Source organism: Caretta caretta, chromosome 1 (genome assembly GCF_965140235.1).
Source record: "Caretta caretta isolate rCarCar2 chromosome 1, rCarCar1.hap1, whole genome shotgun sequence".
NCBI lineage: Eukaryota > Metazoa > Chordata > Testudines > Cheloniidae > Caretta > Caretta caretta.
In genome coordinates, this window is record NC_134206.1 from 216,533,282 (window position 1) to 216,584,953 (window position 51,672).

General features: G+C 43.9%; 1 protein-coding gene across 1 annotated transcript; it reads left to right on the forward strand.

Annotated features, from left to right (window-relative positions):
• The first annotated feature begins 2,883 nt into the window (after positions 1-2,883).
• LOC125623219 (ovostatin-like) lies at positions 2,884-50,820 on the forward strand. The gene is made up of 36 exons (XM_075125040.1): positions 2,884-2,963; positions 5,275-5,458; positions 6,740-6,896; positions 9,229-9,281; positions 9,781-9,801; positions 13,568-13,736; positions 15,056-15,140; positions 18,072-18,186; positions 19,958-20,072; positions 20,348-20,457; positions 21,274-21,432; positions 22,784-23,008; positions 23,632-23,689; positions 24,706-24,851; positions 25,304-25,453; positions 26,910-27,080; positions 29,116-29,233; positions 30,500-30,590; positions 32,356-32,584; positions 33,357-33,483; positions 34,793-34,896; positions 36,090-36,141; positions 36,768-36,851; positions 37,935-38,111; positions 38,395-38,476; positions 40,644-40,800; positions 41,298-41,372; positions 43,845-44,010; positions 44,519-44,739; positions 45,352-45,567; positions 45,700-45,824; positions 46,103-46,193; positions 47,877-47,945; positions 49,066-49,168; positions 50,193-50,268; positions 50,721-50,820. The coding sequence occupies exons 1-36, from the start codon at positions 2,884-2,886 to the stop codon at positions 50,770-50,772; spliced, it is 4,413 nt and encodes a 1,470-aa protein (XP_074981141.1). The 3' UTR covers positions 50,773-50,820.
• Positions 50,821-51,672: the final 852 nt, after the last annotated feature.

Here is a 51,672-nt window from a genome sequence, read left to right on the forward strand (position 1 = left end):
TTTGCATTTCTATTCTGTCTGAAGATATCAGTCACGAAGGGCATTTGACACTTGTTCCTCAGCTCTACCCTTAGGTTCACCCATTAGAGTAACTATTAAATACAAGGGCCATTTTATGTCAGTAAACATATTTGCAACATCTTCAATCTCAGGGCCTTTTCTGGACCTCTGCATTTTAATATCAGGACAATACGTTTCATCCTTAGTGCTCCCTTTTTTGAGCCCAGTTTCCATATTTTCTTAATGACCCTAACATTGGGTTGATGAATTCTGATACATTTGGGAAGAGTCTTCCACAGTCAGTAGTTTAATATTGCCACCAAAGAACTCAAGCTTTTAAAAATTTTGGGGGACAGCTACATCCTGAATGTCTTGTCTTTTCTTTTTAAGGGATGGAACTGCCTCTGCATCTGTGTTATGCCCCCTCTCCCCACACCAAATCATCCTGGGTCTGGAAGAAAGCATACTTTTTCGTACTTCCTTTTTACCCCCATAGTTTTGTAGCCTTTTCAGTACTTCTCTGTGGTTTCTTACCCATTCCTCTGTATCTCTCCCTAGTATCGATAGACCGTCCACCTAACTGATGGCACCATTTAACCCTGGGCATGCCAGACCCATGTTTTCCATACCCATGCAGGTGCACTGGCAATGCAATGGGAAAACCTTTCTTACCGGAACATAAATCAGAGAGCAGAGTGGCCCTGAGTGTTGCCACCTTAGGCCACAGTGTAAGGTTCACAGACCTTCCTTCAGTGCTGGCAGCTGAAGAATGGTCAGTACCATCTCCCCTGGAGGGCACATCATCAGCACTCAACAGATACTGTAATAGTAAGACAATCTCCAAGAATGATCCCACTTAGGAAACTGGTGCAATGTGATGGGGGGGAGGGGAGTGAAGAGGAAAGTTTGGTCCTTTTTCAGACAAATGATGGTTTTTTTACTAATATATGTGGTGTCCAGGTATTGTGGTGATGGAAACATTTAGAAAATGCTCTAAACAAATTGGATAAAAAGAAGTTTAATGAAGGGACTTAAGCAGAGCACAGAAGTAAAAAAATGTGCATAATTGTTTCCCACTATTCCACAGTCTACGCTGGCTTCCAGTTTATTTCTGGGTGAAGCTGAATGAGTTGGTTTCTTTTCATCTACAAAACCCTCATTGGTTTGTATCTTGGCTACCTTAGAAACGCTCTCTCCCCATGTGATACTCTGGCAGTTGCAGTCAGCTGGGGAGCTTGAGCGAGGAACCCCCGTTCCCCCCAGTTATAAACTAGAGGGGGCTGGCTGCAGGGCATATTCAATGAGGGATCCTTTGCACTAGAATTTACTCTCCCCTTGGTCTGAGAGAGTCAAGATGTGCTGAACATTAGAGCCGGTTGGAAAATGGGGAAAATGTTCTGTGGGGAATTCTGATATTTTGAAGTTGGTTTTTGTTCTGAATTAAAATGAAAAGGCCAAATTTAGTAATTTCTTGAAGGGAAATTCTGAACAATTTCACTTTGGAAACATTGATAATGTCAAATAATTTTGTTTCAATGATGTCAAAATATTATAATATAAATTATATATAATACATTTAAAATTAACATTTAATTATACTATAAAAATTGAAACAAAATTAATTGAAGTGGTAACGTTAAAACAAAACATTTTATCTCATCAAAATGAGACACGAATATTATCAAACGAAATAAGAAAGTCAACAATTTGTTTTCACTTTTTCCCACTGAAAATTCTCAACATTGAATCATTTTGCAGGAATGAGTCAATCAAAACTGCATTTTCCAACAGAAAACTGTTGTGTTGAAATTTTTCCAACCAGTTTTATTGAATGTACTCTCAGGCTTCTCCCAGGAGGTTTTCCCAGAGGGTGTGGTTGGAAGAGGGTGTGACGCTGCCAAACCAGGTACCAGCTCATGCCAATGCCCTGGCCTCACTGAATGCTTGCAAATGCATAGCAGGGCAATTCACTTGTGTATTAGTCTAGATCAAAATTATGATTAAATGTATGAGAGTGTATTTTGTGTTTAATCTTCAAGAAAGCTAAAGGGATGTTACTTGTATTGTTTTCACTTTTCTGTATCCTATTATAATGTAATACCAAACATTTACTCCTGTAAATTAATAACCCATTGGATGAGAAAGAAGCCTTGTGGAATGCAAATGAAGAACTTGAACAACAAAGTGCTAATTTCAAAGCAGATGGTCATTGTGTGGGACGACTGGAGGTCAAACACTCTAAATTCATCTCTCACTCTCCATCAGAGGAAAAGCCCACATGGGTAGTGGCCCTGTCAGTTTGTTTTCAGTGAGAAGAAGCTATAAGTATGGATTCAGGGAAAGATCCTTCATCTCTGGACTGTTTGGACTCTTACAGGGAAGTGTACCAGATGCAAAGCAGAGATCCCCGGAAACACAGGCCATGGGCACTGGTGCATGTTGATCCCGCCTATTCTCTGACTGTGGCACATAATAGTTTAGACCCGATGGCTGTAATACTTTAGTGTCGTTTCATTTGTTGGGTTCAGTGTGTGGGTGCTGAGTTGTACTGGTGGCCTGTGATGTACAGAAGATCAGACTAGATGATCTGGTGCTCCTTTCTGACCTTAAACTCTATGAAACACCACGATTACAAACTCAGTTTGTAGGGCCTTAATAAGTAAGTAAATGAAGAGTTGCCTTTCTTTCATCCTTATGTGTTTGAACCTCTTTTTAAAAAAAAATAATGAAGGATGTTTGGGATTTTCTTCCCCTTCCTTGTTGAATTTAACCACACCCTTTGTGCATGTTATCATTATCATCCAACATTCCAGGCCTACGACACAGCAACGTTGTGGGAGCTTTGTGTCCTGATGGCGCACACAAGCACTTCAGCAATGATACATGTTAACAAGCTGGAGCATCAAGGAATCTTCAGCTGATGACAAGCCCTATTGCAGAGAAAATCAGAGAGGCAAGCACAAGTGAGACATTAAGAGAATCAGGAAGTGGCTTGGCCTGTAAAAATGAATTAATTGGCAACACTGGAACTCCCCTAAGCTACATTTATGAAGCAACACCTGAAAGGGTGTGAAGAAAGGCAGGACAGAGGGAAATTATTCTATGCAAATTTTTTTTTGGTCTTTTCATTGGAATATGAGTGAGGAGGAGGAAACAGCCGTGGGCATTTAAAAAGCCAGAAGATATGCTCTGTGAGAGAGGTTCCACCTTCAACTTTCCCTTTTCATCTCCGTGGACGACAATGTGGTCAAAGATTTTTCTGAGTGTTCTTGTCTTTCATTTGACTTCGGCAAAATCTTATGGGCCGTAAGAGATCACATATTTGCTTTTACTGTATAATATTGCATTATTTTTCCATCATTTAATTTGTACTGGGGGCATTGTTGTATGATGCACTAAGACTTTTGTTTCTGGAAATTTGGGTTCAGATTGCAGTTAAAGGTGTGGCTGAAATGAATTTGGTGGATGTTTCAGTGTAGAGTGAATCTCTCTCATTTTCACAAAATTGGTATGAAATGTGATTTGTTTAGTAGAGATCCAGGACTAATAACAGGCACTAATGCAGATGAGGATTGAGGTGCAGCAGCAGAAATGAGGAGGCGGCCTAGGACTAGATAAGCAGACAGTGCTGATGGTCAGGAGTAAGGTGTATTGGCAAGACTGGGTGAGTGGTAGGACTGGAATAGCAAGGGGCACTGTAGGGGCCTCTCAGAGCTGTGCTGGAGTCTGGTGGTATCATGTGTTGCTTATGCAGCACCATAACAGTGCTCAGGGTTTTACAGAAATAGAAGACTTGGGGTAAAAATTTAAAAATCACTTCAGTGATTTAGGAGTCTAAGTTTCATTTTCCTGAGGGACGTATGGGTATAACACCCTATGAATGTTCATGGGACTTGGGCTCCTAAGCACTTAAGCATTTTTGAAAATTTTACTCCTGGTCTGTTCTCTGAGGATTGTGCAATCTAAGCCAAGCAAGATCAGTTAAAGATGAAAACAATAAAAGAAGTGGGAGGGAAGGGTGGGGCCAGGATTACAACAAAAATATGATGTGATTCATTTTAGGTTGCATGTCCAGTTTCTCAGTTCTGACTTTTATTTTAACGAAAGAACCAGGGGAGCAGGGGGAAGGCTAGCAGCAGAAGCCTAACCAAACAGAGGAGGGGCTTGGAGGGTGAGAGTGAGGATGCCCTGGGAGTGGGAGCCTGTTCTAACCATAACAGGCAGCATTTTTAAAAAAGGCATAATGGCAGGAGACAAAGGGAGCAACAAAGTGAGAGGGGTGGGAAGAGGATAGAGTGATAGAAACAAAAGCTGAGTTGGGTAGTCTCTCCTCCTGGAATAATCAAGTGTTGCATGCCAAGACTGAAGTGCATTTCCTGTGTATTATGGCAAATAAGTTGTGACATTTCAGTTCCTTTCTTGATGGAAATGTGCCCAGATCTACCACCACAATTAGCATTAACTGGTACTTTTGTCAATAGTCTCAGAAAATAAGCTCATGGCTGACTAGGCCACAGAAACAGAATTCTCTACTTGGGGATGGTCTGGTGGTTAGGGCACTAGTTGGGGACATGGGTTCATTTCCTTGCTCTACCACAGATTTCCTGTGTGACCTTGGGCAAGTAATTTACCTTCCCTGTGATTCAGTTCCTCATTTGTAAAAATGGGGATAACAGCACTTCCTTCTCTCACAGAGGTATATACATCCATTAGACAACATGAGACGCTCAGATACTATGGTGATGAGGGCCCGATAAGTATGATACATACCACCCCTCACGCTTGTCCCTCCAGTTCAAGTTTGAGGTGAGGGGGTGTGGAGAATCATCTAATAGTGGAATAGCTTGAGGGACAACACACTGTGCTCACTTAGGGCCTGATCCAAAGCCTATTAAACTGGAGTCTTTCCGCTGATTTCAACAAGCTTTTGATCAGGATTCCCAGTAGCCACTTAGAGCTAGTCTACACTGGCAACGTTAAAGCACTGCCACGGCAGCACTTTAATGTGGCTTGTGTAGTCAGGTCAGAGCGCTGGGAGAGAGCTCTCCTAGCACTCTTTAAAAAAAAAAAGAACCTCTCCACGAGGGGCGTAGCTACCAGCGCTGGAGACTTCCTGCGCTCAACGGTGTGTTTTTTCACACCCTTGAGCGAGGAAGTTGCAGTGCTGTAAATTGCGAATGTAGACAAGCCCTAAGTTTTTCTCCAAATGTATTTTGTTGTGCGTCCTGTCCTTTCTGCTGACTGACCTGGCTGTTTGGCTTTGTTTATCTGTAGTCAGTATGTCCTGGTGGTCCCTTCGGTGCTGCAGAGCATCTCTCCACAGAGCCTGTGTGTACAGCTCTACAACCTCAGTGAGCCACTGTCCCTGAATGTTCACTTGAACTATCATGACATCAAGACCACGCTATTTGAGGAATCTGTGACGGAAAAAAATTTCTTCCAGTGCAGAGAGTTCAAGGTATTTCATATTTTAATTCAACTAAAGAGAGACAAAGGGGGACACATCCCTCCTGTGGTCCAAACAGATCCTACTCTTGAAGAACAAGAGGAGAAAGGCTCAAGGAGAATGGGGATGGGAAATGAAAAACAAGACACAAGGTATGTCTACACTGGAGCTGGGGGCGTACATTGCAGCTCAAGGAGACATACACTAGTTCTGATCAAGCTAACACACTCAAAATAGAAGTGTAGCCACAGCGGCACAAGTCACAGGAGGGTATAGCAGCCCAGAGCACAATCTTGTCTGAACTCCCAGGTATATACTCAGGTGGCTAGCCCCTCCTGCTGTTCATGCAGCTGCAGCTAAACGGCTATTTTTAGCATGCTAGAGCTGGAAGTTATACCTCCAGTCTCAGTGTAGATGTACGCAAAGAGACTGCAGGGAAAGGAAAAAAGAGATTAGAAAACGAGTCTGAAGAAGAAAAAAAAAATCTATCAGAGTGTGTGGGGAGAAGGGGAGAGAGAGATCAGGGAGTGTGTCAGGGAAAGACATTTGACTTTCACCCCAGGGTGTAGGTGGATTTGACTCGATCTAGCTCATAACCCAGTTGGAACACAGAAGTCTCCTTTCTCATTACAGTGCAGGGCCAAAAGCCACAGAAGAGCCCATAGTTAGGTGATCCCATACGCAGCAGGAGAAGCACTTTAGAACTTGCTAATAGCCTGACAGCCCTGCACATCAATAGGGTCAATACACAGTAGTCCTGAGAGATTAGGAAACATTTATGCTAGCTGTTCTGTGTGTGGATTTGAACTGTGTGTGGAGTCCACAGCCTGGGGATAAAACTAGTGCCAATCTATAGCGTAGACTGTAAGGGGACATAGAGCTGGAGGTGTGATTTCCAGCTTCACTAAACACACACACACTAGCTTTGATTGAGTTAGCACACTAAAAAACAGCGGTGAGGCTGCAATGGCACAGGCAACAGCTTGGACTAGCTGCCTGAGTACAATCCCAGCTGAGATTCTCGGTCACCCACTGCTAGTATTGCTGTGGCTACGTTATTTTTATTATAATAGCTCAATCAAAGCTAGTGTGTGTGTATATGTTTGCCAGAGCTGGAAATTACACCTCCAACTGCAGTGTAGACATACTCTTAGAACTTGTTTTGTTGGCAGACAGACAATCTATCACCAGACTCAGCATGATTCACTTAGGGGTCATCACCCTCACTTGGGAACCCATCACATAGACGGACCCTAAAACACTTTCTGTCTTCGTTTTTTTGTTCCCTCCCAGGCTCCTCTTGCCACCTCTGACCCTTTGGCTTTCATCACTTTCTCTGCCAGAGGCCACACAGTCCACCTGTCAGAGAAAAGGTCGGTGGCAATTCAGAACTTGGACAGCATTGTCTTCATCCAGACGGACAAACCCATTTACAAACCTGGACAGACAGGTGAATGGGGGGGGGTGGTATGAGTTAATTATTGAACTGGGAGTGTGGATGTCAGGGGGCAGGGAGGTTAGGATGGAGTCTCATTGCTAAGAAGGAGAAGAACTGGAGCAGGATGTCCATAATCAGTCCCTGAGGTGGTCTCTGGCTGCAGCCCCAGGTAGGGATCATCAAAAGACAGCAGGGAAAGTAGCTTATTCATAGAATTTTAATGCATAAATAGCATTTATATGTTCCTAATTGAATGAATTTCCTCAGAGATCTTACGGCTTTCTGGATTTACAGAAATCCATCACTTCAGGAATATCCAGATCTTTTGTTGTTTATGCTTATCTGAGTCTGAGATTCGGATTCAGTCATCATTTCTACAGGGCGTACAATACAAAAAATAAAGAATAAAGACAGTGAGATGTGTCCAGAAGAGAAAATCAATTCTTCTTCCTACTCTGTGGTTTCTATCATTGAACACATGACTGGGTTTTCTTCTACTCTTTTCTTTTGGGGAATGCTCTGATGAAGAGGTGAGTCTTGGAGCATGACCTGAAGACAGCAAGCAGTGATGGATAGGTTTTTCCTGATTCATTTAGGACAGTGATACCGAGCTGTGTTGGTGCTGGAGAGGAAGGATGGTCTACTGGTTAGAGTGCTAGTCCTGGATTTGTGACATGCAGGTTCAGCTCCCTGCCCTACAACAGACCTCCTGTGTGACCTTGGGCAAGTCACTCAGTCTATCTGTGCCTCAGTTTCCCATCAACGGGGATAACAGCACTGCCCTATCTCACAGGGGTGTTGTGAGGATGAATACATTAAAGATTGTAAGGTGCTCTACTACTATGGTGATTGGGGCCATATAAGTTCCTAAGATAGAGAGGGCCCTGCCAGTCCTTCTACATTTCTACCTGGGCTATTCTCATGGTGATGAAGTCGCTCCCCTCTTTTCGGATGCTTCATATTTTCTGGAAAATACCTTTGGAGCAGAAACCTGTGGTGCTTCTTAATACAAGCAACATTTGTTTTGTTAGTTTGGAATAACCTCGTTCAGCCATATTTGAAATATCCAAGCATGATTAACTGCCAAGCAGTGTTCTACTCACCACAGGATGGCGCCTCCTCCTGGCCATTCTGGGGATTAGCTCTGCACAGCTGATACCCCTTCCTGCAGTTGCACTTCATCTCTTCTCTCTCTGTCTGCAGCCTCTCTCTGCCTCCAGGAGCAGCTGTTGCCTCTTTGTGACTTGGCTCTCCCTTTCCAGGGTATCAAAGTCTCTTTTTACCAACAGGCTTGGGCAGTCTTCCCATTCCCTGCCCAGCCAGTGCCACTTCCACAGTGGCTGGTAGGGGATCCCAGGTCTGTGCTGTACTCCGGATTCCAGCTCAGGGACCCTCTAATCAGCAGCTCAGGTCTGTTCCCTCCTGGACCTTGCTGGCTCTTTCCCTGAGCCTTTCCTACCTGTCTGGCTTCCACCCCCTCTGGGTTTGCCACCCTCCCAAGCTCTCTCCTCTCAGGATCTAACTGTAGGTTACCTGCCTCTGTAGCCTCCAGACACACCTCCCTTCTCACAGGGTGTGACTGAAGCTTACTTCCCTGCAGCCCCTTTCTGCCATCAACTCCCAGGCTTTATAGAAGCCTTGTCTGTTTTCTCACAGATGAACTTCCTCCTAATTAGCTCCCTCCACACAGCCTGAATCTCCCTTGTTTGCTGCTTGATTGGCTGATTGGGCCTGCCTGGCCTAATTCAGCCCTCTCAGAGTCAGTGTGCGGAGTACACCCCATCACACTAAGTACAGTTAATTTGTGATTTTATTTAAATGAAAGGGTTTTAATTGTTGTTGTACATGACAATAAAACATGTAGCAAATAAAATGATGCATGATAAACAGTTTGAATAGTCCACATTTGATTTAGGGTGGGAAAGTCAATTATTCTCTCTTCTTCCAAACTTCGAATAATTTTATCTTTAGATTTATCTTTCCACTGCCCCAAGATTTAAGTTCAGGAAGTTCAATAAATAATATGTGGGCTAAAATTACCCCTGGTATAATGGAGTAGAAGCTGAGAGATGATATGACCATGTGTGTTTACTTTTTAGATATATTTGACCCAAGCTGATACATGGAGGAAATACTTTAGTTGATTTTTTTTCACCAGTTAAAAAATAACATTCAAATACTTTTTGCTTCTCCAATAACTCAAAAGGCTTCTCTTTAACACTTCAAACTTTCCTTCAATGATTTGTCTGAAGAAACTTAGTTTCAAAACATATATTAGAAAATGGTATTCTGCTGCTAACGTTGTTCATTTTTTTTCTTTCCCCATCACCTCCTTTCTTTTCAGTGATGTTCCGAGTTGTCTCTTTGGATAACAGTTTCAAACCTGTCCAGGAGATGGTGAGTGTGACTGGGAGTCAATATTTTTCAAGGACCTGTTATAGATTCACTTAATCAGCCACTATCTGACCTTTATATCGGGAAAACAGGCTGAGTAGATCTCCTGATGTCTCTCTAGCGAATATACTCCTTGAATTCACATCACTAGTCACTGACCCACCTTTGTATGGGGGAAAGGGCCTGGGACATCCCTAGAGAACGCAGATCTGAAGGGGAGAGTCACCTCACCACTCCCCATATCAAGAGACTGTGGAAATCTGTAAATATTTTAGACTGTCATCTTCACAGACAGGTGACATTAGGGTTGTAACCTTAACCCACTGAACTTCTGGTCACAAGTTGAGATAGGCCTGAACGAAAACCTTGTGCCTTTTCTCCAAACTTGTGCACCCAGAAAACGAGCAGCCAGAGTCTTGCCTTATCATCCAGTTTATTTCTAAATCAGTAACTAATTTCCTTGAATTCTAACCGGTTTTTTTTTGCCCTTTATCTTTTTCAGTATCCCCTGATCATCCTTCAGGTAAGAGGTGCATCGTACCATAAACCATGACTTATTTCGAAGGACAGAGTTCTCTCAGCTTCCAGAATTGGAGTGTTTGCTTGAGAAATTGTCACCCTGAAAGCAAATACTCCCCAGTGCAGATGGAACCCATGCAGAATGTGTTGAGAATGAGTGTCAGGCACTGAGCATTGCAAGAAATTGTCAATAAAGGGTCCCAGGAAGGGAAGAAAAACCAATCCCCCTCCATAGGTGCATGAGTACTTACCATGTACACAATGCTTCCTGAATAAGCTAGGCCCCTCTATGGTTTTCTTTTATACAAGACAATCTGATTAGAAACAAAGAAAGGAGCAGGGTTTTTCATTTATATGATTGTGTATCAGCTTCCTCAGTATTATAGGGAGGAGCCCTGGTTATAGGAGATGACTGTGAGTCAGGAAGTCTAGATTCTTTTCCCACCTCTGCCACAGACTCTCTGTGTAACCTTGGACTGAACACCGGTGGCTCAGTATTCCCATCTGTAAAGTAGGGACAATAATAATTGTCTCCTGGGGTTATTTTGAGACTAAATTTCATTAGTGTTGTAAGGCATTTTGAGATCCCCAGACGGATGGTGCTCTAGGAGTACAAAATATAATAATAATAATAATAATAATGAATATATTGTTCCACACACTCTGTTATGTTATATAGGAAATAACAACAGAGGGCTAGATCATTCTTAAAGATTTAGAGTGTAAACTACAATAGCAAAAACCCATGTATTATTTATTTTTAAAACATAGATACTTATTGTAAACTACAGCATTTAAATCCAACACCTATGTCCCCACCTCTCCTCACTGACCGTTAGGATGGGTGTCGTTTTCTGTGCTTTCACAGCCAGGAGTACCTCTCCTCAAAAAGGGATTTCCCAGAGCGATGTTAGCATCTAAGTTATATTGACTCTAATGGCAGTGGACTAGAGCAGGGTTGAGTAAATGCCAAGTGACTTTCAAACACTAGAGGGAGCCACAGGGAAGGAGTCCACAGAACTAAGGAGCGTAACACACATGGTAGTTGTGAGGGGGCTTGAATAAAGAATCCAGTTTAAATTTACCTCAGTCAGACTACAGCAGACTGGCTGATGTGATGACATCACTCCCAAGCTTACCATGTATGTATAGGAGTTGTCTTTCCCTGTAAGATCATGTCCTAGAAAGGGCAAATGCAGATAATACATAGCTCTTATACAGTGCTTTTCAACTGTGTATTTCAAAGTACTTTACAGAGGAGGTCTGTGTTAATATCCCCATTGTACAGATATGGAAACAGGCACTGAGCAGTGAAGTGATTGCACAAGGCCACCCAGCATGCCAGTGGCAGGGCTGGGAATAAAATCCAGATCTTCTGAGTCCCAGTCCTGTGTTGTTTCATGTAGATTGGCAGCTTGTGTATCTGATATCCAGTGTAGCCTAATCTGAGGGTAGTTTAGTCCACACACAGTCTCATCCTAGGAAGCAACAGGGGTTCAGAGCACTCAGCATCTATAAGACTGAGTCCTTAGTCACATCCTATATGTTAAACCATCCCCCACACCCCAGATAGGACCAAGTGTAATAAAAAAAATCCCCCATGCTAACAGATAATGAGGAACGGATCATAGAACAAAAAAAAAAAAAGGTAGCTTAGATACAAGTAATTATGACTTGATCCAATTTATAATGTGCAAGCAGAATAAAGTCTAGACCAGAAATAGGTATACTTAGTGCTTTAATAGGGCCAATTTCACAAAACTGAAAACAATTATGAACCAAATCATAATTTGGGAGAAAGTATTTAATAGAAAAATGTGAATGATAAGTGGGAATAATTTAACACCTTACTAGATGCCCCAAAATCCACAATTGAAGAAGAAGATCATGCTGGTTAAAAAGCTGACCTGATTTAGAAGAGAGAAATGGCCAAAAGAGTAAAGGACAATAAAAAGGAATTTTTAAAATATATTGGGCACAAAAAGAATCCTCACAATCGTATTGGTCCATTACTAGATGGAAATGATATAATTATCAATAATAATGCAGAAAAGATGGAAATGTTCAATAAATATTTCTGTTCCATATTTGGGGAAAAAAGAGATGTTACAAGTCTCATTGTATGACACCACTTTTTCCATTCGACTAATATTTCTTGAGGATGTTAAACAGAAGCTATAAAGTTAGACATTTTTAAATCAGCAGGTCCAGATAACTTGTATTGAAGAGTTTTAAAAGAACTGGCTGAGGATCTTGCTGGACTGTTAATGTCTTGGAGCACTGGTGAAGTTCCAGAAGACTGGAAGAAAGCTAATGTTCCAATTTTTACAAAGGGTAAAAAGGACAACCTGGATTATTATAGGCCTGTCAGGCTGACATCAATCCCAAACAAGATTATGTTAGGGATTAATTGAATCCTTGCTGTTAAGGGATTCGATTAAGAAACAATTCAAGGAGGTTAGTAAAATTAATGCAAATCAACATGGGTTTATGGATTATAGATTCTGTCAAACTAACTTGATATTTTTTGATGAGATTAAAAGTTTGGTTTATAAAGGTAATACTGTTGATGTAATATACTTAGAATTCTTTAAGTTGTTTGACTTGGTACCACATACTATTTTTATTATAAAACTAGAGCAAAACAAAACTAACATGGCACACATTAAATGTATTAAAAACTGGCTAACTGATAGGTCTCAAAATGTAATTGTAAATAGGGAATCGACATCTAGCAGGTATGATTCCAATGACATGGAAGACAGCATAATATCATCACTGATAAAGTTTGCAAATGACGCAAAAATTGGGGGAGTGGTAAATAATGAAGACTACAGGTCACTGAATTGGAGCAATCATGATCACTTGATAAACTGGGCACAAGCAAACAATATGTGTTTTAATACAGCTAAAGTTAAATATATATGTCTAGGATCAAAGAATGTATGTCATACTTGCAGGACAGGGGACTCTGTCCTGGGAAGCAATGACTCTGATAAAGATTTGGAGATCGTGGTGGATAATCAGCTGAACATGAGTTTCCAGTGTGATGCTGTGGCAGTAGAGCTAATGCAATCCAAGGATGCATAAACAGAGGAATCTCCAGTAGGAGTAGAGAGATTATTTTATCTCTGTATTTGGCACTGGTATGACCACCGCTGGAATACTCTGTTCAGTTCTGGTGCCCACAATTTGGGGAAGGAGGTTAGTAACTGGAGAAAGTTCAAAGAAGAGCATCTAGAATGATTAGAGGATTAGAAATCCTGTCTTTTAGTGTTAGATTCAAGGAGCTCAACCTATTTATCTTAACAAAGAGAAGGTTCAGAGGTGAGTTGATTACAGTCTATAAATATCAACACAGGGAACAAATATTTAATAATGGGCTCTTCAATCTAGCAGACAAAAGGTATAACATGATCCAATGGCTGGAAGCTGAAGCTAGATAAATTCAGACTGTAAATAACGTGTAAATTTTTAATCATGTGAGTAATTAATTGTTTGGTCAACTTACCAAGGACCATGGCAGATTCTCCATCACTGGCAATTTTAAAATCAGGATTTGATGTTTTTGTAAAAGATCTGCTCTGGGGAGAATTTTGGGTAAATTCTATGGCCTGCGTTATACAGGAGCTCAGACTAGATGATTACAATGGTCCCTTCCAGCCTTGGAATCTGTGAATCTATGAAATGTAAAGGAAGGAAGAAAAAAAGTGGGAGGGCCTTGAAGAAGATGATAAAAGCATCTGTATTTATCTCCCCACACCTACTAGGATCCCCAGGGCAATCGGATCTTTCAGTGGCTGGATGTAACATCCAATAATGCCATTGTCCAGCTCTCATTCCCGTTAATCCAAGAGCCAATCCTGGGGAGTTATGACATCATCGTCGAGAAGATGTCAGGTGACAAAACGTATCATTGGTTCACTGTGGAGGAATATGGTAAGCACCTGCAGTAGATCTAATCTGCATTAGTTAATTATGTCTTATATGGCCAAGTCCCACAGCCTGAGTCTGTGACGGGCTGTTTGTCTAACACAGGCATGAGGACGTGCAGACCTTATACACTGTATAACATGATTTTTCTTATTGAACTCACTGGTTAAGACAGGTAAGCCAAGGCATGGAAGCAGGGAGGAGAGACTGAGGCCAATGGGGAGATGGATAAATAGTGGGTATCATGATAGATACTAAGGAATGTGGCCTACTGATCAGAGCAGAAGGCCGGGAGTCAGAAGTCTGGGTTCTTTTTCTGGCTTTGTCACTAAGTTGCTGTGTAACTTTGGTTAAGTCATGTCACCTCTTTGTGCCCCAGTTTCTCCATCTGTACAATGGGAAATAATATTAAGTTAAACCTCATATGACCGGGTGAGATTGATATTGCGTGTAAGGCATATACTGTGCTCTAGAAGTCTAAAGCTATTATTCAATAGAATATATTATATTATTATTATTTAATAGAATGATATCTGGCAGCTGTGGTGGACTGCAGAGTAAACAGTGTGGAAGGATACTATGGGCAGATAGAAAAATAAAAGCTACCAATGCCTGATGATCTGTCTAGTATCTGTCATTTTACATATGGAACAACTCCCTTGATTTGTTTTCTTCTTATGAATTTGCCATCCCTCATCTTGTCACTGGGACTTTCACCTGTCTCCTGTGAGCTCGTTGGGTAGGACTTTGACAATCTCAAGCTTCCTGTGTTAGCAGGGAAAGCTCCTTTCCCACCCCCTCCTTCAGAAAACCCTGTTTCCAACCAACTGAGATGTCCACTTCCCTTGGGACACTGTACTCCTAACCTTCCTAATGGAGTAGTGCAGGCTAGTGGATCAGCACTGCCCTGGAAACCAGGAAATGTTGGTTCTATTCTCAGGTCTGCCACTGTCCTGCTGGGTGACCTTGGGCAAGTCACTTTAATCTTTCTGTGCCTCAGTTTCCATACCTGTAAAATGAGGATTGTGACACTGACCTCCTTTGTTAAGTGTTTGGAGATCTATAGATGAATATGCTGTATGAGTATTATAATAATACAGCTCCTTGTAAAGAAGAATTTTCATACTATTAAACCTAAATTTTCCTTTTCTAAAAACATCATTCCCTTACTCTTAGTTATACCTGTCTGTATCCCTCTAAACAATTAATCTCTCTTTTTGGTGTTCATACCCCTCAAATGCTGATGCAGTTAGGTTTCTCTGTTTCTTCTTCCCCCCTCACAACTAAGATGTCACTTAGCAATGATATTTACCTCGCATTTGCAGTGTTGCCAAAGTTTGAAGTGACGATCAATGCACCAAAGAGGATCTCTTTCTTGGATCAAGAACTCAAAGTGAATGTTTGTGCTGTGTGAGTATCAAGCGGGAAAGAGTGTAAATTCATACAAGCAGCAATGTCTTGTGGATGGAGCACAAGACTGGGAGACAGGAACTCTTGAATTCTAATCCTGACCCTGCTAATGATTCACTTTGTGACCTACAGCAAGCTACTTAACCCCTGCATCTGACTTTCAATCTCTGTAACATGATCATAATATTCACCTGCATTATGCAGCTGGGGCTGTGAGGATAATGTTTGCCCAGTAGTTTGAAGACACAAAACAATATAGACATACTAGGTATTGTTTTTTTATCACTATAGAGACATAGGAAGGGGAGAGAAAGGAAAGAAAGAGGGTAGGAGAGGTACATAGGTTAATAAATTAGGATGTCTAGCATTAAGGTCCCTGTGTACTTCACTGTCACAGATCCACAGGATCTGTGCTACACCCCATTTTTAAACAGTCTCTTGGAGGAACCCTTTCAGTGTGCACTCTTCCTTCAGGAGAGGCCCTGCCGCCTCACAACCTCCGAGACTGAGCCTCTGGGCTCCAGCACTCCTGCTTCACACCATGAGCTCTGCCCAAAGAGTCCAATTGAGACAGACTCCTAGTCAGAGATCTATACGCTCCAAAGACCAGTGCACCTCAGCAAGTATCTGCAGTGACACCAGACAGCCTTTTCAACACAGAGTAGGTTTTATTAGGCAACTGGGACAGAGTATCAGAATTCTTTATGTTGGTACAAAGAAATGAAAGCTCAGGCTATATCTACACTAAAGACCTTACAGCAACACAGCTGGACCAATGCAGCTGCGCTGCTGTACGATCTCCCGTGTAGCCTCTCCATGCTGAGAGGAGAGAGCTCTCCCGCCGGTATAATTAAACCACTCCCAACGAGCGGTGATAGCTATGTTGGCAGGAGAGTGTCTCCTGCTGATGTAGTGCTGTCCACACCGGTGCTTATGTTGGTAAAACTTATATCACTTATAGGTGTGTTTTTCACACCCCTGCGTGACATAGGTTTTACCAACAAAAGTGCTAATGCAGACATAGCCTAAGACATAGTCCGTCTGGCCAAGCCAGTCAATTAGCTAGCCAAGCTGCTGTGGAATCCATTTCTGGCTTTGGCTTTCTGTGCCTTTCCCAGGTGAGAGCAGCCCAGCCTCTCCCCAAAATCAAGTCTTTATCCCCTGCCTGTCACCTCTCAGTCCTTTGTTCTGGAGCTGGCAAGCTGGCCTCTGCTCAGCTTCCCTGCTGCGAGATGTTGGGCGGGGGTGGGGGAGTGGAGGGGGAACCTCTTTCCTCTTGTTCTTTGATTGCTAGGTGTTGATGTTCTGGAGGGGTAGCCATGTTAGTCTGTATCAGCAAAAACAATGAGGAGTCCTTGTGGCACCTTAGAGACTTACAAATTTTGGGGGGCATACGCTTTCATGGGCTAAACCCACTTCATCAGATGCATGGAGTGAAAAATACAGTAAGCAGTATAAATATTACAGCACATGAAAAGATGGGAGTTGCCTTACCAAGTGGGGGGTCAGTGCTAACGAGGCCAATTCAGTTAAGGTGGAAGTGGCCTATTCTCAACAGTTGACAAGAAGGGGTGAATATCAAAAGAGGGAAAATTACTTTTGTAGTGCTAACGAGGCCAATGCAATCAAGGTGGCCCATTTCCAGTAGTTGACAAGAAGGTGTGAGTATCAGCAGAGGGAAAATTACTTTTTGTAATGACTCCTTCCACTCCCAGTCTTTATTCAGGCCTAATTTGATGGCGTCCAGTTTGCAAATTAATTCCAGTTCTGCAGTTTCTCTTTGAAGTCTGTTTTTGAAGTTTTTTTGTTGAAGAATTACCACTTTTAAGTCTGTTAATGAGTGTCCAGGGAGATTGAAGTGTTCTGGAGGTTTCCATTGTCTTCTCCGATTTCCCATTGATATGGGTCAGTCTCTGCCAGTCCTTTAATGACCCATACGGTTCATACCAGATGGCTAAGTGACATGCACCTCATGTTTCATGCACTGCTACAAGAATAGATTTAACCGTTTAGCCCTCACTGGGTAGCAAGGCCATGTACAGGGGGAAACTATGGCACACATGGGATTAATAATAAGGTATTACAGAAAATTCCCATTTCATCACTTGCAGGGCCAAGGGAAAAGTGTCATGCAACCCTGTGTAATAGGGCTTAATAGGCACCTTCATGGGACATATCTTGTCCTGTGTAGGGTTGCCAGGCATCCGGTTTTCGACCGGAATGCCTGGTCGAAAAGGGACCCTGGTGGCTCCAGTCAGCACCACTGACTGGTCTGTCAAAGTCTGGTCAGCAGTGCAGTGGGGCTACGGCAGGCTTCCTGCCTGCCCTGGCTCTGTGCAGCTCCCAGAAGCAGCCAGCATGTGCAGGGGTGATCAGGGAAGCTCTGCTCGTGCACCGCCCTGAGTGCCGCCCCTGCAGCTCCCATTGTCTGGGAACCCTGGCCAATGGGAGCTGCGGGGGGTAGTGCCTGCAGGCACAGGCAGCACACAGAGCCACCTGGCCACCCCCTACTTCACCCTGAACCCCTCATTTCTAGCCCCACCCTGGAGCCCTCACCCCATCCCACACCCCAACCCCCTGCCCCAGCCCAGGGGAAGTGAGTGAGGGTAGGGGAGAGCACGTGACGGAGGGAGGACGGATGGAGTGAGTGCGGGCGGGGCCTCAGAGAAGGGGCAGGGCAGCGCGAGGCAGGGGTATTCGGTTTTGTGCAATTAGAAAATTGGCAACCCTAGTCCTGTGTAAGGCAATAATTTCCATGAGAAGCAGGGAATGAGGAGGGAAAGATGTCTGAAGCCTGGGTCCAGCAGAACTAGCCTTATCTGGATTTTAGCTTTTAGTCCATAATCTGTTACAGCCTATACTGGTTTCCTGACAGCCCTGGCAACTGTGGTCTTGTGAGCTGATTCATTTTTGTGTTTCCTCCTCCTCTAGCTACACCTATGGCCAGCCTGTGCAGGGAAGAGTCCAGCTCAGTGTGTGCAGGAAACACTATCACGACAAGTGTAATGAGACCCCCAAAGGATTCTGCGAAGCCGTTACTGGACAAGTATGATAGGGGCCTGCACTGCTTGCCCTTCTTTTCTTACAAATGTTATCACCCAGGACATTACATGGTGCCTGGAGGCTTTGTTGGCTCCCTTTCCTATTTCTTGGGATGCGACTAGAGGCGCTGTCAGAGGAAGGCATGTTTTCCCCAATATCTCATTGGCATGGTTGGAGGGTTGGATGGAAAGGTTTTTTTAATACACGGTGGATGAATTTGGCCCATTATGTATGGGAGCCACAGAGAGGTGGGTCAGACTGGGAGTGCAGTGACTGTGCAGGCAAATTCAATAACCATTCTACATTTGCAGCCTCAGACACTATAGCCTATTTCACTGAGTAGGGCACTTTGGCCAGGACACTGGGTTTGTTTCTTCAGCAAAGAGTGTATGAATCTACAACACTCTATCCCAGGAATAGGTGTGCTAGCAGCTGAATTGTGTTTTACCAGATTTAACACCAAAAATGTTAGCCTGTAGATTCAAAGAGAAATAATCCCACTTCAGGGAAGACGGTAGGAGAAAAGTAGTCACCTCTTCTCTTTGATAAACCGATCTTTATTGCTCTTGTTTATGTATTGAAGGCAACCTGCAAAGGGTATAAAACATTGGCCTTGTGCCTTTTTGTTTTTTTGTTTTATGAACTTTATGATGTGTAAGGAAGGCCAAGAAGGTGTGATTTCTTCTTGTTCTTTTTCCCTAAAACATTTTTTTCTGCATCTTCTCTCTTTCTCTTTCTTTAAAAACCTTTAGATATTCCGATTTTATCTGCCCTGGGAGATTCCATCAAGAAAGAGAGAATTAATATAATTCTGTCAGTACATGAGTCGAGAGAACAAAACTGAGAGTGGAAGGGATTTGCAATCAGACTATTAAAACATTTTAGGCCAGATCCTTAACTGGTGTGAATTGTTGTAGCTACGTTAAAATCAGTTGGGTTTACTCACATGCTTTAAAGTTAAGCATGTGCATAAGTACTTTGCTGAATCAGGGCTAGAGTACCCAGCACCTTGCAGGATTTAACTTTTGCTGAGCGAACTAAGGGCTTGGCTACATGGGAAAATATTCCAGAATAGCTATTCCTGATTAACTCTGTGTGGACACCTTTATTCTGGACCAAAGCCTGATCTACACTTAAAAGTTAGGTTGACCCAGCTATACTGCTCAGAATGTGAAAAATCCACACTCCCGAGGTGCATAGTTAAATCCCCCAGTGTGGACAGAAGAATTCTTTCATCGACCTCTCCGGGAGGTAGATTAACTGCGGTAATGCGAGAACCCCTCCCATTACTATGGATAGTGTCCACACCAAAGTGAAACAGCAGTGCAGCTGTGCTGCTGTAGCATTTCAAGTGTAGACAAGTCCTAAGAGTGCCCTACTCCAAATTAGCTTAATTAATTTTAGATTAAACTAATTTAAAATAAGGCCATATTCCAGGATAAGAGTATCTATGCATGGTGTTAATCATGTATAGGTAAGTCCTAAAATATCACACAAGAAGTATGTTTTGAGAGGGGACTGGAAGACATAGAGGAGCAGGTCAAGGAGGGAGAGGGTTTCAGGCAGAAGAAGGCAAAATAGTGGTGAAGGATTGGTTAGGTGTCGAGCAAGAGAGGAGAAATAAGACAAGAGCAAAGAGGTAGGTGAGGGAGATGAGAGCAGGGGTGCTAAGGTCTGAAGAGCTTTACAGACGAGGTCAAAGAGCAGTAGTTTCACCATTCAGAGACTTGGGCTCTTTCCCTATATGCTCACTGAGTGGTCCCTTCACTTTTCAGCTGGGGAAGGATGGCTGCATCACGAATGTCATCAACACCAAAACATTCAAGCTTTATCATCCCAGGATGTTCTGGTTCCTTGAAGTGGAGGCAATCCTCACAGAGGATGGAACAGGTAACTCTGGTGGGAAAGGAGACTAGAATATGGCTGGGGTATGGGCGGGGGTGGCAGGCTGAGTTTGAGAGGCCACTTTGAGAGCTGGTACTCTTTGATGGGAATCTCTGATGGCCAAGCATAAGACTCAGTTCACCATCAAGTACCATTTTATAAGCATAATTATCCCCTCCAGGGTGCTGGAGCCTGCATTTGATCATTCAGTGCAACTTTCTTTAAAACCATATCTTGCCCCCAGCTCTGATTCTTATCTCTTCTTCTGCACCCTTCTTCAGGTGTACAGATTATAGGTGCTGAATACATTTCCATCTACCAGGCAAGGGAGAGAATGTGGTTTAAGAACATGGACACGTACTACAAAAGAGGAATTCCTTACTATGGAGAGGTAGGACAGCAGAGAGAGAATGTCCTGGGCAAACTCTGCAGTCGCAAAAATGATCTCCGTGATGCTGTATATGGCCATCCCCCTACTCCCAGTTGCAGGTTCCCTCAGTAACACCACATGGCAATAGCCCCTAATGCACAGTTCTCCCATTGCATTAGGGGCTTTCAGAGAAGATGAGGAAACCTGTCTGGGTCATGGAACCTTGCGTTATCATGTGTGTGTGGGGGGGGGCAAGGGGCTGTACAGTCAAAATGACATGAGCCCTGTGGGGACAAGGAAGAAAGAATTTATACTGGGGGGGGGGTCTTTGTTAAGGCACAAGATCAGTTCTGAGTCCCCTAAGCACTGCAAGTTTCACAAGCTAGCATCCTGCAAAGAACACCACCTTTGCAGCCATTCCATCCCGGCAGGCCCAGCAAGCAAGAGTCTGAGGTCAGGTCTGAAGAAGTGTTTATATACAGGATTAGATATAAACCAGGTTACCCTGGTTTGTACCTAATCCTGTATATAAACACTTCCTTCTCTCCACAGCAGGAATATTCCTCCTGTCTTCCTTTGTCCCTCCTGTGAAGCTCCACAGGGAATTTCCTCTCCCTGCCCTTCACAGAACCCACACAAAATACTCTGACCAGTGCATGTGTTTTAAGTACACTTGAATATTTGATGACAACACCTTCTGCTATTCACTGTAGCCTCCACACAAGTTGTCTTCAATACCGAAGGCTTTGAAGCCAACCTAACATATTAAGGGGAGTAAGTGGGGCTTTATCTGTCCTGTATGTTTGCTGAACACCTTGCACACCTTTATTTATTCAGCTTCAGATGGAAAATGAGGAGGGCATCCCTGTTGCAAATGAGACCATCAAGCTACATCTCAATGAGAAGCATGTGGCTGACTATATCACAAATGAGAATGGCACTGCTCGGTTTTCCATCGACACCTCCGAATTCTTTGAGCCCAGTTTTAAGTTGAGAGTAAGTAACTGAGAGAACTAAGGGGAAAGGCTCTATTCCCCCAGAGGGTCATTCAACTGGGGGAGGAGGGAGAAGCAAGCTGGTATTCTGATGGAAAATACTGTTCTGGGTGAGTTGCAATGTGTGGAAAAGTAGCTGGTCCCTCCAGTGACACCTGCGTCCATGGGAAGGGTAGTAGAGAAGAAGGAAGAGGAAACATTTGTTTTTAGAGGAACTCAATGGGCTTGTTTTCATTTGGTCTCCCAGTCCTGTTCCAGCAGCAACCTCAGATGTGGTTATCTAAAAGGATGAAATGAGGACAATATTAATCAGAGAAGATAACCAACTCACTTTAATATGATGGTTTCAGCTGTTTGGCTCTATCCCCCCACTGTGTATCCGTATTCTAATTGTCTCCTCTCCCTGGACACAGAGCTCTGCCTTCATTGGGATGAAATCTCCCCTCAATGCCTGCAGCCCACGCTCCCAGCTCCAATCTTTCCAGCTTGCTCTGCAGTTTGGTACTGGCCCCTCCTGTGTGGTTCCTGCCTCCTGTGATTTTGGTGTTGTCCCCAATTTGATTCTGGGTTAGGTTGCACCAAAGAAACTATAAAATGCTAAGTAGACATACAGGGAGCAGAGGATCTTGCTGGATTTTGTCACTTGGTCAAAAAGGCCTGTAGAAACCCCAAGAATGGCCTGGCTAGGGGGACAACTAGAGGACAGCATCAGTGCTTGGAGAGTGACTATGAAGTGGTGAGGTTCAAGCAACCCCCAGTTCCTTCCTACCTTCTCCTCAGTGTAGAACCCCCTCCCTGCCTCTTTGTCTTTCCACATCCCACCTGGATGCACTGACCTCCAAAACCAACTATTTGTTTTGCTGTTGCTTCTCTCGCTCCCTACTGGGCTGCTTCAGAGATACACACATCCCTTGACACATGTTCACTTTTCCCTGGCATGGGGAGAAGAGAGGTTGCAGCAAATCCAGTCTGTCTGGGACTGGTGCAGAGCCAGCCCTGCAGAGTCCCCTAACAGCTTATGCAGCCCTAGCCAGCCCCACAAGGATGTCCAGTGACCTGTCTGTCTAGGCACACCAGAGGGGACGGGATGTGTTAAGGACTCCAGAGGGCTAGCACAGCATGCAGCCTAGCTGGACTGGACTTGCTGTGCAGGAATGTTCACACAAGCTCACGCACAAAATATTGGTAGATCTATTAGACTAAATAGCCTCTAAAGACCATTTTCCACTGCTTTACCCAGATTATCTTAGAGACAGCTGTGAAGAAACATTTCTGCCCCAGCTGCCCTTTGACTCTTGAATTTCCTCTTCATGAAATCCTCTGTTTGCTTTTTTCTCTATGTCTCTTGTCAGGCCACATATGCAACAGATGACTGTAGAGACCTTGGCTGGATGGACACTTACGAATCTCAGACGACCTACTACATCCAGCGCTTCTACTCCCGCACCAATAGCTTTGTGAAGCTCGAGCAGGTCCCGGAGACGCTGAACTGTGGCCAGCAGAAGAGGATCATGGTGCACTACATTTTGAACAAAGAGGGATACAGGGATGCCACCAGTGTGAACTTCTACTATGTGGTAAATGTTGGGTGGCTGCGCTGCTTCCCTGAAAGTCTCTTTGCTTTTAACCTCGGTTGAGTATTGATCAAGTCAGAAATACGTAACCTAGACAAGTCAGTGGTAAAAAATCAGAACCAAGCCATTATCTTGTCAATGGGTTCCACCAGGGCTCTGCCCATTTAAACTGGGAACAAATTAAACATTGATCTCTGAAGTCACATAGGGCACTGTGAGCACCAGTCAGTGGAGAGCATAAAATTACCACTAGGGGGACTATTCCTCAGTCCCTTGTGCTGCACAACTGCCACGCAGGAGAGGCCAGGACAAGAGTCTCAGGGCAGGGCAGGACTGAGGGGCATTGGCAGAGCTGTGAGGGGAGCCCAGGAGTGGACTAGCAGAAGGAGGAAAGGAGCTGCAGGGCAGGGCTGAGGGGCATTGATACAGCTGTGTGTGAGGAATGCGGGAACTAGCACAGGATCTGCCTGCAGCTACGTCCAACGATCATGAGGCAATCCATCCCTCATTTTCGTGAGCACCAAACATTACAATCCTGATCATCACTAAATAATAGATATTTACTAGCCCACTGAAACAATTTTAACTTTCTCTGATCCTGTCTCATGGTGTCTTTTTGTGCACAGGTGATGTCAAAAGGCAAAATTGTTCTGAATGGCCAACAGCAAGTCAGCATCGAAGGTGGTAAGTGCAGAGATGTTAGAAAACAAAGATGTGAACTCCAAAGCATAAGTATCTTGAGTGAAATGGGCTAAAAATTGAGTACAGCAGCTGGCTGGAATCTGTTTCCATGTGGTGTTAGTTACTAGACCTATCTCCGACATAAGCCACAATCACAGCATTATTAGCACTGGAAGGGGACTTTAGTGCATCATGTGGTCCATCCCCTGGTATCACAGCCAGATTAATCTTGTTGTTTCTAAGTTGAATGATTAGCTAGGAGTGATACTTGGTGTGAATTTGTCCCTTTCTTTCTCTTTAATTTCTCCTCAAGGGGTGTTTGCAAACTGTTCACTATGACTCCTCATTATTCATAATTTGAAGTATGTGAATGATCACCTAAATCACATGATATTGTTTCTGATCCCTGATTGGATGACTAACCTGTCTTTAGTAGTTGGTTGTCAACAGTAAGTTCGTGCATGATTTACTCTTGGTGTAACAGAAACACCCATGTTGTGTGTTTCTCATGCCATCATCCTGCAGGTTCTGGTGTAATACACTAGGCTTGTGCAAATAAGGCTGTCTTCCTCTAATGATCATGAGAGCCTGCTACTATACTATCTCAGCCAGGTAAAGGACCTCTCCTTTCGCTCAGGAGGTGGAGTCCTGGGCTGTTTGGTGCTGCAGGTCCTGATTTCAATCTCTGTGAACAGTATTCTCAGTGTGTGCCATGCTTGTAGCACTCATACGCACATTTTCTACCCAGAAGTGAAGCTAATAGAATTCTTCTCCGACTGCAGCTCACCTCACACTCTGCAAGGTGCCTGGTGCTCATCATCTTAATGTTGGCATCTGGTATCTCACTGAGGGGAGCAGTTTGAAGGCTAGTGAGAGCTGGGTCTCCCAATAGCCAACTATCTCCTTTTAAAGAAGCTTTTAGCTTACAGGCAAAAATGTTAGTTCATCCACTAAAGCCATGATTCCTCCTGTCTCTTCTTTTGGCTTTTCCTACTACTGGCTTCATGTTCCTCCTGCAGCTCCTTATGGCACATTCTTCATCCTGCTGACTGGCAGTGAGAAGCTGGCTGCCACTGCCCAGATACTGGTCTACACTGTGCACCCTGGTGGTGAGCTGGTGGCCGATAGCACCAGAGTCCAGATTGAGAAGTGCTTCAAGAACAAGGTGAGAGCTCCGCTTTCTCTTTGAGGCCCACCCCAGGTTGCCACAGGCTCGGGGAACCGAGAGGATGTGATTCCAGCCCTGCACTCAGGCTTTCCTTCAAGGGCAGAGAGCAAAGAAAGTGCAAACACATCTGAACAAGTGAATGCCAATGCTGGCATTAGAATAGCAGGGAGACAGGAGGGACATGGATAGATGTTCAAGCAGAGCGAGGACTGCCAGTGAAGTCGGGGAGAGAGAAGAGCAGGGATGCTTTGCAGGGCCTTTGAGGTCATGTCTGGCCCTAGAACAGGGACTCTGGGAGATTCTTTTTGATAGTGAGGCCTTTGCCCTGCAGAGAATAGAAGGAGGTTGTGGAGAAGAGTGAGAACCTATTCATCATCTCTCCATGAGATTGACATTTACACATTAAAATGATTCTCCTAAGGGGCTCTGATTTCTCTGCTCAATTCCAGGTCCAGCTGCAGTTCTCGAAGAATCAGGGGCTCCCAGGCTCTAACATCAGCCTCCACCTTGAGGCTGCCGCCAACTCCTACTGTGCCCTACGGGCTGTGGATCAGAGTGTCCTGCTCCTGAGACCTGAGCAAGAGCTGTCTGCTGACACTGTAAGCCCTGCTGCAAATCCTCTTCTCTCTCTACTCAGAGTTGTGCAGAATATTGTGCTTCCCAAGGGGGTTTATAGCTTAACATGGCAGGGAAGTGCCAAGAAACAATTCTGAATTCTGCTTCATTACTACGCTTCCAAAGTTCCTCTCTCCAGTAGCCACACACTGGATGTAAATGGGGTACGTACCTCCAGGCACAGAGAGAAATCTTCAATTGTGCTGTTGCTTATTGCAATATCTTTCTTACTTTTTTGCAACACGTGGCTATCTAGTCTCAGTTCATAGGTGGCCTGCAGGACACAGAACTGGACAGGGACTCAAGACACCTGAGTTCTATTCCTGACCCTGCCACATGTTTGCTGGGTGACCTTGGACAAGTCTCAGTGCCTCTGTCTTCCCATCTGTACAATGGGCATAATGATACTGACCTCCCTTTGCAAAGTGATTTGAGATCTACTGATGAAAAGTGCAGTATAAGCGCAAGGTATTACTGTTATTATATGGAAATACCAGAAATCTGCATTGTCAGGGCCACTTAATGCACTCAAAATTGGTATATAGTCTAGAGAAGTAAGTGATTATGTAAAATGGCATCTTCTTACTCAAGTAGGCTTGCTGGTTGGGCCTGATCCAACACCTGTAGAAGTCATCTGAATCTTTCAATTAACTTCAGGGGGCTTTGAATCAGGCTCTTTGTGCAGAAACATTCAGGCTCATATCTACTCACCTTAATGAGAAAAATATGTTTGCTGATTTTTGCTCCTGTGCACCCTGCAATGCCAGCACAGCTCAGAGAGAAGGTGATGGAGTCTATTCCTTCTTGTGCATCATCAACAACATTGGTTACTAAGTTCCAGCCAGTTACAATTGTGCAAACCTACTGCAAGCAATGGGATTGCACAGGTGTCACCAACAGCCTGCATTGTTTGTATTACTAGTGAGGATATTCAAGAAAGAGAGGACCCAGCTTGACACTGAGATCCCAGGGCAAGTTTGTGGAGCTAGCAATTTGAAAAAGAATCTGGAATTGTTGGGAAACCCCTGGTACCATTTTTACAGAGTCACTTTTCAGAGAACCACACTATAATAGGGGCAGTTTTCTCATAAAGTTGGAGCATACATGTACTGTATTGGAGGAGATTTCTGAGGTGGTCTCTTAAAGCAGGAGGTTGCATAATACAGGTGGTCTCTTCTTCACTGTGTTTTCTCTCTTGTGGTGCTCCAAAGCCACTTTTAGTCCACTCTGTATTAAGAGGCTGAGCATGTGAGTCTAATACAGCCTGAAGTATCCCAGGATAGTTTTCTTACTGAGCTGGAACACTTCTTGTACCTCTGTTGAAGGGCAAAGGGTCCAGCTTGGAGTTTGCTCATGCCTGGTAATTGCCAGTGGTGACACAGGGTTTTACACCTCTGAGACGTTTCCTTGTGCTCACCTGATTTCATCCCCTCCCACCAGGTATACAATCAGCTCCGTGTGCATGAGAATTATGGCTATTACTACAACGGGCTCAACCTGGAAGATAATGACAAAGAGCCGTGCATCCCAGTCACAGAGACCTTTTTCAATGGCTTATACTATGTGCCTGTGAAAGTTACTTCTGATGGAGACGTCTATGGGGTTTTCAGGGTACGTCTTCTGAATGTTTCCCCAATGTTGCTGTCATTGTATTGGCTCCACAAAAGGGACAACAGAGGAGGGAAAAGCTGTAGATTTATGTCTCAGATTTTAAAGCCCTGCTCAGGCAATGGCTCTCCACTGCTAGGGGGAGGGTGGATTCACTGGAAATGTCTGCCATATCTCAGGGGGTCCTCCGTTCTCCCCCTGCAGTGACTTTTGTTTAGACTGTCCCCTGAATTATGCTCAGTTATATTTATTATGGTTGAGCCCACAGTGTGGTAGCCATTTTCTAAAGAGGACACAATCCCTGTTCCTAAGAGCCTGCAGTCTGAAAGACAACTGATAACTTCCACTCAATGTGCAGCAGTTGTCAAAAAGGCTAACAGAATATTAGGAAATTTTGGATAGAAAATAAGACAGAAAATACCATGATGTAACTATATAAATCCATGATCTGCCCACACCTTGAATACTGTGCCCAGTTCTGGTCATGCAATCTCAAAAAGGATATAGTGGAACTGGAAAAGATTCAGAAAGGGCAACAAAGATGATCAAGGGTATGGAATGGCTTCTGTCCAAGGAGAGAATAAAAAGATTATGTCTGCTCATCTTAGAAAAGAGATATGACAGAAGTCTATAGAATCATGAATGGTGTGGAGAAAGTGAATAGAGAAGTATTATTTAGCCCCTTCAAACAATACAACAAACTGGGGCCCTCTGATTAAATTAATAGGCAGCAGGTTTAAAACAAACAAGAGGAAGTATTTTTTCACATAGCACACACCTAACCTGGGGAACTCATTGTCAAAGGATGTTGTGATGGCCAAAAGTATAACTGCACTCAAAAGAGAATTGGATCAGTTCATGGAGGATAGGTCCATCAATGGCTATTAGCCAAGATGGTCAGGGACACAACTCAGTGCTGAGGGAAAGCCCTAAAACTCTGACTCCCAGAAGCTGGGAGTAGAAAGACAGGGGAAGATTACACTATAATTGCCCTATTCTATACACTCCCCATAAGCTCTGGTATAGGCCAATATTGGAGACAGGATACTGGGCAAGATGGACCATGGTCTGACCCAGTATGGCAACTCTTACGTTCTTACTAAAAAAATGAAAAATGGCAGGGGAAAGGTATGCAGCACACAAGTGGAATGGAGAGGGAGATAGCTGTTGGTTCCACTTTTAGCTTCTGTTTAGCACACATCAACCACCTGCAGCAGCTCTAACTGTTAGTGGTTATTAGCTTGCTAATTTGTTATTGACATCATGGTAGCTCTGGGCCTTGAGGAAGGAACTGAATGACAAAAGTAATGACCTAGGCTGAAATCCTAGCCCCACTGAAGTCAGTGGGAGTTTTGACATTGACTTCATTGGGGCCGGGATTTTATTCTTGGTATTAGCTCAGCAGGGACATTCTATGTCTAGGGGGTGGCATGGAGACAGTTTCAGCAAATTGGTCACAGATTATATTAAGGTTCCATCTATATATGGTTTATAAGGATTAATAAATGATTAATCAATATTGTAAGCATATTATGGACATGAATAGTATGTTATAGATGGTTATGAGCACATCAGACGAAGGTGTTTAAGATGGTTATAAGCCATGGTTATAAGCAGTTTATTGACCTGTTAGACTCTGTAATAATCTATAACTGATTCATTTTTTTGAAAACATTTATTAATAGTTTATTAACCCAAATACTTACTAATAGTGAATGAAATGACAAGTGTGGAGTGGTTTGGGAATGATTTGTGAACAAAAAAAAGACCTAAGTTCATCAAACTTTTTTCTCATCAACTAATATACAACCAATTCTGTTACTCATATAGCCCCCTAAATCTACATTTATGCCATGCTTCACCATAATATTGAAGTGCCCCCATGGATAGCTGAGCACTGATCTCCTGAGCAGACCAAACTTGTGGCGTTAAATGGGATCCACTGCTAGTAATGAACAGGGAATGGGAGAAATGAAGTTGTTTGGTTCTATTAATACATTGAACAATATAATTAATTGTTTTATTATTTTATTTTAAGGATATGGGTCTAAAGGTTTTTACTAATTCTACAATACGGAAGCCGGTCCTGTGCCCATCTGACAACGCATGCCCGAAAGATTCCACGCCCCACTATACTTTAGGTGGTGGATTTTCCGGTAAAGATAATGTGTAAAAAAGGGGTGGACTGGATGGCTTGGGAAATGTGGTATGGTCTTTTCACTTCCAGGTCACCGGTTCCAATCTGGCTGCACCTCAATAGTGTCCCCTATGTAGAATGAATTAGCCAATCAGTGTGTCTAGTTCCTAGTGGGACAAGTTTCCACATCATGGTTTGCCTCCGTTAGTGCTTCCATTGTAGTTTCTGCAGAATGGCCAAAGGACTGACTGGAGTCTGACTCAGCTTGTGTGCCGGGGAAAATGAGGGAAAAGTTGCAATGCTGCCTCTTTTCAGAGGATGATAAAGATTTCATTCTCCAGGGTTCATCGGTCCAGAGCTTTTCACAAGCTCACAACTGACTTGAAATCTAAACAAGGAAGTATCAGAAAATATAATGGGGCTACTAATGGTTTAGATGCCCTATACTGTAGTACTTAGCACTCACATGGCCTTTTTGCAGCCCTGGATCTCAAAGCATTTTACAGCGGACAATAAGTATTACAATTATCCTTCTCTATAGCCCAGGGAGACGTAGAAGGTACGTAGAGCCTCATATTACAGATGAGAAAGCTGAGGCACGTACAAGTTAAATGACACAACAAATCCTGCATCTTGGCAGTGGGTTAGACTAGGTGACCCTGGTGGTCTCTTCTAACCCTCGGGTTCTATGATTCTGTGACTTGCTCAATATCACAAGCAGGTCAATGACAGAACTCTGACTCATTACCCCACCTTTAAATAGGGAACAGAGTCTTGGATAGGACCCCTAGGATCTTTGTAGGGAATGCCGCTCTGGAAGTCACCTTTCCAGCTTTTGCCCCACCTTTGACTATAGAAGGGGGCTTGGGACAGATCACAGGAAACATGTCCCTCCAATTACTCTAGCCAGTGGACACAGCTGACTTTCCAAAAGGAAAAAAAGTGAAAAATAGTCAGAAAGTATAAGACACTGGAGAAAAAATACTTTTCACACCTTCTTACTGTTTTCCAACTGGAAACCAGTAACAAAGAGTTGGGTAAACCTAAGCTGTTACTGTTTTCTAATGTTTCCAGTTGGAAAACAAAAAATAGAGTAGTTCCCTCCCCCCCATAGTTCGTTATTTTTTAGAATTTTCCTGCAAGAAATCCCATGGAAAAAATTCTGTTTCCCTCAGCTCAGACCATGCTCAGTGGAGTTTCCAGGCAGATCCCATTAGATATCTCTACCCTATGCTCCCTAATATGACACTTTTACTATATATACAACTCCTTTCTTCACCTCTAGATGAAAGCAGGATAATAGGTGGGTCTTCTGTGATAAAGACAGTTCGGAAATTCTTCCCTGAGACCTGGATTTGGGATCTAGTTCCCATCAAGTGAGTGTTCTTCTTTTCTGTCCTTGACTATTTTAAGGGTCTCTGAGTCACTTCCCAGTGCTCACCGGAAGTCACATGGAAGGTGATGGAACATGTAACTGCTTCCCAGACCTCTATGTTCTTACCCTTAGAATCATAGAATATCAGGGTTGGAAGGGACCTCAGGAGGTCATCTAGTCCAACCCCCTGCTCAAAGCAGGACCAATCCCCAATTTTTGCCCCAGTTCCCTAAATGGCCCCCTCAAGGATTGAACTCACAACCCTGGGTTTAGCAGGCCAATGCTCAAACCACTGAGCTATCCCTCCCCCCTTCTTGTCTTTCTTCCTATTCAGTGACAGATGGGCTCCCATTTGTTACCCATCTCCAAGCCCCTGGAGTCTGATAGGTTCTAAATTATGCCCTGTTGGATCTTTACCTGGTCCTTGTTTTCAGTACAATGCAAGCTACTTCCTGCTGGGCAGAAAGGTGGCCCCCCAATCCTCTCAACTCTACGACAGCAAAGGCTTTTGTTTAAAGAACTAAAAAAAAAAAAAGGCAGGAAACCATTTTTGATTTTCAACAGCCAGGTTGCTTTCAGTATTCTCCCAAGGCTGCCAATAGCATCTGCAACAAGAAGGCAAGGAAAAGCGCCTCAAAAAGATACTGATCTTAATTATGAATTTCTGTGGTTTAATCTATTTGGAATGTCAACCATAATGTATCATATCTGATTTGTGGTTTTGGATTTTTTTTTATTTTGTGTTACAAAACTACAGCATTCTTTTGTGTTTCTTTAAAAAAAACAAACCAGAATTCCCTACTTTTCTAATTAAAAAAAAAAAGAGCAATTCCAACATCCTTGCAAGGGATTTAACATTATGGTCATTGATATGAACCTTCAGCTCTACCTCCAGCTTAACAACATATTCTGAATATGGAGGGTGTCACGGGGTCAATCACCACACTGGCACCTCCTGCTGCCCGTTTCGGGAATGAGCTCTGGTCAGCAGGTGTGCCATCTGGTGATGGTGGCTCTCCCGTCCTTGTCTCCACCTGCAGACCCACTGCAGTTTCAGTCTCACTGCCTCTGCTTTGTAGCACAGCCGTCTGGCCATGTCACAATCCAGGTTCCCCCCTTCCGGGGGACTCCTTCCGCAACAGTCTAGTCACTCCTTGCAGCAGCTTGGTAGTCCATAGCCTGGCCGCTTCTTCAGTGGCGAGTGGAGGGGGCGAGACCCAGGCCCGCCCACTACTCTAGTTCCCAGCCCAGGGTCCCTGCAAACAACAGCTTCCTGCTGGCCCTCCTTTCTTTCTCCACCAGTTTGTCTCAGCTCCCTGGCCCACTTTCACTCAGCCCCAGCACCTTTGGCTTCTGCCTCTGGCTGCTTCACCCTCTTCCCAGGGCCTTGGGCTTGCAAGTCCTAGCAGTCCTGTTCATGGACCTAGTTCAGCAGCCCTCTAGGAAGCCAGTCCCCTCCCTTCGGCTTCCTGCAGCAGACTGACTTGCTCTGGCCTGCAGCTTCCTTTTATATGGGCTGGCTTGGCCCTGATTGGCTGATCCAGCCACTGCCCAAATTGGCTGTTTTCTTGCAGCCCTCCAGGCTGGGTTTTAACCCTTTCAGGGCCAGTGCAGGGCAGACGCCCCATCACAGGGGGGTATATCCTGTGGAACCTAAGTGGGAAAGGAGAATATTATTTCAGCTTGGGAGTCTCTTCTTTTGATTATCTGTAAGATACCCTTTGAACGATCAGGTTCTTTTCTCACTTTGTCTCTTGTACTTTTAGTTCTAATGGAAAGGCCAGTGTTCCGTTCACCATCCCTGACACCATCACGGAATGGAAAGCCAGCGCCTTCTGCCTGGAAGAGGAGGCTGGGTTTGGCATATCCCCATCTACCTCCTTGAAGGCCTTCCAGCCCTTCTTTGTTGATTTGACCCTGCCCTACTCCATTGTCCGAGGGGAAAAGTTTAATTTAATAGCCAATGTCTTCAACTACCTGAACAAATGTATCCAGGTACAGTATGTCCTTTCCTTTCCTTCCTGAACCCCTCTTAGTAGTGTTTCCAGCAAGGCTCTACCTCTTTCAGCTAGAGCAGAATGCAGCAGCAATGCAGAACGAAGCATTCACAATCCCATTCCAGCCACTCGGCCTTCTTTACACTGGCTTCCTACACAGTAGTGGAGTGATTTCTTTTAAGCTGGGTTTAGCTACAGGATGCTGATCTATCCTTTAATGGAGAAGGAACTTATTATAACTGAGAACTCATTCTGGCAGGTATTTACATCCTGATATAACCCTCCTTTCAGGGGTCTATCCTTTGGCATTTGGTGTTCTTTGACATATCGCTGTTTGAAATGGGAGTACGTTAAAGCGCAATACAGAACTTTTCATGGTAGCATGGTCCACACAGACAATTAGTGCATGGTATGCTCGTGTGTTGTAGATTCATACCATGGCTTGCCATGTACTACCTTGCCTTGTAGACAAGCCGTCAGAGAGGATATTGGTCAGGGTATTGAAATAAGTCATTTTGCAAAGTACAATTTGCTTTCTACTTGAATGGCCACAGTAGATGGGCATAAGGGTCAGGGTTTACTATCTCCTCTGAAGAATGCCCCATCCCTCCTACCTGTGTTGTACCTCTCTACCCCAGGACAGCTCTAAGGTGACGTCAGTGGGTACGCTGCAGAATCAGTCTCTGGAGGAGATCAACAAACCTTCCTTTTGTCCCCCAGCCAAGCATTAGGAACAGCCTGTGCAATATTATTTTGTCTCCCTCTCTCAGATCAGTACCATACTGGAAGAGTCCAGGGATTACAAGATAGAGCCCCTTTCCCAAGAGGGCAACACTGCAAAGGTGTGTGCCAACGAGAGGAAAACCTCCTCCTGGACTATTATTCCTCAAAAACTGGGTAAGCTTCTCTGCCTTTGTCTTTCTCATGGCACATTGCTGGTTTGTCCAGTCTCACTCCAGAATTCTCTATCACACGATACCCTGCCCGCTAACCTACAGACAGGAACTGCTGCTATCTGTACCAGACTTCACTGAAGCAGCTCTGCTGAACTCCCCTGGCACAATCTCTGCAGGCACATGGCAGTGAAGTAGGACCCCGTGTTCTGCCTCTGTTCTTGTTCCTCACAGTTCATTCCTCTCATGTCCCAGAAAGGACCATTCAGCTCATCTGGTTTTATGTGAAACATTTGCAGGAGTCCACTTGCCTAAGATATTTCTGTGCATAATCCCCACCTCTGCCCAAACTTGGGAACTTGCTCCTTGTCAACAGAGAATTTTAAATGCCTGAGTCTTGGTCTTAGCTCACTGAAACCCACAAATATCTAAAGCTTTAATCACCAGGGTCTGGACATTGAAAATTTACACATCAACAACCAAGATCAGAAATCATTCAATAACAACAAAATGTGCAAGGAATATTGGACCAGAGATTGGCATAGCTCTATCGACTTCAGTAAGGTTCCAGTGAGGATCTGGCTTTAACTTTTCAATACTTTCTTTTCAAAAGTAGCCTTTGTGTGAAATGGTTTGGAGATTTGTATGTGTAGAAAGATGGAAGTACAACATTATTTTTTAATTTACAAAAACTTCCCCCAAAGAGTTTGCCATTGTGGTTCAAATTTCATAATAGGATCATTTTTAAAGTTCAGAAATAAAAACAACAGATTGATTTACTTCAAACTGGCATTCAAAAAGCCTGACATGTAAACAATTTTACTGAACCTAGAGAGTAATCATGAACTCTTAGAAGCTAAAATAATTTTGCTGTCCAAAATTATAGCATGGTAAAGAGCAGGCTTATAATAGATCCCTGGCTGCAAAGTTAACAATAGAAAAGCTACTGTGTCTCCAGAGTAATTGAATTTTTGTTAGGTTACGGTTTGTACTGATTAAAAAGATATTGGCATCTTCTTCCCATTTCCATGGTGCTGGTACTTGCAAGAGATTAAGTGAAGTTCTGCCAAGCTGCCCTATAAGTGTCAGGTGGGCAGGATTCACCAGTAGTTGTCTCTTCATTGGTGAATTCTGTCTGTGATGAGATGTATTAAACAATGACCAGAATTCATTCACACTGCTGGCTGACTTGGAAGAGAGGGAATTTCCCAGAGTTCCCTCAGGCCACCCTAGGAGGAGTGAATTCATGCCAGTATAATTCTAGGCTTTCAGGATTAATTTTCTTTCTTGGGCTTGTGGGGGGTTTCTTTCAGGTAATGTGAGCTTCGCGGTTACTGCTGAGACAAAGTCGAGTGACACATCTCGGGAGCAGGGGATAGAACGTGTGGACACTGTCATGCAGATGCTGTTAGTTGAGGTATGATAAAAAATCCCAACTCTGTGGGAGAGAGAAATGGTCTCTCTGGGGTATGCATCTCTTTTAATTTGATTTGACTCTCCCTCTCCAAAACATCCTGTGAGAGCATCAACTCAGGGTCTGAGGCAAGTTCTATTTTTTCCCACCTGTCTTGGGGTAGGTCAGCTGGCTGATCGGTTGAACAGTGACCCTGAGACTCTGTCCAAAATGCTGTCCTGGGAAGCCCATGGGATGCATGTGATCCTTGGAGGAACTAGTGAGCCAGGCTGCAACCCACAGAGCAGTTATGGCATCAAAGTTCAACCCGCTTTCTCCAAACTAGTTGCCAAACGCTCTACCAACATGGCCAGTACTGGAATTTCACCATCTCCCATATCTTGTGACTGGATTCACTTGGTTGGATTCTGCTGTCAGTTAAGCCTTACATCCATGCAGCTGTAATGAAACCAGCACATATTGTCAGCAGAAACAGAACTAGGGACCTTCATCACCAAAAATAAAAGCTCTTCCACGTGAGCTAAAGGAGCACCTCCTTTGGCTATGTGCAAGGAGCAATCTGTCTTTTATCCTCTTTCCCACTAGAGGGAGACATTTTTCCAGGTACATAGCCAGAGTGGTGCACAGGGGCTATTAGTGGGCTTGTCCAGATGTAACTGAGGACAGAATTTGCACTAATTTATGACATCTGGCATATTACTGCAGCCAGTCACTCGTGGGGTCAAAATTTGCCTTCATTTACACCTGTGGAAGCCCAGTGAAGTCAGTGGGGAAGAGATGATCTCAGACTTTGGGGAAGTTCTTTCCCACACATTTGGTGCCTTTGGCCCATTTCTATAGGGATGTTGCAGGGGTGCAGAAAAAGGGCCAGGATTTGTCCTATGATCTCTAGGGCAGCTGCTGCACCAAAGGAAGCTGGAACTGTGACCAGCTCTCCTCAGCTGTGAATTTCTCCAGCACATCTCCCAGCTGCCTTCCTGGTGGAGAGGAATGGTACACAAAGACCAAAGGCTGCTGGGTGCCAAGATGGGGAGGGAGTGATGCCACTGGAATGGAAGGCCAGTCACCTTCACTCAGTAGTCTGGGGGCAGCCTGTTACAATGCTGCACGCTACAAATTTGCGCTTTCCAGCATTATTTTGTTTCTGGTTTCATTGCTATGTCTTCCTCCCTCTCCACTTCCCTGCTGCCAACCAGCCCGAAGGCATCAAAAAGGAGGTGACTGAGAGCTCCCTCATTTGCACAAAAGGTAAGGGCATCTCTCCAAGTTCCCTCCTGTAAGGCAGCCATGGCTACAAATTCAGCAAGTGATTGCTATCAGAGAGATTTCCAGATTAAAACACTGTTTGACCAGGGCCCTTCCCTGCCCTAATTAATAGCCCCTTAATTCTTTGAGATTGAAAGAGTTGTCGCAATGTGTTTCACCCTGTGGTTGTTTGTTTGCTTGTCATGTCAGTCCTTTTGGATCATTAAAACGATGGGGTTGGTTTCGCTTGCAGGCCCTCAGGCAGTGACACTACCCGGGTCTATTCTAATTCTGTCCATGGGAGGTAATGGCTAGTGTGTATATGCACAGCTACCCTCCAACGAGTAGAATTAAAACCACTCAACTGTGTGTCATAGGGTGTGTCTATATTGCAATCAGAGGTGTGAGTGTAGCATATGTAGATTTACCCGAGCTAGTTTAATCTAACTACAGCAAATAACAATAGTAATGAAGCCATGGCAGCACTGGCTAACCACTCGAGTACATAGCCAGGATCCCAGGCTTAAACTGTATGACCATTGTTGGAAAGAAGGTACTATAGAAGGGAAAGTTAGTCGTTCAAAAAAAGAGATTTCTTATTAATTGTTATTATTATATCTTACCAACAGGCAAAGCTGTCTCTCAAATGGTGTCTCCAAAGCTGCCAGCGAACCTGGTGCAGGGATCAGCCAGAGCTTCTTTTTCTGTCCTCGGTAAGTTTAATGTTTATACTAAGAATAAAGGTCTTGAGTCTCCCCTGGCCTTAACCTCGTGTTGTCACTGACACCAGTGCAAAATGAGTGTAGAGTGGGTATACAACACTGTCAATCTGAGTTGTTAGCATTTCACATCCCCTTTGCAAAGCTGTGAATAACTATAAGAGCTGGTCCGAATTTTTCCAACAAAATGTTTTTCCATTGGAAGATGCTGATTCAACTAAATTGCAACATGCTGCAGGAACATATCATAATTTTGACAAAAAAAGTCAAAACATTTAGTTTCAATAAAGATCAGCCTCGTCAAAATGAAAAGAATGTTTTGATAAGGTTGAAATAAAATGTCATTTAGATTTTTCTGAAGCAAAACTCTGGAGTTTCATTTTGTAGGAAATCTTGAAATTTCATTTTTTCATTCCAATTTGGAATGAAAAGAAAATTGGTATTTCAGAATTTCCCACTGAATGGGAATTCCAGGATCTGAGAAGCTCCAATAACTACACAAGGTGCAAAGAAGTGGAAATACTGAACCATGGGAACTGTTGATCTGAAATTAATGAGCATAATTTTGAACTGAGTCTGGTTCTTTAAAAAGTGTCTTTCTGGCTCAATGTGAGGTGCAGTGCGGCTGGCCGCAGTGACCACACTGGAGAAATGAATCCTAGCAATGACATATCCACAGGCTAAATGCTGCTCTTAGTTAAGCCCATGCAACTCCCCGCAAGTCAATCACCTTGAAATTGCAGCATGGGGAGAATGTGGCTTCAAGAACACAGCCTGTTTTTTAAAAGGGTAACAGCTATTTCTAAGCTCCCAACTCAATAGTGATGCTCAGATGTTCTTTACTCTTGATTCCTATTTCCTTAGATCTTCCCTATTTTTCTTATTTGTCTGCAGTTCTATATTTTAAAAATTAATGGCCTAAGAAGCTACCCATGCGGAGTGTTCTGCACTGTAATTTCTCTGTCAGTCAGTATCTGTCTGCAAATTCATGATCTGGTAAAATAAAACAGTGTATACTGTAATGTATTAAATACCAACTCTGAACTCCACTGACTCCCTCTGTCTCCCATTCCTCAGGGGACCTCCTGGGCATGACCATGAGGAACATGGAGAATCTTCTCCAGATGCCCTATGGCTGTGGGGAGCAGAACATGGTCCTGTTCGCTCCCAACATCTACATCCTGGACTACCTGAATAAGACAGGGCAGCTGACTACAGAGATCAAATACAAGGGTATTGGATACTTAACAAGCGGTGAGAAGTTTAAGATTCCTCCTTATAATCCTGTGGCCGATTTTGCTGAAATGCCATTCTAGTTCCAGTGTACATGCAATAGTTATTGATGGCTTAGAAAGCCCCAGAGGTGTGCATGATGGTACATTACAGGACACAAGCTGTTAGAATTCATAGCCAGTGAAATAACTCACTAAAACTGTTTTTATTCTTCAGTCCAAAACTCTTCAGCCTCAATTTATCAGAGAACAAAACAGGTCCATTACTGGGGTTAGAAAATATGTTCTTCTTGTTTTGGTTGCAGGATACCAGAAGCAGTTGTCATACAAACACCCGGATGGATCCTATAGTTCGTTTGGGACCAGAGATGAGGAAGGGAGCACCTGGTGAGAGCTGGGAAGCTGTTTAGGGACCTGGGATAGGAGAGGAAGCTGTTTATGGTGTGGAACGGAAATACCTCAACAATCTGATTCTGTAGTCAGGGACAGAAGTGCCAGCAGGTGGACTGCTGACTCAGGGGGGTATGGAGCCTTTCACCTCTACGGCACTGGTTACAGTCCATCCCCAGGATGGGGGAAACTGATGGCCCAGGACTAGGGAATGGGAGATAAAGCCTTTCACCTCTAAGACATTGAAATAATAGAATCATAGAATGTCATGGTTGGAAGGGACCTCAGGAGGACCAATCCCCTGCTCAAAGCAGGACCAATCCCCAATTAAATCATCCCACCCATCTCAAGCCTGACCTTAAAAACCTCTAATGAAGGAGATTCCACCACCTCCCTAGGTAACCCATTGCACTGCTTCACCACCCTCCTAGTGAAAAAGTTTTTCCTAACATCTAACCTAAACCTCCCGCACTGCTATTTACTATTTACATGTGTATAGTGTCCTGTCAGATAATTTCCCATCACCAACAAAAGAATCATAGAATATTAGGGTTGGAAGAGACCTCAGGAGGTCATCTAGTCTAATCCCCTGCTCAAAGCAGGACCAACACCAACTAAATCATCCAGCCAAGGCTTTGTCAAGCCGGGCCTTAAAAACCTCTAAGGATGGAAATTCCACCACCTCCCTAGGTAACCCATTCCTGTGCTTCACCACTCTCCCAGTGAAATAGTGTTTCCTAATATTCAACCTAGACCTCCCACACTGCAATTTGAGACCATTGCTTCTCATTCTGTCATCTGCTACCATTGAGAACAGCCTAGATCCATCCTCTTTGGAGCCCCTTTCAGGTAGTTGAAAGCAGCTATCAAATCTCCCCTCATTCTTCTCTTCTGCAGACTAAACAATCCCAGTTCCCTCAGCCTCTCCTCATAAATCATATGCTCCAGCCCCCTAATCATTTTTGTTTCCCTACGCTGGACTCTTTCCAATTTTTCCACATCCTTCCTGTAGTGTGGGGCCCAAAACCGGACACAGTACTCCAGATGAGGCCTCACCAGTGTTGAATAGAGGGGAACGATCACGTCCCTCGATCTGCTGGCAGTGCCCCTACTTATACATCCCAAAATGCCATTGGCCTTCTTGGCAACAAGGGCACACTGTTGACTCATATCCAGCTTCTTGTCCACTGTAACCCCTAGGTCCTTTTCCGCAGAACTGCTGCCTAGCCATTCGGTCCCTAGTCTGTAGCAGTGCGTGGGATTCTTCCGTCCTAAGTGCAGGACTCTGCACTTGTCCTTGTTGAACTTCAACAGATTTCTTTTGGCCTAATCCTCCAATTTGTCTAGATCCCTTTGTATCCTATCCCTACCCTCCAGCATATCTACCTCTCCTCCCAGTTTAGTGTCATCTGCAAATTTTCTGAGGGTGCAGTCCACGCCATCCTCCAGATCATTAACGAAGATATTGAACAAAACCGGCCCCAGGACCAATCCTTGGGGCGCTCTGCTTGATACCGGCTGCCAACTAGACATGGAGCCATTGATCACTACCCATTGAGGGTGACTGGATTGCTTAAGGGAATAGGGCAATGGCAAAGGGAGCCTTTCGCCTCCAGATTTTGATGCAGATTTTGGTGTGGTGGGTAGGTGAGGGGAATGGCTAGCTCGGTGAAGCTTACACCACAGCAGTGTGAATTGTACCTGTTCTGTGCATGAACAGAGAACATCACTCTTTAGGGTTTGTCAGTCTAGTCTGCAGGGCTGCCTGTCAATCATGCAGCTTTCACTGCTAAGTGTTTGGGGGATCCTACCCTTCTGTGTGTGGGGTGTGGCACACTGCCCCAGCAGGAAACATACAGGTGTTCATGCCCTTTCTCTAGGAATTGCTCTGCTGAGGGAGAGTTCTGTGGGTCAGGAAAATGAGCCTCGAAACATGGTGCCTCTACTCAAAGTTCTCTCAGTCCCACCTCTGTGTCTAGTGTGCAGACTTCTGCAACTAGCACTGCTTTCCAGGGGATGGTTATGGGGAAATCATGGAGTGGAGGTTTAAATGAGACCAGATTGGGCTCTGGATTCTGCCTCCTCCAGCCACCCCCGTGGAAGGTGGTCGCAGAATAAAGAGATATTCCCTGCTTCTCACTCCTGTTGTGTGGTTCACTTGCAGGCTCACTGCTTTCGTATACAAGTCTTTTGCACAAGCCAAACGCTACATATATATCGATGACGATGTCCAATCTCAAACCCTGACCTGGCTGGCAAGTAAACAGAAGCCAGACGGCTGCTTCCAAAATGTTGGGGACCATTTCAACAATGCCTTGAAGGTGAGTGATCTTAGCTTTCTCCCAAGCTTCCAGTCCTGCCACAGGGATAAAACTGTCCAGCCACTGCCAAATTGCTATCCTTATCCCCAAATGTTCAACCCTTTCATTGGGATAAGCTGCCCTCTAGCAGCTGTCCCATGGACAGAATATAATTCCTACTAGTACTGATAGACAATGCAATAGAAACGGGTGTGTTTATGAGCCAAAGGTTCTGGGTTTTATTCTGCAATGCTGCATATATGCATTTATAACTAAGGACCACGGGGCCATATTCTGCTGTATTATCCAAGTGTAAGCTCTGAGTAAACCTACTGAAGTCCTTCTGCCTTTATATTGGTGTAACCGAGAGTAGAATTTGACCCCCTGTTTTTTGTATGTGCACCCAACACATGGATTCCTTATAATGTCTAGTCTGGCTGGTAGTTGAGTATTTCACTTGTGTACATTTTGGTTTAGCAAGGGCATATTGACCTCCTTTTTCCTTGTGTTCTGCTCAGGGTGGAGCAGAAGATGGACTTTCACTCACAGCCTATGTCACTGCAGCATTGCTTGAAGCCGGACTCCCCAGCTCGGTATGAATTAAGTGCTACCCTGCCTTATTAGATTGGTCAGTCATATGTCACAAACAGCGTGGAAGTGAGAATCTGTGCCTCATCTCTACTCTTCAGTGAGGTCTTAAATACTGGCTTTTGCACACTGAGTGTCTATATGGCCATATCAAGGGGTCTGTACCCAATTATGTAACATAATTATTATGTGTAAATGGCCTCACAAATGCACTGGATACTTAATGCATGATATCAGTTAGTCATGTCTTGTGTCCCCAGTTTAACTGCAGTTATGGATTCACACATCAGTAGAAAATCTTAGCTTTCAAGAACAGTCCAGCTGTGTTAGAAAACAGAGTTCCTTAAAGGCAGAATCCAGCTCAATTTTTTTTAGTGTACACTATACAGCTGTTCTAGCTTCTAGCCTTGCAAACTCATTCTAGGACCTTAGCCTGAAGCTGTGTTTCCATTTTTCAACATCATGATTGCAATGGAGAGGAAAGAGGTGGTCTGGGTGCTAGCCGGGACATGGGAGGCCCGAGTTCAATGCCCTGCTCTGCTACAGACTTCCTGCAAATCACTTCCTCTCTCTGTTTCTCTTCTAAAATGGGGATGATGATGATAACATAAGAATGGCCATACTGGGTCAGTCCAGTGGTTACTCTAGTGCAGGATCCTGTCTCCCAACAGTGGCCAGTTCTAGGTGCTTCAAAGGGAATGAACAGAACAGGGCTATTTTCAAGTGATCCTTCTCCTGTCATCCAGTCCCAGCTTCTGGCAGTCAGAGGTTTAGGGACATTTGGAGCATGGGGTTGCATTCCTGACTATCTTGGCTAATAGCCACTGATGGACCTGTCCTCCATGAACTTATCTAATTCTTCTGTGAACCCAGTTATACTTTTGGCCTTCACAACATCCCCTGGCAATGAGTTCCACAGGTTGACTGTGCATTGTGTGATGAAATACTTCCTTTTGTTTGTTTTAAACCTGTTACCTATTAATGTTATTGGGTGACCCCTGATTCTTGTGTTATGTGAAGGAGTAAATAACACTTCCTTATTCACTTTCTCCACACCATTCATGATTTTATAGACCTCTATCAGATCCCCCCTTAGTCGTCTCTTTTCCAAGCTGAACAGTCCTTTTAATCTATCCTCATATGGAAGCTGTTCCATGCCACTAATAATTTTTGTTGCCTTTGTCTGTACTATTTTCCATTCTCATATATCTTTTTTGTGATGGGGCAACCAGAACTGCACGCAGTATACAAGATGTGGGCATACCATGGCTTTATATAGTGGCATTATGATATTTTCAGTCTTATTAACTATCCCTTTCCTAATGGTTCCTAACGTTCTGTTAGCTTTTTTGACTGCCACTTCACAATGAGCAGATGTTTTCAGAGAACTATCCATGATGACTCCAAGATCTCTTTCTTGAGCGGTAACAGCTAATTTAGACCCCACCATTTTGTATTTATAGTTGGGATTATGTTTTCCAATGTGCAGTACTTTGCATTTGTAAACATTGAATTTCATCTGTCATTTTGTTGCTCACTTATCTACCCCTTTTTCTAAATAATTTATGAATATGTTGAATAGGACCGGTCCCAGTACAGACCTCTGGGGAACACCACTATTTACCTTTCTCCATTCTGAAAACTACCCCTTGTTTCCTATCTTTTAGCCAGTTACTGATCCATGAAAGGGCCTTCCTTTTCTCATGGGGATGTTGTAAGGATAAATACATTAAAGATTGTGAGGCACTCAGATACGATTGTGGTAGGGACCAGATAGGGACCCAAAAAAGACAGTAATAAAACATTCTCCAGGATCAATTTGTTTCTTTAGTTACACCTGTGCAATCCCATTATCACCATATTAACACTCACCAGATGTATCTGTGACTGTGCAGGTGGAAGATAGTTAATAAGTCCCTTGTTGATGTATGAGCCGGAATAGAGTCCAGCTCATTCATCCATAGTTGGAATAATTCTGCAAGGCTGATAGAAGTGAAAATTTATTTTTGTCGCTAAAGTCAGCAAATAAATAACAGTAATAGTAATAATAATAATAATATAATTAACAATGCCTAGTTCTAATCACACTTTTCATTGGTTGATCTCAAACTGTTTTACAAAGAGGGCACTATCATTATCCTCATTCTACAGATGTGAAAACTGAGGCACAGAAAAACAAAGTGACTTAGTCATCAAGCTGGTAAAAGGCAGAGCTGGGAATAAAACCCAGGTCCCCCTAGGCCTAGTTCAGCAGGTGTGTTGGTAAGAAGGTGCCATTTCTTCATGGTCACTTTTCAGAAGAGACCTCCTCTTTAAGAGATCTTCCTGCACTCTGCAGCCCCTTTGGAAGTGAACGTGCCATATGCTCAACATGAGATTCCAGTGGTGGATGATTAAAGAACAGTTGAAATCTGTAAGGAGAAGCTGATGCACTAAACTGAATACCAAACAAACCTAAACCACATTTTTATTGATAGCACAAATTGGTCCAGAATGGTCTGTCCTGCTTGGACGCTGCATCTGTCAGGAATGTGGACAATGTTTATTATCAAGCTCTGCTGGCTTACACTTATGGGTTAGCTGGTAACGAGGAGAAATGGAGATTCTTCTTGAAGGAGCTGGACAAATCGGCTACAAAAGTTGGTGAGTGTCATCTGAGTTTTCCCATGAGATAACCATTGAGAGTGGTTTGAGAGCAGAATAGCCTGTGGTATGAAAAACGTCAGTCTTTGATGTCCAGCCCCTGCTACCTTCCCATTCCACAGCAACCTTGGTTGGACTTATCTCCAAAGTGGAATATGAATTCTGTGAATGTCTCTTTACCTTGTGGACTAAGCAGAAGGGGAAACTGAGGCCTAATGTTCTTGCAGCTTCATTTTTCTTTCTTTTTATAGACCCCTGTTTGCACTCCTTCCCTTCTACCACGCCCTCTCTCTGGAAATAGATCCTGGGTCTCTTGCAGTTCAGAATTCTAGCTACTGAGAAATGAGGTTGCCCTCTACAACCTCCCAGACCTGCTAGACCTGAGTGAAAGAGGGATGGGAGCAAGGGACCAGCATTGGGAATCAAGCTGTATCCCCCACATGGCAACATTGCACATTAACCATTAGGTAACTGATCAAGCTCCTCATAATCTCCTTTCTGTTCTCAGGCGGCTCAGTGCACTGGGAGCGGAAAGAGAAGCCCTTGGCAGAAATATTCCCCTCCTTCAACTCCCGTGCTGCCTCTGCTGAGATTGAGATGACCTGCTATGTGATACTGGCGCTGCTCCAGAGCCCCACCCTGACTCCAGAGGAGTTATCATACGTAGCTCAGATCGTGCAGTGGGTCGCTAAACAGCAGAATCCATATGGAGGCTTCTCCTCCACACAGGTTAATATTGCTTCTGTTCAAAGGAATAGACCCTGAAAACAGTCAAGCTCTCACGCTGGATCCCCGTGCCCCTCCACTGCTGGGAGAGTGCCCCAAGAGAGGACCTAGGGATTCTGAAACTTCCCTCTCCCATTGTTCCAAAATAGACCAAATCTGGTGCAAAAGCCATTTATCTGACAGGGGTTTTGGAGCAGGTGGAGGGTATGGTCCTGGAAGCGGGGGAGTGGGGTGCTTTTTAGGAAATGATTCACCAGCTGGCTGAGTTAATTTGTTCCATTGTCTTTAATGCTGCTGGATGTCTTGTGCTCCTGTAACATTAATTGTCAGTGCACAGAGAGCTCTGCTATAGATGTCTTGGTAACCACTATTTAAATGTAAGGAAATGATGATTTGCCTGAGTTCTCACAACAAGTCAGTGGCAATCAGCAATAGAATGCAGGTGTCCTAATTCAGTTCAAGCCACAAAACCACCTTCTCTCCACTCCACTCCTTCCATTCTATCCCAGAACAGGAGGTGACAGGCTCTCTGGGGTGTATAGGAGCTGTACCAGTCTTATGCATTATATCCCAGTGGAGACTCTTTCTAATGAGGGGCCATGTTGTACTTTACAGGACACTGTTGTCGCTCTCCAAGCACTAGCCCAATATGGGTATCTCACCTTCTCAAAGGATGGTCAAAACACTGTCGACATCAGCTCCAAGGAACTTCTGAATAAGGTTTTCCAGGTGCATAACAGGAACCGCTTACTGCTGCAGCAAGTGTCCCTGCCCAGTCTCCCAGGGAATTACAGCGTAGAAGTAAAAGGCAATGGCTGTGTCTATCTGCAGGTAAACAAGGCTTCCAGCCCTTTCAGCTGATAACTCAGGAGATCTCCTCTCCTTTCCCTTCAGCAGGACTGCAGCATTACCGCAGGTGATGCAGGGGCTCCTGTGCTACATGACAATTTTTATCTCTTCTAGACAACCCTGAGATACAACATCTACCTTCCTCAAAAGGCCTCTGGGTTCTCTCTCTCTGTGGAGACAGTGAATGCCTCCTGTGCAGGCAGCTTCCTGCCAAAGTTTGACCTTGTTCTCTCAGCCAGGTAACCCCTTCCCACTGCCCTGGCTCCCTGAATGCCACATAGGGTAATGTGTCGGGGGAGGGATTTAAAAAGAGCACACTGCAGCATACTATAGTGTAGCTGCAGTAAGGCATGCAGGACCTTCTGCTGAATGACACTGACTCCTATTGCTAACCTTTCCATCCGCTGATATAACTGAATGGGAAAGAAGGGCCATACAGTTCAGTGAGATTTCATAGGGTATTTGTGCATGTCATTGTGTTTCCTCCCCAATCGTGATCCAGTCTCTCTCGTTTCAGTTATGCCGGGAAGCGCAGTACCTCCAACATGGCCATTATTGATGTCAAGATGCTCTCCGGCTTCGTCCCTGTCAGATCGTCCCTGCAGAAGGTACAGAAAGGGAATGTTGTCAGTAAGCCACCCAAAGGGCAGCGGGGGTTAGATGATATTACACCAGGGATTGGTTAAGAAGAGGAACTGAGTAACAAACTGGTGTCCTGAGTCATGTGGAGAATTCAGTTAAACCACTTGGGCCAGGGATCTAGCCACATCCCCTGTGCTTTAGCTGCTCATTTGATGAAGTGAGATTTACACAGTAACTACTCCTGGAGAGGTTAAATGTGCTTGGCCTTGGGCACTGTGCCTCATCATCCATGTGATGTATGTGGTTCCCCATGCCTACCTGGACACCCTGCCATGTGATGTTGCCAATGTATGTGTAGCACAGTTTAACAAACATGGAAGAATCTATATTTCCCTTTCCCCACTCTGTCTTGTACTATCTAACCCCCCAGGTTATGATTAATAGATTACAGGATCAGAAGGGACCACTGTGATAATCTAGTCTGACCTCCTGCATAACACCGGCCAGAGAATTTCACCTAGTATTCCTGTATCAAGGCCATATCTTGTGGTTAAGCTGAAGCTTATTTCCTAGAAAAACACCTGATCTCATGTTAAAGACTTCAAATAATGGAGGATGCAAGACATGCCTTGGTAAATTGTCCCAGTGGTTAATATCCCTCACTGTTAAAAATGTGCACCCTATTGGTAGCCTGGATTTATTTAGTTTCAGCTTCCAGCCAAGGACTCTACGGCAGTGTTTCTCAACCTTTTTGATATCAGGGAGTGGGTTGCTGCCTTCCTAAACTGTCTCAGGGAAATCTCAGGGATCACTTACCCTGATCCTTGAGAAACACTGCTCTAAGGCATTTCACACAAAGGCATGGAGTAGGATGCAATTTACACTTGAATGAATCCCGTAACAGGCTCAAATCCCCAGATCAAACACTCTCAAATCTGGGCTGGGAGTGGGGTTTCAATCTCAGGCCCATCTCCAGATTGGCATCTTTCAACAGCAGCTGTGGCTGGCGTATAACACAGAAATGTTTGTGAACATCAAACTATGCAACTTAACTGCCAGGGAAGTGAAAAGAGGAAGTGTATGTGATAGAAAGCATTTCTTCTCAGAGTCTGTTCATTCCCTGTCTGCTTTTCTCTGTGTATGTGTGTGCATTTAGAGCACATTTATCACCCTGGGATTGGGTTTATCCTTTGTGTCTGGAGCTGTATGAATTCCAGAACTTGTCTTTGGCAGTACTTTGCGTGGAATTTTTTTGTACTCTCCACATTTTCCTTTTGAGAGCAGTTAAAACAAAATTGTTATTTTTTTACCATTTTTTTGCCTTTTTTTTTTGGCCTATTTTTATAGTGGAACTATTTTGCTCAAACAGCTACCTCACATTAAAGACCTTGCACTTTTCACTAGAAAATCAGTCAGCTTGAGCTGAAAAAAATGGTAACATGCAACATTTTCCATTCAAATGGGTCCAATGTTGAATTCATAATAAAATTAAAAAAAAAAAAAAAGAAAAAAAGGGTGAATTTTGAGAAGTCCTGTGTTTCATTGTGGTGATTGTTTAATACTCCTCTTAGGACTTCAGCAATAAATACCACTTTTTGTATTACCAATCGTGACCACTAGCCGTCACTGTGGCACCACAGACTTGCTGTTTGTGTAGATTTGGGGATGTTTCTTGTGTTTAAAGTTGGTATTATTTGCCTTGTTTAAAGCTTCAGGATGATCGTAAGGTGATGCAGGTGGATACCAAGCACAGCCATGTCTTCTTCTACTTGTCAAATGTAAGTGTGTGGAAGAATGTGCCTTTTGCTGTTGTTGTTGTTTCTATAAAATTTGGAACTTAAAATGCACTCCTAAATGAATGAAATAACACATCATCAGCCAGCCTGTGTTTATTGTTGTGTCCAGAGAGATTTCAGGTGTCTGTTGCCATCTCATATAATTATGAGAAAAATGATTCTGAAAAATGATGAAATTTATGAAAATTATGAAAAAATATGACAAATTATGAAAAAAATGATCAGGGGGCTGAGGCACATGACTGACGAGGAGAGGCTGAGGGAACTGGGATTGTTTAGTCTGCAGAAGAGAAGAGTGAGGGGGGATTTGATAGCAACCTTCAACTACCTGAAGGGGGGTTCCAAAGTGGATGGAGCTCGGCTGTTCTCAGTGGTGGCAGATGACAGAACAAGGAGCAATGGTCTCAAGTTGCAGTGGGGGAGGTCTAGGTTTGATATTAGGAAACACTATTTCACTAGGAGGGTGGTGAAGCACTGGAATGTGTTACCTAGGGAGGTGGTGGAATCTCCTTCCTTAGATATTTTTAAGGTTAGGCTTGACAAAGCCCTGGCTGGGATGATTTAGTTGGGGATTGGTCCTGCTTTGAGCAGGGGGTGGGACTAGATGACCTCCTGACGTCTCTTCCAACCCTGATATTCTATGATTCTAATTGGTAAAGTGAGCTGTTCAGATGACTTAGTCACACTATATAAATCCATTTAGAATAATAGCAATTAAGTTATACATATTTTTTCTGTTGTCCCTGAGACCTACAAATGAGTACAGTGTAACGCAGAATATAACAGCAGTATAGTGCCATGGAAAGGGAGCTCTGTGCATTTATTATTAATCTTTACAGAAGAGCCGCACATTTCCACAGCATTTTACACATGTAGATAAACCTCCATCCCTGCCCCTAAGAGCTGATGGTCTAAATAAAACACAGCACTTTAAAGTGGGATTTGAACAATTAGAGAGAGGGCAGCTGGCAGAAACTAGACACTGTTTATGGGGGGATGGGGAAAGAGAGAGAAGGGCTTAGAAATCTCTGCTCAGAGCAATTCAGTGAAGTAGACATTAAACAAAACAAAGTCTGATGCATTTTTTCTCTCCCATTTCCAGGTGACCCAGGAGGAAATCAGTTTCTCTTTCTCGGTTGAGCAAAACCTTCCTGTGTCTGATATCAAACCTGCTTCAGTGCACCTCTATGACTACTATGAAACAGGTAGGCCTCCCTGAGCCTGAGAAGAGATCTAGTGAATCAAGCTTTAGGATGACCCAGGCTGCTGAATAACTGTAAAATCTGGTGCATTTCCCCAGCTGCAGGCCTGTCTTTCCATTTCTGCATTTGCCTTTTTTTCGCTCTCCGAGCAACAGCGAGTGGAAAGTGAGGCTTCAGTTTTTACTGATTTTATCAGCATTTACTGGTTCTACCAATTCTCAGAGGTTATGATACAGCACACTGGGCCCCAGAGGGGTCATTGGGAGTTCTCTCTCTCCACCTTCTTGTTTAATTTGAATAAAAAGAAGGATGAACAGTGGCACTCCCAAGAACTACTTATTACAAGCCACTACAGGGACGTTTGCCCTTTATCTTATTCAATGTGTGGCTTAGCCCTCGTGCCATAGATTTGGCATGATGGTAAAAATAAATGACCCAGGGTCAGCATTTCTCTCTTGTCTAGTCTGGCCTGGTTCACCCACCAACCATATCATTGCCATAATAGCTAGCAGCTAAGTAATCATGGTTGTATCAGAGAGACAAGGTGAGTGAAGTAATAGCTTTTATTGGACCAACTTCTGTTCTTTCAGTCATCATCAAGTACCAAAAGCTATAGTTACCATTACACATTAAGGTCCCATGTTGTTTGCCCAGCTTTGGGATAAACACCAGGAGCTGTCTCTGCCCAGATCAGTAGAGCTGTCCAGAGGATGGGAGGGTATATTCTGCTTCCTGTGATTGTACACACTACCATCTGATCAACATAATTAGCATCAGAAATGGCTCCTCTAGTTACTGATAGTCCTCCCTTCTGAACATTGTCAGTAGGCCCAGTGGAAAGCATTGGGCACTGACCGTGCAGTCTAAATCAGCCATGGAAACACGTCCCTAAACAGCTGGGGAGGCCACAACAAGATCCGTTGGATGCTGGTGGAGCTGGAATATGTGTTAACCACAGATGTGCATGCACTGGGGTTGGAGCGATTTGTCACTGGAATATGAACGTTTTCTTCCTTTTCTTTTCCAGACGAATACGCTCTTGCTGAATACAATACGCCCTGCAGTGAAGATTCAAGCGAAAACCTGCTAGGAGTCAGGAAAAGGTAACTGAGAGCAATAGACACTAGGTAGGTGTGAATGGGGAAAGAAGAGCAGAAGAGAGTTGATTCTTTGTGGAGGGGAAAATGGAAAGTAGAGAGCTGGATGTGGGATAAATCCACACACACTGCTGTGGATCAGGAAAGCCTGATCTCTGCCAACACTCCCAAAGATCCATCCTGGATCTTACCTTCATTCCCTGAAGATCATTGCCACAGTTGCTGGTCTATCCTAACAAAGTTGAGATTGTGTGCTTAGTCCCGGAAACCCTCTCCCACCGAGGTACCCAGGTGCACACTATACATAGGTGTTTCTTTTAGAAGACTGGATTCCTGGAAATCACATGTATGGCAACAAATTCCTCCCAAAATTATAATTTGTAGAGAGAAAAATAATTTCTGCATAAAAAAAATAATCTATAGATTTTAATCACTCTCTTTTTTTTCCTTTTCACCAGGAGAAATGGCAGCTGTGAAAATGTAATTTTAGATCCTCATTGCCCTGAGTGATTGAGTTTGGCTCGAGCCATTTCAATAAATATCACACTCCTAATCACAGTGTGTGTGTGGATTGGTTCATTTTAATGAAGTGACGCTGACAACTCTTCTCAAATGTTGTTTGTTCAGGTAGGGGAGAGTTCTGTTCACAAAGATAATTGTCCATCCACAGCCAACAGGGCCCCTTGGCTGGCAGTTGCTTCTTGGCTGGTTTGCCTTCAGCTCAGGGCATCGATTTCTTAGGTGCCCAGAAGAGTTTCATTGATAGCAGTTTTGGGGCTCCTCACCCCTTTCGGGAGAGTTGAGAGAGGAATTACCAGGAAAGTAGTGAGTGTTTAGCCTCCCTACCATGCTTCTTCTTACCAGGGGTAAAACAGGATCCCCCTCTTCCCCCTAGGTTTAAAACCCTCTTTCTGCAGTTTACTCTCAATAGATGACTGGGTTTCCTCAAAGGCATCTGCCAGAGTGGCCATTTCTATCACAGATTTTACAGCTTTATCCCCGATACGTTGCTTCACAACATCCGTACCCATCCTCAAGAAATATTCCTGAGCAGTGACATCAAGCAATTGTTCAAAATCTTCAACACCTTTTCCCTTAACCCATATTCATTATTACTCACACCAACACTCCTCTTAAGATTTCTAAATTTTAGCCTCGTCACCTCAGGAGTAATTTGGAACATTTTTTCCAAACCCTTTCTTCAAATTTTGAGTTATACTAAAGCATCTTGAATTGGCATTTTATTAAATACATTTTGAACTTTACCAGACAATTTTGCAACCAGTGTGGGGACTCTCCTGTCTTCAGGTATTTCATGGACTTCACACAGCTTTTCAAAAGTAGTGAAGTATTCCTCAATGCAGTCAGACTCTTTGTATGCAAGACACAGCTGGTCCCAGTTGTGGAGTC

Excerpts from the sequence above, each read along its gene's own strand:
- LOC125623219 (XM_075125040.1), top strand. The coding sequence starts at position 2,884 with ATGTTAACAAGCTGGAGCATCAAGGAATCTTCAGCTGATGACAAGCCC. Across the intron at positions 44,011-44,518 it reads CAAATCGGCTACAAAAGTTG|GCGGCTCAGTGCACTGGGAG; the intron begins GTGAGTGTCATC and ends TTCTGTTCTCAG. Across the intron at positions 46,194-47,876 it reads TCAGATCGTCCCTGCAGAAG|CTTCAGGATGATCGTAAGGT; the intron begins GTACAGAAAGGG and ends CCTTGTTTAAAG.